Source organism: Hevea brasiliensis, chromosome 9 (assembly GCF_030052815.1).
Source record: "Hevea brasiliensis isolate MT/VB/25A 57/8 chromosome 9, ASM3005281v1, whole genome shotgun sequence".
Taxonomy (NCBI): domain Eukaryota; kingdom Viridiplantae; phylum Streptophyta; class Magnoliopsida; order Malpighiales; family Euphorbiaceae; genus Hevea; species Hevea brasiliensis.
The window spans coordinates 31,019,451-31,088,440 of NC_079501.1; the positions used below are offsets into that span (position 1 = coordinate 31,019,451).

Consider the following 68,990-nt stretch of genomic DNA (forward strand, 5'->3'; position numbering starts at 1 on the left):
CGATCTTTCTCATTAGAAGCTTGATGGAGAAATATAGAGATGTGAAGAAAGATCTACACATGGTTTTTATTGATTTGGAGAAGGCTTATGATAGTGTTCCAAGAGAGGTCTTATGGAATGTGTTAGAACAAAAGAGGGTATCTATTAGGTACATACAAGTATTGAAAGATATGTATGAAGGAGCAACTACTGGACACAAGTGATTTTCCTATCTCAATTGGATTACACCAAGGATCAACCATAAGCCCTTACCTTTTACATTAGTTTTAGATGAACATATACAAGAGAGTATTCCTTGGTGCATGATGTTTGCGGATGATATTGTTCGATAGATGAGACACGAGAAGGAGTCAATAGGAAGCTAGAACTTTGGAGAAGTACTCTAGAGTCAAAGGGTTTTAAGTTAAGTAGAATACATGCATTGCAAGTTCTGATAGGGAAGGAGTTAGTTTGAATGGAGAGTAATCACTTTAAATATCTAGGCTCACTCCTTCAAGTAGATGGGGATGTGAGGAGGATGTTAGTCATAGGATTAAAGCCGGATGGTTGAAGTGGAGACGCCCACGGAGTTTTATGTGATCGTAAGATTCCCAATAAATTAAAAGGAAAATTTTAATGTTATATGGTAGTGAGTCTTATGCATCTAAGATAAGAGTTGCAGAGATGAGAATGTTAAGGTGGATGAGTGGCCATACTAGACTAGATAAAGTCCGTAATGAGAGTATTAGAGAAAAGGTAGGAGTGGTGCCAATTGAAGATAAGTTGAGAGAAGGGAGATTGAGGTGGTTTGGTCATGTGTAGACAAGTAGAGCACATTAGGTTAGAGGATAGAAAGAAAAAAGGGGTAGACCTAAATTAACTTGGAGGAGAGTAGTACAACATGACTTAGAAGCATTAAACATTTCGAGGATTTAACCCAAAATCGAATCCATATATTTTTGGGATAAAGGCTTAGTTGAGTTGAGTTGAGTATTTGGATATGCTCTCCATGTTTACTCTGCCTACAAAGCCTGGCCTCTCTGCCTTTTCATCTGGTTATTTCTTTGTCTTATCTACACGTTTTTCTTGATGTTTCTGACTGTGTTTCCTTGGAGTTCTTGCCCATGCCACCAGACCAAAAAGACACTGTTTGTGCTTCATCTGTTTTGCTTTTTCTACATATTTACAGCGTTCTTCCTCGTATATCTATTTTTGTGATGTCATTGAAAGATATACATGATACTGTGAGATTTGGGTCAGATTTATGTAGATACGATGAGATGTGGTGGACATTTTGATGCACAAGATCTGTATTTTTCGGGAGATGAGAGGGTGAGAGGAGTGAGATTTAGTTATTCTTAGGGCATTGGTGAAGTGATAGAAGGGCGACTGCTAGTGAACCTTAGGAAAGAAGATTGGGAAAAATCAGAGAGAAGGAAGGAGGAGAGAAATTAAATACTGGAAGTTTCCTATAAACCCAATGCTTCTTCATTTGCTTCGCTTCAGTGATGCCCATTTTGTTGTGTTTTTCAGGTTCTTCCGCTAGATTCTTCTGCGTTTTGTGATACACGTGACATCAATATCCATGTATTTTTTAATGAAAGTGGGTAAAGCCTGTGGACCTGATGGAATACTAATTGAAGTGTGGTAGTGTTTGGGAGATATGGTAGTGGCATGGTTAACTAAATTGTTTAATAATATTCTAAACTCAAAGAAAATGCCTGATGAATGGAAGAGGAGTATTTTAGTACCTATTTTTAAAAATAAGGGAGACATACAGAGTTGCTCAAACTATAGGGAAATTAAACTCATGAGCCATACTATGAAGTTGTGGGAGAGAGCTGTGGAACATCGACTACGTCATGACACTTCTATCTCTTCCAATCAATTTGGCTTCATGCCTGGTCGTTCAACTATGGAAGCGATCTTTCTCATTAGAAGCTTGATGGAGAAATATAGAGATGTGAAGAAAGATCTATACATGGTTTTTATCGATTTGGAGAAGGCTTATGATAGTGTTCCAAGAGATGTCTTATGGAGAGCGTTAGAACAAAAGAGAGTATCTATTAGATACATACAAGTGTTGAAAGATATGTATGAAGGAGTAACTACTATTGTGCGCACAGTGTAGGGGACACAAGAGATTTTCCTATCTCAATTGGATTACGTCAAGGTTCAGCTGTAAGCCCTTACCTTTTTTACATTAGTTTTAGATGAATTGACGAAACATATACAACAGAGTATCCCTTGGTGCATGATGTTTGTAGATGATATAGTTCTGATAGATGAGACGCAAGAATGAGTCAATAGAAAGCTAGAGCATTGGAGAATTACTCTAGAGTCAAAGAGTTTTAAGTTAAGTAGAATGAAGACAGAATACATCCATTGCATGTTCAGTGAAAGCCGAACTGGTGATAGGGAAGGAGTGGTACTGCCCCAAAGTAATCACTTTAAATATCTCCGCTCAATCCTTCAAGTAGATGGGGGATGTGAGGAGGATGTTAATCATAGGATTAAAGCTGGATGGTTGAAGTGGAGAAGTGTCACGGGAGTTTTATGTGATCGCAAGATTTCTAATAAGTTGAAAGGAAAATTTTATCGTACAGCTATACGATTGGTCATGTTATATGGTAGTGAGTGTTGGGCACTGAAGGAGTCGTACGTGTCTAAGATAAGAGTTGCGGATATGAGAATGTTAAGGTGGATGAGTGGTCATACTAAACTAGATAAAGCTCGTAATGAAAGTATTAGAGAAAATGTAGGAGTGATGCTAATTGAGGATAAGTTGAGAGAAGAGAGATTGAGGTGATTTGGTCATGTGAAGCATAGACATACAAAGGCTCCAGTTAGACAAGTAGAGCACATTAGGTTAGGGGATAGAAAGAAAAGAAGGGGTAGATCTAAACTGACTTGGAGGAGAGTAGTATAACTTGACCTAGAAGCATTACACATTTCTGAGGATTTAACCCAAAATCGTTTAGAATTGAGAAAGAGGATTCATATAGCCGATCCTAAATTTTTGGGATAAAGACTTAGTTGAGTTGAGTTGATCTGTGAGTGAAATTTGGCATTTGCAGAGTTTGTGTATTTTTTAAACTTATGTAGGGGTAGGTGAGTGAGCAGTGAGATTTCAAAGCAAGCCTGGCAACTATGTAGAAACCTTCTAGAGCCTCGGCAAGTCCTTCGATTGATAGTGTCTGCTGGTTTCTCAACCCCACAAGTGCATGGATCGCGAACAAGTAATCAAGTAGTGAGTAGAGTATCGTCCCACTAGGAATTTAATTAGTAAGTACTAGACTACACAATGATTTTGGCTATCTAGGCTATCGAATAAAATGGAGAGTGAAATTTGTCTATTTTGAATACTGAGAATAAAAAGGGTAATGAATTTGAAGAGGAATAACCTATTTTGAAATAATTCCAGAATTAAGATTTTACACTTTAACCTTATTATGGATGTAATCTTGTCTATTTATTGGATTGAGAATCGTTTGCCTTGATGGAAATTAATCCTAAAGTATCTTAGATCCTCTCTCAAGGTATCTAAGGCGTATTTCAATTAGAACCAAACCTTACTTTCGTTGGTGATTGTTCCTAATTAAAACCTTTTAAAATCTATGATTAATTTTGAAACTCCACAAAGGTTATCAGCCTATCTCTAGGTCAGATTTCCTATGTTCAAAATCTTGATTTTCTAATATTAATCTTCACCTTTCAGTTTTTCAATCAATATCTATAATCGATACTAAGTAGGTACCAACACATAGTATACATTAAGATCGCAAGAAATTAAATCAAGGAACAAATCTCAAATCCAATAAATAAAACTCAATATTTGTCCATGATAATGATTACAAGCGTTACTCTCCTAATTCCAGAATATGAAAATTACTCACTCATGGTGAGTTCAGCAAACATAATAAAAATAAAATAAAAGAACAATAAAAGTCTGCTTAAAGAAATAAAACAAAAGAACCAAAGAGAATCTGCAGCTTTGATCTTGTGGAACTTCAGTTGAAGGCTCCTCATTGATACTAATACACTACTCTTCTAGGCGGCTGTGGGAAAATGATAAAGGTGTTATTTTCCAGCTCTGGATCCCCCTTTTTTTGTGTTTTCTGCTGCTTCTATTTATATTCAGTGCCTGGGGTTAGGTTTTCAGAGTCCTAGCAGCATTAGAAGTCTCTTCTCTCTGTTAAAATGTGGAGCTGGAGCTAAATCAGGAAACTGGCTGTTGGCTGATACACGGCCTGGGGCCGTGTAATTCACTGGAGCTTCGAAGACTGCATCTCATATTGGCACAAGAGATTACATGAGGTATTGCTAGTTATACAGGTCCAAGTACACGACCTGTGTTCTTTTGCTCTTCAGAGAATTTTTCAATCCGGGCCAGCCAGAGACTTACACGGGTCTCCATGGTTTACACGGGTTGTAGTACACGGCTCGTATATTTCGTTTCTTCCTTGGCTCTTTAGTTTTCTCCTGGCAGTATGTTACACGAGTCCGCGGCTTTGCTTACACGACCCGTGTAAAGTGTATCAGCAACACTTTTCTTTCCTTTGGTCTTTCTAAGCTTTCTTTTGCACTCCTATGCCTTGGAATTTCATCCAAACAACTGAAATAATGCAGAAAACATGGAATTTAGAGCTTAACAATGGAATTTATAAAAGTTGATGAAATTAATGATTATGCACGAGATTACTTATCTAAATGCTGTGAAATAATATACAAACGTGCTTAAAAACATCTATATAATACAATTGTATCAGATAGCGAAGCCTCCTCTGCGCCCCCATAGTTAGGGTAATTCATCTCGGAAAAAAGAATCGAGAAACTGAAAACCCATTTCAGTTGCTGCTCTCTTTTCTAAGCTTTGTTTGTGCGTCTATTTCTTTATCTGTTCTAATTTTTGTTGATTCTTTTCTCATTTTATCTTGACTGGGTCTTTTTTTCTTTTTATTTTTCATCTCTTTGCTCCAGCTGTTGCTGCAAGTACGAGCTGTTTTCAGAGGTATTTTATTTCCTTTCTAAATTTAGAATGGGTTTTTGTTTCAGGTTAACTTTTTTTAATGGGAGGTTAAATTTAGAGTTAGCTTTTATTATACTTGCAGTTAATTTGCATTTTGTCATTTTTTCCTTCAGTTATTGGTGTTTTGGATGCTATTGCTTTTTTACATTGCATTGGCGCTGATTTTTTTTTTCCTTTTGTCCCTTTTGTTCAATGGATCCTGCCATCATCAATGTTTTTTTAGGTGTGTTCTCTATTTTTATAGCAATTTTTTGCTGTATTTGTGCCTTATGTATTTTTGTTGTTTTTTCTCTGAGTTTTTTCTATCTTAAATGCATTTTTTTTTTTTTGCTGCATTGGTACTAATGTTCTTTTTTTCTTTCTTTTCCTTGGCTGAAATCGTTATTGGTGATTTTTAAGGCGTGTTGGGCATTTTTATATCAATTCAGGTGTTTAGGTTTGAATAAGGGTTTGGTGCATTTTGTTGGGATCTTCAATTGTGGTGATTTATACCAGACTTAATTGATATATTTTTCCTCTGTTTTTGTTCCTGAATGAATCTGTTAAGTAGGACTTAGGTGTGCCATCAATGACATGTGGGAGAATGAAGTAAATCAGGGGAGGTTAAGATGCAGGTGTGTATGGTGACAGGTGTGTTGAGAGAGAGGAAAACATGTGCTGTTGTTAATTTGCTTGCATCTTTGCTGTTAGTCATTTAGAAGAAGGGATGGCATATGTGCAGTACAAGTTTTTTTATCAATGGAAAGACATTTACCATTTGGAAATATAAAGGGAATATAGATTATAGTTTTGATTTTGGATGTGATGTTGTCTTGGATAACATCTTGAGCCTTCATGTTATCTGCATTTAGATTTATGTGAATGCTGATGATCTTTGACAGCTGTATTTTGGTTGTCCTTTTCCTTTATAAGCATGTAGCTCTATATTGTGGTTGATATATATATATATATATATATATATATATATATATATATATTGTTTGATGTATTTACCGAGGCAGCAGTGGAACCATATGAAGAAGGCCTCAGAGAAAGAAAACAAAGTGATTCTTTGGTTTTGAGTTGATTACACAGGCTGTAGTATAAGCCTTGAAAATGTCGAGAAATCTTTATATACACTTTGAAAGTAAACATTCTATTTGGAGAATTAACATTTAGATTGTTTCCCACGATTTTGCAGGAATTGAACCAAGCAAATGGGAACCAGTATTTGAAAGCTTTGAGCAAGTGGATCCCTCAACAACTAGATTGTGAGTTGCATATAGAGACTCCATAGTTGTATGACTCTCAACAATTGAAAGAATCAAACTGCTAACAACTGGCATAAGTTCCTCGACTGAAAGTTTTAACTGATGTATATGGAGTCTTTATTGCATATAAATTCGTGGATTAACTGCCAAAATAAACAAATAGCAAAATCAATAATTTGAATTCCTAAATATTCTAATATAGTTTTAATATTTCTCTGTTTCAGGCTTGGAAGCACTGGTCTACTCTGTATTGTTCAAACCTTGGTGAGTAAACTCCCTAAATATGTATGATTCTACTCCCTTGTAGAGAAAATTAAACACACCTTAGCACGCACACCATTGATTTCTTTAATGTGCAAGTCTATGACCTTTAAAACTATCAGGTGCACATCTATAACTTTTGGAGGCATTCTTAATGAATTTTAAATCTCATTCTAAATTTGTTAAAAGAATGTTGCCTTATCTTTTGTTTTGATTTGATAATATTTTCTTTTTTCCAACTTTGTCATGATGGCTGGTTCATAAGATGGGTAGAGAAATAAAAAGTTGTAAAGAAGAATGGACTAGGAGCTCTAATGTGGCTTTACTTTCTTCTTAGTACAACTGTTTATGGTGCAGAACAGCATTGCCGAGTAGATTTTGTGAGGCTTAATGTTGTGGTAAGATTAACCTCTTTGGTAATAAAGTCTTTCTTGACTATACATCAAGTCAGATGGTAGAGATGTCAATAACTGTACATTTCACAAAAGGAATTGAGAAGAACATCCAACCATATCGTAAAATTTGACTGAGTTTGTTTCAAGATAACCTTGATTTTAGTTTGAATTTGTGCACCGCCAATCCTTGGGAAAAAATGATGCAGCCTTAGTGAACACATGCCTGGGACATGCACAACACATAATCAAACCCTTTCCCTTTTTGATGTAAATATAAAATATATACATAGTCAAATTGTGAATGGTTGTTGTCAATTCCACTTATAAAAGTAAATATCAAATGCTAATGCATTGACATTTTGCACTTGTGAATGCAGATTCTGCTAGCACCATACGGCTCTATGGGTAGAGTTATTATGTCCCAATGGTTGCATAAAATTGGAGTGCCTTATTTTGGAGTATCTGAGTGGAATGAGTTGAAGTTCTTAAAGAACTCTTTTTACTCAAGAAGACACAATAGTGCCTTTGAGGCTCTATGTTCTCTGAATGAAACATAAATTAAGAGAGTGTTGCAGTTATGTGGGATCTGATAAATTGATGGTGGGTTTGAGAATAGGGCAATAGTGTGAATGTTGTCAGTCACAGTGGTGGTGTGGTTTAAGAGGAGGGGGCTGAAAAAAAAAAAAAAAAAAAACCCATCGAGACAAGAACCCATAAAGCAATGACAAACAGAAGCATCTCAAAGGGAAACAGATTGGCCCAGCAGCAAAAATTGAGTGCATTAAGATTTTTTTTTTTTCCAGAAGTTACAAAGGTTTGCCTCCTAAAATCTAAATGCTGTTCTTTTCTCTTCTTGCTCGCTCAGGTGCTTGGTTGTTCACAACTGTATTCTGCATGCTTTTCTGAAGCGTGGCATCAATCCTGGTTCCTGGGGGATTGAGAAGTTAGGAGTGTTGTTGAGCAATATTATGGAAAGAAATTTGAGCACTTCCATTAGTTGCCGAAGTGGGGATTTAAAAGTTACTTGGGATGGCATGAGCAGGTTTCTTCTAAAGATTCCATTAATTTTGGATCCGTTGCCTTAAAGCTTTGGAATTATTAATCAATGCACTGTGTGTTTTTCCTTCTCCTTTGTAGATTGTTTATCTTGCTTGGGTGCTCCAAAAGGTAAACTTAAAATATTTTATATATATTAGTGGTGTGTGTTCAGTTTTGTTTCTCTGTTCTTGGTTAGCTATCCTTAATCTTTTTAAAATTTCATGCAATCTAATTAATCTAGATAGATTTCACTAGATGTCTTCAAGATTCCATGCAATCTAAGAAAGACTGACGGGCTAGTGATGACATTGTGGATCTTTCATTGGGTATAGGTACTAAGTATGATTGGACATACCAAGGATTAATTATGATATTTGACTCTACATTTATATCTATGCTAATAAATCAAATCAATATCATCCATCTATTATAATTTATGGCGTAAAGTTAATGGATAAATAAAACACATTTCCTATATAAAGATTTTATTGAGTTTCTTATGCAAGATATATATCGTGTATCTTCTTTCTTTTGTCAAAATTTTATAGTAAAATGTCATAGCCCAACAACAAAATTGAGATAAATTAATCAAAATAGGAAAATTAGCCAACACCCATATCCATAGATTGCAATCAACAACAAACCAACAGCTGAAATCACCAAAAGAAAGAAAACTAAGCCCAACGATGCAAACACTCAAATGTTGCGAACTAGATATTGGCTACAAATTGATCCAGCAGCATGTTTTTACCTCTATTCAATTATTTTTGAATTCTTGAGTCCATTTTTGACGGATTAATGAATGATTATGGGTGTCTTGCTGTTTGTAGCTCTGTTGCAAATCTCAAGCGTTTTGGCAAAGTGGTTCTACTAACTGCTTTTCATTCTTTTAAGTGGTCTTTAGGCGCTCTGAATCAGTGTAACTCGTTCTTTAAATGTACACTACTTAAACCCATTATTTTACAATTGCGGTTTTGGCATTATTATTCATAGTTTAATAAGTGAGTTGAATTAGTGTTAATCAATTGTAGAAATCAATTATGGAGTTACTTTAAGTTCCTGCATACTTTAGGGCTATGTGTTTGTTTAATATTAAGTGGAAGTTATATGCTTCTCTTTATGTGGGAGGACAAGCTTAGGAAGAAAATTAGTTCATCTTATTTTATTTTTGTTGTCTGAGAAGTCATAAAAGGCCGAAAATGCTCCGCCAATAACTCCTTTGATTTATTTCTTGAAAACCCCACATGGGGATTGTTTAAATGCTACTGAGAAATTATTTTAAGGTCTTTTATTTTAATAATATATACAATATATTATTATTTTATTTTTGCAGTGTGATAAGTCAAAAAAATGCTGGAAATGCTCCACCAATGCTGGAAATGCTCCACCAACTCATTTGATTGATTTCCTGAAAACTTCATAAATTGAGTTGTCCAGATATCCTTCCTTTGGAAGAAGACGTAAATTTCATCTATGAACAGCTTCACTATCAGTAAGTGGTGTTGACATCCTAAGTGCCTCAATAATGAATGTGGCAATAGGCATGGGTATTCTGTTTTAGATGCTACTAAGAAAATGATTTTAAGATCTTTCATTTTTAATAAGATATTTAATATATTATTTTGAGACATTCTATTTTTAAAAATCATTTAAAATTTTTCATTAGTATTTAAGCTTTCTGTTGATTTGATGGTTTAATCTGCATATCAACAAAGCAAATCCATTCAAGTGGGATTTGGTGTGGGTTGATGAGTTGTGTTTCATTTGATTATCTAGTTATACATAGATATCTATGTCCATTTACCGAGCTTCTCTTAATTTTGTTGACAGACTGCGAAGAAGTGTTCGGGCTGGAAATATTATTTCCTAAAGAAATGAATTTGGAGATCCATTCGTAACAAGAGGGCCTAGGCATGGCTAAAAGTTTTTATCTTTGATTAATCTGGACATGCTTTGTGAGAGAAGTCAGAAAGCTTTGTCATACTTCAGCATATTACGTGTTTTCTATGTGATTGTATGCTCGAGTTATTTATTTTATTGTCATAATTTGAGTGTTATTCATTTTGTGCTGAGGATTGAAAAGCCTCAGGATAGTATTCATTCTTTACTGCATCAGGTTCATGAAATGTTGGATAGAGAGTGGTTGGTAAGAGTCTCCCATGGCTCTAGAGAATCTAATTTTAGTGCAGATTGGATGGTCCCATTCTTTGCCTGTGGGTGTGCACAGATTCAGGTCTCCTCCTTCGGGCCTGCTAAAGTGGCTTTCTCATGATAGTGTAGGAGTCGCTCATTCTCGAGCTTGTGCGGTGTAGATGAACAAATGAAATCAAAAGACGAAAAGAAAAATGGAGATGAAAAAAGTACAAATAAAGGAACGAACTCATGAATTAATATTAATATTTATTATTTTATTATTATAAAAATTTTAAATTTTAGTTGATATCAATAATAATTTAAAAATAAAAAAAAAACGAAATGAATTAAATTAATTAAGAGACATTAAATTGAAGAATAACTTGAATTTGTGGTATTCAATTGTTTATTAATTTCATTAGTTCTCCTACATAAGAATGATTGCTTCAAAGTGCTATGATGGAAACATTTGACACCAAGAATAATAACATTTGCTTCAATGTTCTGTTACAAATTTTGTTTTAAAAATAATTTTACATATATAATAAATTTTATCATATTTTTTAATTTAAAATTAAAAATCCTAAACTAATAATAATTCCTAAAACCTTTGCAACAAATTACATAGTTGTTATGTTAACAATCAGGATGGTAACGAATTCGGTTTTTATAAGTATTTGACTCGATTAAACTTTAATATAATAGATTTGAATAATATAAATAGGGATTGGAATGAGTTTATGACTTCGTTGAATATTTATTATTTAAATTTATTTATATAAATATTTGATTAAATAAAAAAATATATTTTTTATAATAATATTTATAAATTTAATATATTTTATTTTAAATAAAATAAAATTTAAATATTTTATTAATTATTAAATTTTAAAATATAAATTATTAATAAAAAAATAATTTTTTATATAAATTATTAATTAAAATATATAAAATTAAATTTATTTAATATTTTTCAAGTAATAATTAATGAGTTTGAGAATAATTTAAATAATTGGGAATAAATTTTAATTGAATTTAAATTATATTTAAATTTTGAGAATATTAGTTATGATAATTTTTGCAGATAATTAACTATTGTCATTCCTATTAACAATCCATCAATCCCATAATGTAATGCATATGAATTTTATCTATATATTACCTCTAATTATGAAATTATATTTTATTTTATAAAAGTTTTATTATTTATATTGTTAAATTTTACGATTCATTTGAAGTAAATTATTTGTAACAATTTTTTTTTTCACATAATTATATATCAACTCTATTTTTTTTAAAATGAAAAGTTTTTTAAGTTAAAAAAATTAAATTTTTTAATAAATTAAAAAATAATTAAATTAAATTCTTTTAAAATTTCACATAAATTCTAAATTTATTCAAATCAAAACATTTTTTTTACTCATATAAACTTTTTATAATGTGAATTAAAAAATTAATTTTATTCTTGCATCGGAGTTAGATTATTAAAAATTAATTAACTTAACAGAAAAAATAAATTTTTTTCAACATCTTAAATAATCATATTTTTTACAGTTTTTTAAATTTTAATTAAAAAATATTACAAATTAAATGAAATAAAATATATTTATTTAACATTTCACATTTAATATCTATTATTTTAATTAAAATTTAATATATTATAAAAAATATGAAAAATTTTAAATGTTGAAAAAAATTTATTTATTTTTTTACTAAGTTAATAAATTTTTAATAATCGACTATTTTATAAAAAACATTATTTTGTATAAAATTTAATAAAATAAATTATATATATACGTATTGTATAAATATACCTAATTAGTTTAATAAAAATAGTTTTATGCAAAATACTTTATCAAACAACAATATGCTGCAAATTATTTTCCACGAAGCGTACATCAAAAAAGCAGGAATGGATGGCCGATTGCTCAGAAAGATCAACGCTCCCTCTCTCTAAGTGCATCTTCGCCTCTGCATAAGGCGATTCCAACAACAGACAGTAGAGATGGGAAAAGAAAATCACAGATCAAGCATCTAAGTTCCTCCTGATTTCGCGTTGATTTTTAAGATTTCTTTTTTGGACTACTATTTCACTTTTCTTCTCTGATTTTGGACTGCAACTCTCGACGGAAAGAAAGAGAAGGAGATCTGGGTTTCGGTCGATTATTTAATTATTTTTTTGCCTTTGTTTGTTTCTCGATCGGTTCGCTTCTCGGCAAACAGGTGATTGAAAACCCTAGTTCTTGATTCTTGTGATTGGTGCTTGTTTACAGTTTAGATCCTTGCTGTCGTTTTTGTTTTTCATCTGCTTGTTGAATGCTCTGCGCATTTAGCGGTGCTTCACTTTGTCAATGGCGATTATCTGTTGGTTTCTGAGTTTAGGAGGAGTAGAAGTGTTGTTGAGTTGTTTTTGAGTTGATTCTTACAAGTGATTATGATTTTAGGTCCTTTTTTTGGTAGTCCTGATTTCGATTTGAATCCAAATACTTGTTTTCTCTGTTCGTCTTCTGCCTTCTGTCAATTTCTGACCTAAATACATGGCGGTGCTTATATCTTGTTTCTGAAGTAGCTATCACCGTTATTCTGGCTTCAAATGCCAGATTTGCCATATATGATGTCGAACTATCAATTTTGTGCTTGTGGGTTTGGATTCTACATTCTTGTATTTCTACTTCCAGTGCATTAGCACTGATCCGAAGTTAGATGTTTCACAGGATGGGTAGTCTGAGCACCTTGTGTTTTACCTAGCTTCTGGAATTTTTAAACCTCACATTAAACTGGCAACAATTAGAGGTCTTGATTAGTGGTGGGCAAAGGTGGAAGTGGGCTAAAATTGAAAGAATCTGGAGTTTATTTTAGTTTTTTATATACTGGCCTTTTGAGGATAAATACTTTGAATTTCAGGATTTTTTCTTTTTCACTTGAAACTTGCTTTTGCTCTTGCATTGCAGGTGAGCCGTTACCATTAGAATAATTGGAAATCTAGCAGCAATGGCATTCTGCAAAACGTATGATGAGAAGCCATTGGTTAATGAGAGAGGATTATCATTGGGCAGCATGCATGATGTTAGAGGTTTGAAATTCTCTAGCCTTATCAACTCTGATTTGACTTGGAAGAAGGTTGCAAAAGGCAACAGGACTTCATCAAGGCGAGCTAGGAACTTGGTTTCTAGAAGCCGGAATACTGGTGAGGAACTGATAAAAATGGATTCCAACGCTATGGACATGTCATTTTCTGAATATGAGAAGGTTATTATACATGCTGGTTTCTCTTTCTTTTTTTTTGCTTTATTATATGATATGATAATTTTATTTGCAAACAAGCGAATATCAAAGGAAATGTGTGCAATCTGTGACATGATACTATCTTCCCTTGTTTTATCTAGCAGCTTGGAGTAAGTGTTCTTGGGTGCCGCTTTAGTGAGAACGCAGACCTTGTGCATATAAAGAAAAGGAAATTAATGTTCAGATCACCCACTCCACCACCCAAAGACCCATCTCAACATCCCAAGGAAAATGAAAGGCTCCTAAAAAGTCAACCTGAAGTAGTTGATTATGCTGCATCTGCAAGTTGCTTGGGTCCAACTGTTGATACTGAGCATGATGTCGGTGAGAAGAAATTTGAGAGGCAAAATAAGCAACTTAATGAAAGGGAAGAATTCTCTGGTATCTTCATACTTGCTGCTACTGCCTGCCGTGATAGTGTTGGAGAAGTTGATTATGAGGAGGATTGTGGAGTTGAAGAATCTTATACACTTGAAGTTTCCTCAATGGAAAATCTGTCAAATAGAGATGTTAAAGATGACCATAGTTCTGCCAAAATTTCAATTGAAGAACATCCTGAAGAGTTTACTGCCTCATTAAGATTGCACAATACTTCAACTGATGGTATAGTGCAGTCAAATAATTTTCACAATAAGTCTATGGGGGATTGTTCTATTGCAGTAGTAGAGGATCACTTAACCAAGAAGTTTCAGGAAACAGATGTAGTGCATGTGTTTTCTTCACAAGATGATCATTCATTTTGGGATTTGAATACTTCAATAGATGTATGGCCACACCCTATTGATAATAAATGTGAGGATTCTCATATTTCAGATGGGATTACTGAAGACATTAAGGGTGGTAATTGTAGCAACATGATTAGGAACTCAGAAAGTGAGAGCATGAAAAGGGGATTTGGAAGTGGTAGATGTCATCCTGAAACTGAACTGCCACCAGCAGATCCTAGTGGGATAGTTGATAAGCAACAATTTTCAAACATAAAGGAACTTAAATCGGATTCATTGACTGATATTGATGGGATTAGTTGCTCAAAAGAAAAATTGCCGTCTTCTGTTTCAATTGATAGTGCTACTGTATCTTCTGACAGGAATAAAAGCGCTTCAGTTCAATGTTTAACTTTGAGCTCCACAGGGAATGGCAAAAGCTTATATCCCCATCAAGCTACAGGGTTGAATGGTTGTGCGCAAAACCCTCTTCCCTCCAAATCCAATGAATCTCTTAGGACCTTTATTTCCAAAGAAATCTGTGACGTGGCATCTGTTGATGTTACTTGTGCAAAGAATGAAGGTGGTTGTAGCACTATTGCATGTGAAACGGTTTCCTCCAGTTTACAGGTTGAGGAAGTGGAGCTCGCTCCTTGTGTGACTTCCTCTGTTAACACCACCCGTGAGACAGATGTTTCAAATGAAGATGCTAAGGGTGCCAAAGAGAATTCTCTTTCTCAATTTAATGAAGTGGAATTTCTCCCTTCTTCTCCAGGTGTTAAGATGATGCAAACCTTAAGTGACTTGGCTCTGGATTCCAAGGTGATATGCAGCAATGCTTTTAAGTATGATGAAACTGATAATGTAATGCATAAGGAAAGTGAGGAACCTGTGACGAAGTCTTCGGAAATGTCTATGGCATTGTTACATAGTCCCTCTGATGCATACGGAAACAACTCTAAGGATATTGTAAATAGTTTTGATAAGATGGCTGTAGAAGAACGTTCTGACAAAGGTTATAATTCTGAATTTTTTCATGATGTTCACACTGATGTGCAAGCAAGTAGGTTTGAGGTGGATTATGATTCTCAGTATGAAGATGGAGAAGTAAGGGAATCTATGGAGCATATCCGGCAAGAATATTATGGTGATGATGTAGAAGCTGAACATGTGGATTATGGTTCTGACAGTGATAATTTGGGTTCTGGTGCTGAAAAAATTATGACAAATACACAGGGAATGGATTTCCAAACTTGTTTGAGTAGATTGAGAGGAAAATATGCAAACGATATAGGTAAGACTGGTGGTAACAATTACAGCAAATCAAAAATAGGGACTGACAATGAGATTACAGGTGACAGGATTGATTCTGGGGTGGACGATAGGAGGATTCAGGCAAGAAATGACAGTGGCTGGCAAGATATAAACAATGATGATGCGGATGGATTGGATCCTGTTGATCAGACAAGGAACGCAGAGTCCAGAACATTCAGAAGGGAGTTGTGTTCTCGTATTGAAGAGCGAGCAGTCAATGACCTACCCTTTATAAGGGGCAGGTACTACCTTTTTATTAGTTTTTTTTCCTTTTTATTCTGCTGTCTCCCCCTCCTGTTGCCCCTCTTTCAGATTTTTAGTGGAGATGGAGCTGGAGCTGTAGTTATCTTATAGGGAGGAAAGGAACAATCCCTGATTTCATTTTATCCTCTTTATTTCCCTCCCCATGTACAACCGGTCATCTGATTGATGATCTCTGAGTAAATTCCTTAGTATGTTCTTGAATACAGCGATGCTGTTGATCCAAATACAAACCTGAATGGAAGTCTTGGTATGTTGATTCGTTGAATCCTTTTGTAGGGGCAGATATGCTCAGGATCCTCATGCTAGAAGTCAAGGAGATGATCGTTTGGTTGATTCTCAAGCCTGCAGTAGGGGCATAAAGCACCATCATTTGTCCAAGTACCATGTCCCATTTTCTTTTCATCACCTCGGGTCAGCAAAAGGCTTGCACCAACGTGTTAGAAGAAGCGGATCACCAGACGCTAGAGATAAGACTCTTGGTATGCATCGGCATATTAGACCATCGAGGAACCTTAGTCCTGGTTGGCGTGTGACCCTTGGCAGGGGCAGGTCTATGAGATATGGTCTGCAACTCGAAGGTAGAGGCCCCAGGGGTAGATACCATGGTTTTGAAGTTGATGATTGCTGCCATTCTTCTGTGACACATTCACATCCTGTAGCCAAGAGAGACAGAAGTTTTTCTCCTATTAAAAGTAAGGATCCTCGTGTACATCAATCTCACTCAAAATGTTCTTCAAGATCTAGAAGTCAATCTTCCTGTTCTGGGAATCCATGTTTTAAATCCCGAAGTAAATTCCCCAATTTTAAATCTGCAGTCAGAGTGCAGAGAATGAGATCACCTGATCGGAGGCCTGGTCTTTCAGTAGGTAGTGCGAGAGGATTTAGACCAGCACGAAGAAATCATTTTTCACCATCTCGCAATACACAATGGATTGTTGATAGGAAGGATGGTGTTTTTCATCGTAAGGAGCAGAGTTATAATACACATTCTTCATTAAGCAGGAGATCAATGGGAAGATTTGTCCAACAGGATGACAGGTCTGTTGATTCTTCACGAAGCTTCAGATCTGTGTTCTCAAGAAGATTCAGGGAGATGAGTGGAGCTGGAGGAGGGAGTTCAAGATACGAAGAGAGTGATGATGATAGGGGCAAGCATCGATGCAGATATGGGCTAGCTCATTCTGTGAAGCAAAATGACATGGAGGGACCTGTGAAGCGTTTTCGTTATAATGTTGCAGATGGTTATAGTTCTCGTTATAGGGATGTTCCAGATTCCTTTGGCAAAGAGAGTCCCAATTGCCATGGCAGGAGCATTGCTAGCCAAATTGGTGACATTCCAGGGAAGTTCAGGGAAGGTAGAGGGCCATTTACATATCAAAGAGGGGGGAAATATGATGGTGACTCAAAGTCATCTAGGGGGCAGGAAGGTGACGATGAGATGGCTTCAAGGGGATGATCTTCTTGACCTGTGTCCCTACTTATCTCTTAGTGTATTTGGTTTACAGTGGGCAAATCAGTAGGTAGATATATACTTTGGATAAAGGAACCTTTTCCATTTTCAGTGGAAAGGCATTTAGATCCGTAGTTCTCATTCCCAGCTTTATTTTTAACTTTTCTTAATTATTATTATTATTTTTTTTTTGAATTTTGGTCGGGGCCTATCTTTTACCCTTGTATATTTATTCTCTTGTAGCCGATTTTGGTGACAAGCCAATTGAATATTGTCAAATCAATGAAATGTCAACATATTTTACCATAGCTTTGTTCAAGTTGAATTTCATTTTTTTTCTTTCATTGGATAATCGCCTTATGTTCAGGAATTCCTTTAGCACAATTTCAGCAAGGTCTATTCAATCATGGCCATCTTATCATAATGGGTTTTCTCAGCGTGGGGCAGTGGTAGAGATCTTTATCTATGTTCATATGGGAACTACAATTGTGGCCTTACTTTTGTACCTAGTTCTGTTCGGCAGAACGAGATTGTATTAGGATTCACCATTAAGAGAGAGTTCTTAACATTTATTTAGAATTTTATATACATTCCCTGTGTAAATATAAAATCTTTTATATTATGGTTGAGCAGTAATGATATGTTTCTAGCTTTTTCTGGTTTTGCAGCTCTTCTTCATAATACAGTAGGGGAGCCCCCTAATCCTACAAGGTAAAATCTACATTCCACATTTTGAGTTTTCTGTTATCATATCCATGTAGCATATCTATAATTTATGAAAGTAGGTGACGAAAACTTACTAGGCAATGTAATTCATAATTTTTATGAATACTAAACGTTTTCCTTGGAATCATGTTTGGCAGTCATCATCATCAAAGTGGGTGAAGAAAGCATTCATGGTAGGGCAATCGTAGTTTAGTTCAAGAAAACAGGAGATAGAAAATGTCGAGTGTTCATGTTTGAAGTGTCGGAGTAGGTGTAGCCTCAGAATGCAAATGTACTTCTAAGCATATGACTTGGCTGCCTATGTGGGGTTTAGAAAACTTGGCACATTTCAATTCAGTTGTCAGAAAAGCCAACTAAAATGATGGGGTTAAATTTAGAGTACTTTATGTTTTGCCCATCATTTTCATGCAGTGGATATTTGTGGTGCAAATGGGAAGGGAACCCACCCTTGGTCTTGTGTTGTTATGCTGAGGTAGATTCATGATCAAACTAGAGAGGTGAGGTGAATCATTGAATTGAAATTAGGTGCCATTCCTTGCCTCAAAGTTTTGTTTGGTGATGATGGTGGTGGCATTAAAGGGACCATTTGGTGACAATATTTTGACATATCTAAGCTCACTACTCAACTGTCAATAGCAATGCACCAGACAGGTGAGGGCCTAGCGTAGTGGGCTTTAGATATTTAATCCACTTCATGGGCTGCCAATGGACTTCAATTTTTATCGTCTTTGATGTTGAAAGAATTTTTTGAACAAAAATATAATTTTTATTTATAAATAATCATATATTATCAACGGATGGCAATTAATTAGATTTTTATGAATATTCAATCTGATCAAATCCTAATAAAATAGATTTAAGTAATATATAATCAGATTTGGAACGGGTTCGGATTTTAAAATAATGAGTTCGGTTTGAGTCGAATTCAGATTATATATGTTGCGTATTCGTTACCTAAACTTATTTATATAAATATTTAATTAAATATAAAATATATTTTTTATAATAATATTTATAAATTTTTATATATTTTATTTGAAATAAAATAAAATTTAAATATTTTATGAAATTATTATATTTTTTAAAATATAAATTATTAATAAAAAATAATTATTATGTAAATTATTAATTAAAATATATAAAATAAAACGGATTCGAGTGCTTTTCAAATAATAATAATAATAATAGTTTGAATATTTGAAAATAATTTTAATCGGATTTAGAATGAATTTAAATTTTAAAAATATTAATCGGATTCGGATAGAATGATTTTCATAATTATCATAATTATTGTTATTTATCTATAATAAAATTCATTTCTTTAATTTAAAATATTATAATAAAATAATTGTTTAATACCACTAAGAACTACAATTACTTTTGTCTCAAAATCATATGAAATTGTTCTTGGCATAAAAATTTGTTAATGACATTGCATCATCTTTCGGTTATACACCACAATCGATACTTTTGAGAGTTTAAATTCATACAATATAATGAATTGTAGAATGGGAATACCACAATTAATATATATCTTTTAATGGATTAAAAACTTTCAAGATAAATAGAAAGATAACTCTTACATTCTCATTGGGAAAGATAATAAATAAAAATTAAAAATTTTATAAAAATGAAAATAATTATGTAAAATATACTCTATTTAAAAAAAAAAAAAAAAAACCCACTAGTGAGAATTACTGAGGACAGACTCAAAATTATTTTTCTTCAGAAAGAAAAGTTAGAATAGGAGGCTAGCTAGGGTTTCTGGTTGGTTGGATGTTGAGAGCATTTTCAAGTCATTTAGAATTTGACAATTTTGAATTTTCCAAGATTCTTATTTCCTTAATGACTGAAATCCATATTGAATACTATTCCTGGCAAATGGTTTATTCATTTCAACAATAGTATATCTCTTTCTTTCTTTCTTTCTTTCTTTATTTTTACATGAAGCATCCTTCAAGTCCGTTTTATAGTTCATGAAAAAGTAATTTCTTCAAGATTTATAACTGTTCCTTCCAACAGTATCTTTATCAAGAATCGAATATAAATTTTTTCTTAAAAGTATAGAGGTCTTACCATATCATCCAATATTTATTAATACAAGATTTTTTTTTTTAATATTTCATTAGTTAAATTTTTATTTTAGAATGCAGAAAATTACAAATTGAAATATTGATATTCTTTTGTTTTTTGAATTACCAAAAAAAATAGATATAACTATTGTTTCTATCTAGACTAGGGAAACTAATTGAACAAAAGTGGAATTAAATTAATACATGTTTATTAATTTATTTTGAAAAATAAAGCAAGGAATCCTTCAATTTGTTTCTAATTTAATCACAAGGTCATTTGTAAAACCCTAATTTTCTATGAAAACTGACAACCCATGATTAATTTAAAGAAGTCCACAAGATTCATGAGTCATGGAAAGAAACTAATAAATTAAAAGCAAGGTGGTCAGCAATCAAAAGAACTAATAATTCATGCAAGAATAAAGTAGAAAAATCATAGGGTGCTACACAATTTTGTCTTGGGCATTGACATTGTCTCTGACAAAAATAAGTGCCCCTAGTCAGAGAAAAGAACTAGGAAAGTGTCAGCCTTTCTAGTGATAAACCTTGTGGCAAATTATTGGGCAGTGACTCCATTTGCCTACTCCTCCTTGCCTTAATTGTTTTTCCCCTTTTTATTTTCTTTATATATATATATATATATATAGAGGTAAATTACATAAATGATACCTCTATTTAGGAGTATATAATAATAAGGTGATTAAATTTTAATTTATAATATAAAATTCCTTAATATTTAATTTAAATAATAGAGAATTTTCCTAATTAATTTTTAGATTATTTTTACTGATGAGAGACTTGTTATATTAAAAATTATATTCTCTTTATTAATTCTACATTAATTAGAAAAACAAATTTAATTCAATTTTCTATCTATCCACAGCTATAACAATTAAAATTACACATATTGATATTTTAATAACTTAAAACCAATTTACTTAAAGCTATCGGTCCATAAAAATATAAATTTTAAATTTAATAAATGTCACATAGATGTAAATAATCTAAAAATCAGTTGTTAAAATTTATAATAGGTTTTATATTACTTAAATTAAAAATCAAGGAATTTTGTGTTACAAATTAAAGTTTAAATATTCTACTGTTATATACATTTAAATTGAAGTACCATCTGTATAATTAAATTTAATTTGATTCTTATTTTTTTTTAATTTTAATTTTATTATTTATTTAAATTTAAATGTAAAACTTTAATTATTAAGTTAAAATTTCAATATTTAATTAGATATTTAATACTGTATCATGGGTGACTTGTGGAAAAATTGTATATAATTCACTTTTTTTTTCTTTAAAAAATGAACAATTAAATATTTTAGTGAATTATTTTATTGGATAAACCTTGCAAGAATGTCAATTTCAACACGCTACATAAAGGAATTATTCGATTGTGATTACCTATTGAAATTCTTGAGATTTGTGACAAGAATTCTATGTGAAACCTTATCCATGGATATTATTAATTAATTAAATTAATAATTAGTAGTGAAAATTGACGGTAATTTGTTTTACTTGTTACATGTAAATGCATCACAATTTCCATTAAAAACACAAAATTAAAGAGGCTTTTGCAAATTATGGTAGAAATTTAACGTACATAATGACAAGAACATACAAACAAAAGGGTTGCTTTCAGTAGATTTGTCTCTTACAGAAAGAAAATGGAGGTTTTCTTAATCAATATCCAATGGAAATACAAGCAAAGGTCCTCAAGAAACTCTTTACGATTAATTAAACCCATAGAAAAAAAAATAATTAAAGGGTTTTATTATAATATTACACATGCGTGCAAGATTAATTAACTTATTTTCAAGAAATCATATCACCATGTGTGTACACTCTATATGATATCAGAGATTAGAAAGAAAGAAAGAAAGAAAGAAAGAAAGAAAGCCACTGTTAGCAAACAAAATTAAATGTTAACACACAGATTCCACTTGATGGAAGAAGCCAAAGAAAATTATTTCTTTTTGCGTGGTTTTTGTCATTTGCATTGACTTGAGTCCTGTCGATGACTTCTTTTACGTGCGAGCAACGCAGCCAGAAAATTTTTTTTTCATATATATATATAAATTTAATTTAATAACACTCTTTCGTAATATTTTTTTTAATCAAGATATATTACATTAAATTTTTTTAGAGGTCAATACTATAAAAATTTGTTAAATATATAACATGAAAATTAAACAATTCTATATTTTACATTATCTATATGATGACAAAAGGTTAATTAAATAGAAAACATTAAATATTTTTACTAATTAATAATTATATCTAAACATTCTAAATTTGACACTTATCCCAATCTTTATTTAGAGTAACTGTATCTAAATTTCATAATTTTAAGATTAATTTTGTTAACCACAATAAAATGTATTGACTATAAATTATCTTTTTTATTCTTTTTATTATCAATCACTACTTTCAGTTGGATAAAATTCAATATCTTTCAATAGTTGAGATATTGTTAAGATATTTTGTTTGTTTTGTAGAAGAACACTCTAAGAATTTCATATCCTTCAATAGAAGATCTAAGCTTTGAGATTATTTAATGAAATAGAGTCGAAGAGTAGAGCACACAATTATCCTATTGATTAATCTACATATTCTATTAATGCCATTAAATCTTTTAAATTTATTAAAAATTAGTTACATTTATGTAAAAATATAATATGTTAATTTATATTTTTTTATACTTTATTTTTAATTAATAAAATATTTATTATTTATATAAAAGAATTATATATTAAATTAGGATATAAGATATTTAATTTGTGTAATTAGTTCAATTAGATTCATAGTCTAACTCTTCTTATTGGGGTTTTCTTAATTTAATAATTAAATCATATAATCACTATATAAACATGAATAAAAGATCCAATACATTAAATATAAACAATTATGATGTCATAAGAAAGGGTTATGTAAATTTAGTTGTAAACTGTACTTCAATATGTCATTAATAATATATATATTTAGTCAATTGATGAAAATGGTGGTCCATTTGGAATTTATTAAATTACAATGAAACCATATTATTCTGAAGAAAATTTCAACGTAATTGGCATTAAAGACAAAAAAGAAAATTCAACAATTGTTTTCATTAATAAATATTCCTGAGGATTAAAGCAATTAAATTTCATACCAGTTGTTTCCAGTTTGACCAGTCATTTATTTTGAAAATCTTGTAAGGAGAAGTAATGTGGTAGGAAAAACGAGACTTTGGGCTACCACATCGGTTGTGGACGCGTGTGTGTGTGTTTATAGGTATGTGTCAAGATTCTTCCCAGTCAGTAATTACTTGGGTGTGAGTATTAGTACATTAACTCATATACTCTCATCTGTGTGTGTATTTCACTTTACTGTAAAAAAAAATCAAAATGCCTTGTTGTCATTTGTGGGTGGGCTGGTGTGGTCTAGTTGAGGTCCCATGTGGGGTGTGCTCAGGACAGAGCCTTTGGGCTTCCACATCGATTGTAGACGTGTGTGTGTGGGTTTAGGCTCATTCCAATCAACAATTGCCTGCGTGTGTTCACTTTACTGTTAAAAAAAAAAATGTAGTAGGAGAAACAAAAATAGTGTTTTATCCATATTCATAAATTCTATTTTGTTAATGGGCTTATTTAATATAAGCCGAACTTATATAAAAATGAATTTAATAATCATTTAATTAAATATTTATATAAAAATTTATTTAAATATATATAATAAATATACGAATCTACAATAATTATTAGACTCATTCTTACACAAGTTCGAGTTTAGACAACCTTACTGGCTAGCTAGCTATCAACCACTTTCAGATTATTTATTACTAACCAAGTAGGCTCTTTTAATAGGCATTGATTTTCATCTTAGTTCTTTAAATACTAACAAATATTTAGAATTTTCTTTTTTTAAAAAAGAAAAATAAAAGGAAAAGAGAACCAGTTTATACCATCTAGATGTGGCCTTGAATTCCATGATTTTGACAAGGGAGGACTTTGCTCTGCTACCTTGGGATATTAAGATTTGAATTTAATTTTTGCATAAATTATTAATAAATTGTAAATTTTAAATAATACTATTTTATTATAATTAAAATTTTTTAGAATTAATTTAAAATATTATCATTTTTATAAATCAATTTAAATTCACACTTAAACAATATGTTCTTCATATCTATAATTCTAATATATATATATATATATATATTCACGACTCTAATCAATTGGACAACATATATATTTTTATGGAATTAATTCTCATGTTTTAGATTTCCTCTTTGAAACACAAGGTAAAAGAAATAGTGAGTAGAAATTTAGAGAGAAATATATATAAGTGCAAATATCAACATTGGAAAATGAGTGAAAAGGATGACATTCAAGGCAAAAATTTCTAAGCCAATCACTTTTTTTTTTCTTATTTATTATTTTTGTTTATGTGGTGGTGAGTCTGATTAGCAGCGTATTGACTTAAGTGTTAGGTTGGACCCTTTCTCTTTGGTTTGATGAGGAATGCAACCTTAAGCATATAGCTATTCATTATAGCTCTCATAGCAGAAAATATAGTTCACCCAAAGAACCGAGTCAAATGGTTTAATTAAAGATACGACCCAGTCAGAGGATTAAACATTTTAATTTATTGTTAGCTCAACGACTCAGACATATGACTTATAATGACTCAAAATCACATGAATCGGAAGGAATTATTAACAAGTGATAGCTTAGAATGAACATAAAATGCCTCGGAATGGATATGACTCGACTAAAGACGTTGGTTAAGCACTCACTCATTGAAGCATGAGATCAAAATTTCACGTAAGCCGATGATAAAAATTTCACTGTTAGTCTATATAGAGCCAGACAAAACAAATTACCAATTACACTTATTCTGCATTACTGAACTCTCAACTCTCAATTACTAAATCATCTCAATTACTCTCAATGTATCATAGTGATTTATGCAAATAATATATATACATAAGTGATATGGCTTTCAAGGGATTGATTCAGGTGGTGAGGGAAATTCATTCAATCAGAGAGGTTTTAAGTTTGAACTCAATCACTAACATTTTGGCATCATAGCATATGTACGTATAATTAATCTCATCTACGAAAGTATCCCAATATAGGAGATACTTTCAAATATGTGTGGGTATAAAAGACATAATATTTTTTATCGATTCGATGTATGATCAGTTTATCTGTGCATCCATTTTTATCATATACACACACAAAAAAGTGATGACTTACCGACCTTCAATGATACTTAATTTTGCAATAACAAGAGTAGGATTAGGATAGGATTGAACCTTTTATGTGGAGCCAATTTTCTCTCTTTCGGCTTCTTAGCAAGTTGGTGGTTCTGCTTTTCTTTTTCTTGCATGATTTTGAATTATGTAAGGTAACATATACATACGAATAGGAAAAGATGTATGCAAGGGAATGCCAGTTTCTAGAGCTTGATCTATTAGATTAGTATAAATTACCTGAAATTCTTGGAAGGATCTTTCTGTTAGCAATCTCATGTGATAATTTATTGACCATATATACACAAGGCCCTACCAAAATTGAATTAATTGAAACCCACCACAATCCCTCTCAATAGCTTCTTCCCATATATCCACAAGGCCCTATCATAATTGAGTTAATTCTCTAGGGAATAATCAGTGAGAGAAGCATTGATAAGCCATTTTCATGGACATGGAGTGATTTTCAAGCAAATTAGTAGGTGAATTATTCATTCAGTGGCTTCACAAGTAGTTCAATTGAACTGCGCCATGTGTGAAATCCATGCATACATTTGGTGTCAAATGTACTTGATTACAACACCTGCCTGCCGACATGCTCCTAAAATCCCATTAATATTAAATTCTTTTTTCTTTATATTATTTTTAATTATATGTTAATTAGTCAGTCGTTTGTCCGCTTCATATGTCGGGTACTTAATACTAACTAAATAATTATGATTTAAATGACATATGAAACAGGAATATATATATATAGAGAGAGAGGGGGAGATTTATTTTTTAAATAATATTATTTTATTTAATAAATATTAAGCAATGTTTTTATATACTAAATTTATAACATAAATAAAGCCAAAATTTGAATATCTTCCATGTTACAATCTCTATATACGAGTGTAATGTATATTTTTTTATATTTTAAATTTTATTTTAAAAAATTTTAAACCTTAAAAATTTAATATATTATGTTATAATTAAAAGGGTATTTGATTTAGTTTATAAGTCGATCAAACCTACTTATAAGTAAAACGTTATGAATAAATTACTATTTGATTTGACTTATAAATTAAATAAACTATTTAACCTAAGTTAGAAGTTATAATTAATATATATTTTATTTATAACTTATTTACTTATTTTAAAACTATTATTTGACGAAGTAAAAGACTATATTATCACAATAACTTTTAAAAATATCAACACTATCCTTATTTTAATAACTATAATACTCAATTACATATCATTTTTAGTTATTTTGATAAATTAAATTATTTTTAAATATATTTTAACTAAACACTTAAATTACTTAAAATAAATTAAATAATTTTATCAAACAATTAATTATTTATTTTTAAATCAATTTATAAATTAAAAAATAAAATTTAAGTCAAAAATTAAAAGTAAATAATCGAACTAAATACCTTCTCAATTATTCTCTATTTGTAAGTTAAGAAAATAAATTTATCAAAATTATTGATTATTGTGAGATTTATGTGAAACTCATCGTAATCAATCACTAGAACAAAATTATTATAAATGAAATTGAAAATTTTTCAAAGAGGAGAATGTGTATCCATTTCTTTTTCTGGTCCTAATCATGATTATATTTATATTAGAAACTGGATAACTTGTTGGATTAAACATCTATTCATCATAATAATAACATCGCTTTCTCTATAAGAATAATGTGCAAGTCCATGGACAAATATATCACCAACATGCATGCTCTTCATATATGATTATTGCTTAATTAATATTAAATTATTACTCCCATATGGAAAACTACTTTTAGAATTAACCCAATTGAGACGCAAAGTAACTAGCATAAAATTAGTACCAAATTTACAAGAATGACAACAGAAAACTTTTTAATTTTCTGAGATATATCAAAATCTGTTCTTTCACTTTCATTTGACATTTCTAAAGAAAGGCTAATTTTCTGTTGTCTCATAACTACCCCTCAAGGTTTTTATTTGAGCTTGATGTGCCCAACAAGTTGATCATCAGCATCATTAAGGTACCATTAGATTGATGGATGACATATATTTAATTAGATAGGGTTAGTCCTCAGAAAGCATCACCAATCAAACCTTTACACTACATTCAAGAACAAAACTGGGTAATTATAGAATATTTTGTTGTATGGTTTTAACGGCTACAACAACAAATGGACCAATCAATTTCCTCCAACCCCCACCCCAACAACCCCCACTCCCCCTCCCTTCTTTATTTGGACTAATATGAGAGTCGCAATATGGTGCCCTACAAAATAGAAATTGAAATTAATTTGAGACTAAGCCAATCCATGCATAATTGTCGGTCACGGGGACTACCTAGAACGATATTTTCTCATGCGTGGGCCGTGTTTTGGTGTATTATTAAGCACACTAGTGCCAATTTGCATTATCTCATCCCACAATATAAAAGAAACCAATAAAGATAAAGTCACTAATGAAAGCGGCCTTGTACCCTGTATTTTTATTATTATTATCTAAATTTTATAGGTGAAATTCATGTGAAAATGGATAATTAGCACATAGGGAACAATGTGTTCGATATATATTATATAATGCAGCCGCCATTGACAAGGTGGGCTAAAAAAATTGTACTCAAAGTCAATATCAAGAAACTCTGAAACAGATATCCATAAACTTCATTTTATTATCTTTCTTTATTAAGAAGAAAGAAAGAAATGCAAGAAAAATACATAAGTTTGACATATATATGTACACAGGTCCCTCTCTATTAAATCTACTGATCTTATGAGGGATGGATTGGGGAGGTCTTCGGCTTGGACTTGATTGTACCTGCACCAAGGTATATGTAAACTATTGGAATTTAACATGCCATTACAATTAAAACTTGTCCAAGAAGATTGAGCATGTCGGCTAGTAGCAGTTCTTGTGCTTCACAAATTATTCAAGACCGCAGGCAACCAAATATCAAAATGAATGAACCTTGGACAAAACCCTTTTTATTTCTATTATCCATACGTATATATCGATCCCTTGTTTTGCAATATAATAATTGCTTAGCTTGTTGTATACAGTTTATTATTGCCCTGAAAAAAAAACAAAACCCTTGTTGTAGCTATAGCTACTGGCCAAGAACCAACAGCAAAAACAAGCACAGGCAATATTCATATGGATAGAGAGAGAGCTAAACTTATACTAACCCTAATATTTTCCCAACAAAAATGATAATATCGTACTGTAAAAAAGAAAAGACCCTACATCCATAATGTTTGGCACAGTAATTCCTTTTGGTTCAGACCAATAATTAAGAACTATTTGATTTGCATACTTTTACAAGTTTTTTTTTTTTTTTCAGAAGTTTGAGAAAAGCTGTTGATCACTATCAAATATAGCTACATAATAACCTAGCTATGATCGATCTCTCCTGCCATGCCCATAAAGCTTTTTTAGGTTAGATGCTTAGCTAGGTAGGTCCATGCAAATTTGATCCATGGACCACTCTACCTCTAGCAAAGCAATGAAACTGAACCCACAGTTACAAGTTTCAAAACCTTCTCTAATCGTACTCTGCTCCCATCAGAACTCAGAATCCACAGTTTCTTTTAACCCCCGAGTTTTTTGGATGCTGATTTACCTCCCTCCCAAGAAATTTTCTTTTCTTTTCTTTTCTTTTCTTTTAAAGACAAGAAAATCAAGAAAATATATAGAAAACGGTACAACTGGCTTTTTAGGGCCAGTTAATAAAAGAAGCCATTAACATATAAATTCTAATGGAAGTTACGTAAGGGAAGGGAAGGGAAGAGAGAAATAGTTACTTGCTCTTCCCTTCAGCCAGCAGCTGCTCATGGCGAATCTGGACTAGGGTGTTGGGTAACATGCGCGGAGGATGCGCAGGATAAAAATTTGATTCATTGAGATGGGAGTAGTAGGGGAGGAGAAGGGCATGTGGAATTTGGCAAGCGGCGGAGAAAGCTTCGTTGTGGGACCACCTGCTTTTAACGGACAACAATTAAAGCTATGTATACAATTCTCTCCAGAGTCTCATCTCTTGGCGCGTGCTATGTAATACACTTATAACTCAAGATTTTCCTATGAAAATAACCACTTTGTATATCACTATTGCTTTTTTTTTTTCCAATTTGGTAATTTAAATGATATCATCATCGATTTTTATTAAGAGTTAATTATGTTTAAGTCTTTAATATTATCATTATTTATTAGTCAATCTTTTTATTTTGAGAAACTCATTAATTTATTTTTAATGTGTCACTTTTTAAAAGTTATTTTATATAAAATTATGTCATTTTAAAAAAATTAATGTGCATTATTTTTTTTTAATTTTACCATTATTTTTATTAAATAAAATAATTATTTTTATAATTTTCTATAATACATCTTATCAGAACTTTTTTTCTTTCTTAATTAAGATGAAGAATAATTAAATCAAATTATGAAAAATTTTATTATAATTCAGGCGATTTAATTGTTTTCTTAATTTTTGTAATAATTAATTAATTTTCTTATACACAAATAAGTTATGATTATGAAGAGAAATGAGAATTCTTTTGGTTTTTATTAATCAATAAAGAACAACCAAACATAATCCCCAAACAAAATGTGTATTAATATGAAAATGGAAACTGGGGCGCGTGGGGGTAGGCATAAAATGAAGAAGAAATAAATATAGAAAATAAAGAAAAAAAGATGGTCCCCTTCAAGCAATGTAAATGCAATAGAAAGAAGGTGGAAAAGTGAGCTTTAATGGAGCAATTAATTAGAAATAGAATTTAGATGGGAAAAGCTTAGGGAGATCGGAATTGGACCACCTCATCTCACAGTCCCTTCTTTTGGGAACCCATTTTTTCACCACCAATAGCATTTATACTATTCTTTTCAATGGATCTGGCCAAAAGTGTCGTTTTGGTCCGATTTTAATTCGAAATAATTTCGATTTGAAACAATTTTGATTTGAAATGATACAATTTTAGTTTGATTTCAGTTTAATTATTAATTATTTGATTAAATTATAATAAATTTAGACATTATTTATCTAGTTTATAATGTAAAAATATTAAAAGATCTAAATACAAATCTAATATAAATTTTTTAGAAAAAAAAAATTAATTGGGCTAATTCTGGTTCAGAATTATTGAATCGAATTTATAGTTCTGAGCTGATTTTGATTCAAATTTATAAAAACTAACCCTTATATCTCAGTTCTAAGTTAATTTATAAATCAAAACCGTTGTTAACCTAAATTGATTTCAATTTGATTCACGATTTGAACCGAAATGAGGCAATTCTACTTTTCAATACTCTCTTCAATTTATTATTAATTTTGTCCTACTCCTCCAGGTACAAAATATTCAGGCCCACCACCAAACAACACTCTTCACTGCAACCCATCTGAAAAAGCCTGGACACAACTCTCACTTAGGAATGATCTTCCTGGGATTGGCGCCAACTATGTAGACCTCAATTATGTAGGATTTTGATCGTGGTATATTGTGGTGAATGGTGATGGTGATGAACTTGTGTTGGTGTTGGAGAGGTTTTTTTTTTTTTTTTCCTTTAATAAAATATCAATCTCATTTAAATAAATAAAGAGGATATAAATCTAACTAAAAAAATGTTTAAACTTCCAAATAAATTAATTTTTATCACTCTTATATACTCAATTTTTACATAACTTGAAAAAGAAAAAAAAATCAATGACCAAAGAATCATCTAAAATTTGGTGAGAACGCAAACTGAAAACCATCTATGAGTTTCCAAAGGAAGTGAAATATACAAAAATTTTATTAATTTTTGTGAACATCAATAAATTAATGGTCTAAACTATTATGATATCAAAGAAATACCAGTCATTATGAAAATAGATAAGATGGTGTTGGAATGAGTCAATTTAATGTCTAAGTCACTTTGGTGTTAAAGAGGTTTTTGTGAGTTAAATTTTATAGCTCGTCCTTAAATTTTATCTTGCATTTTAATTTGTTATTTAAAAAATTTTAAACTTTATTTTTGTTTCATGAAAATTCTTCTAACCTATTATAGCATATTTTCAAGTTAAAAAAAATAATTAAATTACTTTTTCTTATCTATTTTTTTGACACTCAAAATACATAAAGCCATTTTAATAATCATTTAGACCTAACACAAAAATATCAATATCTTGGTAACAATCTGCTTTCTAAAAATATGTAGAATTTATGTTTCACTAGATAATATTAAAATTATATTTATAAATATAATATTGTAATTTAAAGAGATTTTTTAAAATAAAAATCTGTTATTATATGTTAAAGTGGATTTTTTTAAAATAAAATTAAAATTTAAGAAATTTTTAATAATAAATTAAAATTAATCAACAAAAATGTAATATGGGGCAAAATTGACCATAAAATTTGTCCGGTTTTTATGCGAAGACTATGAAGAGGGTTTTTATTAATGAAGATTTAATAGCATAGCAAGAACAGGTCATCTGGCGGCTTGTAGTTTGTTTAGCAGGCAAAGGACGATCATTACTTTCTGTTGGTTCTATGTCATCAGTCACTAGTACCTTGTGAAGCCGGGGAGTTCTCCCTTTTTCTTTTTTTTTTTTAATAAAAAAGAAAAAGAAAATTATCAAATTATTTTAATCACTTATAAATAAATTGATGACTTTTTTTTTCATGATTATGGTCATTTCTAATTGTTGGGTGTAAAATGATTGAGGTGTGTTATACTGTTTTCTTACTAGGAAGTCTATTTTGGATTTATATATAACTTTCTTCATTGACCCACTTGGGCTAGAGAGATAACAAAAGAGAGAGAGAGAGAAGAGAGAGAGAGAGAGAGAGAATTGGAGAGGGAAAGAAAAAGAAAGAGAATAAGAGGAGCAAATATCAAATGATGATCATGGCTAGAGGGTCATCATCACCTCTATTCGATCTTCTATTTCTGAGAAGATATATCTGATCTTTTCTTTCTTGGTTTGTTTTCTTTTCATGGAATACCACGTTAGCTTATTAAGAGAAGCCTAAGGAAGGAAGCCTACCTCACTTTGGCTTCTCCATTTCATCTTCTTCTTCAATTTTCTCTCCATCACCGCCACTTAGCACCAAAACCCTCCACTTGGTTGAATCTTTGCAAGTTCACTCTTCTTCCTGCAACTGGTAAAGCCTCTCTCCTTCATCTCATGTTATGGTTTCTCTCATAAATTAGCAACCAAATCAGAGACTCTTCTTCTTCTTCTTCTTCTTCTTCTTTTTTGGTTTATTTGATCAAAAGGGTCATTCATTAGTGGCATAAATTTTGTTGATTGATCTTCGCTTTATGATATTTAACGATGCTTTAACGGTGTGGGTTTATGGGTTAAATGGATCTTATTGATTTTTGTAGGTGCAGTATCAAAATCACCTTTAACAAAAGCTAGCGAGTCAAGAGAGGCCAATTTAAAGCTCAAAGAAACAAGAGATATCTATTTTGCGGTTTCATGGCTCGAGAACTCTGTGAAGATAAATCAAGGAACATGGTATCGTCATCATCAGCAGGTTTTTGTTACTCAGATGCTTCATCAAGTAACCCAACAATCCAAACCCATCTAGGGAACCAGATCCAAGGTTTTGAATCCAACCTAGAGATCTTCAACTTGACCTCAGGCATGGAGATGATAGGGTTTTCAAGGAATCTGCAGCAACAACAAAGTGAGAGTAATACTGCTGTTATGTGGAAAGGTTTCTTTGACAAGCCGGGAAGCAACAACTCCGGTGATGGTGGTCCTTCTTGCTCCAAGACGATCAATGAATCCACCAGTGAATTCTATCAACATGAATTCAACAAGCAGGACTTCGCAACTGGGATTTCAGAGACGAGTAATGAGAATCTAATAGTTGGAACTGACTCGTCAGCTCCATGGCAGGAACATAGGTTGCTTGTTGATGACTCTTCTTTAAGGTGTGTGTTCCCTTGCGAACCAAATGAGAGGCCAAGTCAAGGTCTTTCGCTCTCTCTTTCTTCAAGCAATCCTTCTACTATTGGATTACAGTCTTTTGAACTCAGACACACAAATAATCATCAGAATCATGATAATCCACAAGAAGAAATGAGGTTTATGAATTCAAGTTCAAGAGATGGCTTCTTTGGCAAATCCGTTGCTAATATTCAACAACAGCAGATGATGCAAGATGGGTTATTGACAAAAGCTGCAAATTTGCATCATCAAGGGCAGTTCCAGCTTAGGAACTCAAGGTACCTGGGTCCTGCAAAAGAACTTTTGAACGAGTTCTGTAGCCTTGGGACAATGCAAACTGATCAACCACGGCCAAAGCCCCATAAGCCTAAACAGTGGGACGATGAAAATGGAAGTGGTAGTAGTGGTTCTTCAAGAAAGCAGTCTCTCCACTCCCTTGAATTCTTGGAATTGCAGAAGAGAAAAACAAAGCTGCTTTCAATGCTGGAAGAGGTATATATGTTTCATCAATTTCTTTATTAGTTTTTCTTATTTTATTCCATAAAGGTCCTTTTCTTTTCCTCCTTTTTAACCATATAAAATGGGAGCCGGACGACAACATGTTTCTTGATCTTAATTAGTGAAAAGAAAGATTGAACTTTTACTTGGTAGCTGATTAGTTGGGTTCTCTAAACTTGGTTCTTGAACTAATTTAGCGACTTGGGGCCTCTCCATTAATGCCCACATCATGACAATTCTGGTTTTTCATTTACTTTGAGAAACCTCTATTCCTTTCAATTTTTTTTTTCTTTTCATAGCATCTTTGTTTTCATCTTATATTACTCTATCTATCCATTCCTTGCTGTTAACTGTCAATTTTCAGTGGCTAACTTATCACTCCTATCTCTATCATCTTCTTTGTTTATGTGTTTTTTCAGGTAGACAGAAGATACAGGCACTATTGCGATCAAATGAAGGCTATGGTCTCATCCTTCGAAGCTGTCGCTGGTGCTGGAGCAGCTACGGTGTACTCAGCTTTGGCATCAAAAGCCATGTCAAGACACTTCAGGTGTTTAAGAGATGGGATTGTGGCTCAAATTCATGCCACCAAGAAAGCCATGGGAGAGAAAGATCCGGTTGCACCAGGCACGGCAAGAGGAGAAACTCCAAGGCTAAGGATTCTTGATCAAACTCTAAGGCAACAAAGGGCTATTCAACAAATGAGCGTGATGGAAAGCCATCCATGGAGGCCCCAAAGAGGCCTACCAGAAAGATCTGTATCTGTTCTTCGAGCGTGGCTATTTGAGCATTTTCTTCACCCGTAAATATCTCTATCTCTCTTCCATTCTATACGCTGCAAAATCGATATTGTAAGAGAATCAATGTTCTCTCCAAATTAAACAATGCAAATATTTTGCTAGCTGTTGTGTTCTTGGACTGTAACTTCACACACACATCACTTAGTCTCAATCATTTTTGCTCGCAAAAACAAATTCAATTTTTGTCTTGTTAGTTTCTACCCACCTTTATTCAGATTCCATGTATATATATATATCTTTCTTTTTTCTTTCTCGTGGATTTGATTCCAGTTCATAGGGCCCATCTCCCTCTGTCTCTCTCTCTCTCTCTCTCTCTCTCTCTCTCTCTCTTTTCTCTATCTGTGGATAGGTCTCTACAACTAGCACACTGTTTCTCATGGTAAACCTTTTTGCAGGTACCCAAGCGATGTTGATAAACATATCTTAGCCCGCCAAACTGGTCTCTCAAGAAGCCAGGCACGTCCCTATATAGCTTATTCTAATCCTACACGAATTAATTTATATTATCAATGTGGCATATCTTCTTAGGATCCATAATTATAATATAAATTTATTTTATAATTAAATAATAATGGTACCATATTAAATATACATGATACCTTTTGTTTTTACATATGATTCAACAGGTATCCAATTGGTTCATCAATGCACGAGTTAGGCTGTGGAAACCCATGGTGGAAGAAATGTACATAGAAGAAACAAGGGAGCAAGACAACAACATGACGACTTCTGATGGGGTTACTGATCTTGAACACAATAATGGCCGGCCTGTTCCAAATCCTTCCGCATCAGATCAAAAACCCACACCAGATCAACTCATTCGTATCAATTCCGATTGTCTCTCTTCCATTATCTCTAACCCAGATAAAAATGATACTTCAAAAGGCACTAAAACTTTCCAAAACCATCATTTGCATCCGCAACACCAGAGTTTTGGAACATTTGGTGCGGTGGAATTGGATTTTTCATCTTATAATCACCACACGGCTGGTGGGCTTTCATATGCTAATGATCATAGTGCTAATCAGAACTTCAATGGTGGGGGAGTGTCATTGACATTAGGGTTGCAACAGCATGGAGAGAGTGGCGTAAGCTTAGCATTCTCTCCTGCCTCACAAAGCTCTCTATTTTACCCTAGAGATCACATTGATGATTGTCCACCAGTTCAATACTCAATTCTAGATGGTGAAGCACAGAACTTACCTTACAGAAATTTGATGGGGGCTCAGTTGCTGCATGACTTGGCTGGATGAAAGGAAAGTACTACATCGCTGGAAGGTAGGTGGGGTTCGGCACCGGAGTTCTTGCCGAAGGATGGTGATGGTTGATAAGTAGTTTAGGCATAGACAAATACTCCATACATATATATACATAAAGCTACAGTTGGTTAAAGATACTATGGACATTAGTTCCATAGCTAGAATAGTTTTGCATCTTTTTTTTCCCATTGAAAAGAAAAAAAAAATCTTTGTTTACTGTTAGTCTAATTTGGAATTTGCAAGCGATTGATGCAAGATTATGAATATATTTTCTTTCCTCTAAAAGGGAGAAACTGTTTTGGCAAGAAATTATCCTGTTCTATTAGTTAGTAGTAGGTAGGTATATGTCTCTCATCCTCTCTTTGTAATTGCGTAAGCTGATCAGTGATTGAAACTTTTGTGGCTCTTGTTAAAATTGATGCTTTCTAATTTCTCAAAAGGAGGAGATATTTTTTTTTTTCTTTATAAAGACAAATTAAGTTTTTGTTTTATGATAATCAAGAATATTTATCAAATAAAGATAGTACCTGAGGGGGAGAAATTATCAGCTAAAACTAACACAATTAAATAAAAACAAATTAAATTAGCAACAGAATTTGGTTGGCTGCCTATATAGTTTTGGAGATTATGACAATTCCCATATACAAATAACAAAAATGTCATATTCATCTTAAGAGTTGTGGTCCCTAATTCACCTTCTTGATGATGATATTTCATTTCATGTCCATAAGAATTGCCGACTTTATGATTTGACAACTTTGGCACTGTTCATGCTACTGCTTTTGCTGATGGAAAGGTGCCTTTAATACCTGCATTTTTAGATGGTTTGTGGTAGTATTACGTTTTCTCTGTGATTATATATACAAATACATGCTCCTTCAAGTATAAATTTAGCACAAGTAGCTTTCTTTCTTGACCACTATAGTGGATGCACAAATTTGAAAGAGCTAGCTCTTTAGTTCCTTGTGTGAGATTCTATATATAAAGGCAAATATGGCTGCCTTCTATTGCTTAGCTCATGTAATTATATCAATGATTAGGGAAAAAATAGAGAAAGCAAAATCGAGTATAAGGAGTTGTTCAATACTATTATAAAGACGATGCCAATAATGACCATCCATCTTGGTAAAAGTACACTGTAAGTTCCAATCATCTGCATGCTTTTGTTTTTAGGGAAAAGGAAAGGTGCCTAACTTATCATGTCAAAGGTGACATCTTCAAAAGCATTATGCTTCTGTTTTTTTTTTTTTTTTTTTTTTTTGGTTGGGGGGTGGTGTGTGGTTCCAAAATTAATATTGAAAGCGTAATATACCTATTTTCTTTTCTGTTCTTTTCCTACAGAAGGTTATTATAGCATAAAGACAGGCATTTTCTTTACTCAAGCAAACAAAAGAATTTGTTCTGAATGTAGTGTCTACTTATGCTAGTTGCTACTTATATAAGTAGAGTATGCGGTGGAATATAAAACATTCTTCAAGCTTGATCATGCAAGCCTCGCAACTCACAACTGGCACTGAAAAGTTCATCAGCACATATGATCATGATCATAAATCTATTTAAATTTCTCTTGGTTTTGTTTCTTGATTTATTCTCATATGTAATGAAAGAAATATATATTCTGTTGCAAAAGAAATGATTTGTGTTGATTTCTTAGATTCCATTAAACTCACCATAATTCACATAATCAAGACAAGCTACAATTTAACTAATCCCATAAAAAAGTTCAATTTCATGCTAAAAATTAACGCAAGTAATTAACTAAGGGTAATTTAAAAAAGAATTGCTATTCAGAAACCCAAACTGGAAATGAAGCGATAGAGAAGAATCTAAATTTTCTTTAGGTTGTAAATGGAACCCATGATGATCACATAGGAGAAAACGACATCACTTGCTATGATCACAAAGGAGGAAAACAAAAATGCAAAAGAGATAGTGGAGGATAAAGCATATGATCCCTTTTTTTTTCTCTTTTATTTGCATGCAGCATTTTATGATTATTTTCATTTTTTTTAACTTCTTTTTTCGCTTTGTTTTATATCTACAAAATGAGAAATACTTTTATCATTTTAAAAGTAATTGACAAAGTAAGGTATATTCTAAATACGGGTTTGGGATGAATTTAGTTTGAGAAATAATATTACTTAAAAATAATGGTGTCTATAATAATAGTATCTGTCTGTTTTTGTCACTAGAAAATTGTTTCTGTTTGCTTTAGTCACAAGAAAGTTATAAAAGATCACAGGGTCTGTCTTATATTTGGCTTTTCCTACCATCTTTATCTTTTCCTATATAAGAGAGGGTATGTAATGTTATAGGAATATTAGAACATCAATAAAAATTTTCAGTGTGTTTCTCTATTCATAGCTTTCTAAAATTATTCTATCTCCTGAAAATTTAAGAGTCTGTGTCATTCTTAAGTTCTTTTCTAACATGAGTATGCTCTACACTTGACTATCTTGTGTATCAAAAAATACATGAGTCTTGATATATTATTACGGTCCCCTTATTCTGATAAGGTTAGTAAAATAAAAGGGTATCACTTTGTTCATGGCTTTGGGAATGGCCTAGTTGATGGCTTGCATTAGTTTTGTTAGTTTTTTCAGAATGAGAGGCTCCTAGCCAACAGTGATATCAGTTAGTTGGATCATTTATATAAATAATTAATTAAATAAAAAATATATTTTTACAATAATATTTATAAATTTTTATATATTTTATTTTAAATAAAATAAAATTTAAATATTTTATAAAATTATTAAATTTTAAAATGTAAATTATTAATAAAAAAATATTTTATATATAATTTATTAATTAAAATATATAAAATTAAATGATTCAAATATTTTTTAAGCAATAATAATTAATTTAGAATAAATTTGAGTGTCAAAAATATTACTTAAGTTCGAATTTAAATCGACATTTCCCGTGAGTATCCTAGCCATTGTCCACCCTATGTAAAACTTGTGTTCATACGCCTTTCCTGTTACTTTGCTTCTGAGAAGGCCTTGTCCAAATTTAACATGGTCTCAGCCGAGAAGGATCAATTATCTTGTACTTGGGCTCGGTTCTGTCGTAGACAAGCTCTAACCTTAACTAGGTTGTTTGATCCCAAAAGATATTGGGCCTTTAGTGCATTGGTTCTCTCGAGTGAATTCTGAGAAGTGAGAAGTGAGAAGTGAGAAGTGCGAGGGGCTAGAATTGTCCAGTATTCCTATGTTGGTTGATGTCTTTCTCCAAGTTTATATCCATAACCATTTTGTGGTAAATTACCATTAAGTCCCTAGAGTTTAACACAACTTACAATTTAGTTCTTAGTGTAAGTTTGATAACAATTTGGTTCTTAAATTTTATTTCTATTAATAATTTAGTTTTACTTTTATTAACAAATTAGTCCTCAAAATTCACTGGTCATAGGAACTAATTTGTTAATTAAAGTAAAATGTAAAAACCAAATTATTAACGAAAATAAAATTTACGGACCAAAATTATTATCAAACTTACATTAGGGATTAATCTGCAATTTTTATTAAACTTTTAGAGACTTAACTGTAATTGAACCTCTTTTATTCATAGAGGAGAAAATTTAGGAGTAAGGACCAAATTATTAATGGAAATAAAATCTAAAGACAAAATCGTTGCTAAACTTGCATGAGGGATTAATCTGTGAGTTTTATTAAACTTTACAAATTTAATTATAATTTGCTCTTTTTTTATAGGACGATGGAGAAAATTTGAGATTGGCTTCTTTATTAAGAAAACGGGCCGGGTCTAACTCACTCTAATAAGCTAGCTCAAGAAGAAAGAGTGCTCAAAACCATATAAGAGACACATTACCCCTATTTCAAATAAATACGGAATCTTAATGCACTTCTCTAACGCCCATAACTAAACACTTGGAGTATGAAATACTTATAAGATGCCTAAATATTAGTTGGGGATACTTTGATACCATCTTAAAAAAACGGGCCAAGCCTAATTCACTTTAAAAGCTAACTTAAAGGGGAAGGAGTGTCCATGACCATATAAGAGGCACGTTATCCCTTCCCAAACCAACATGGAATCTTAACAATCTTTATACTTTTTTTTTTTTCTCTTTAGATGTATATTAAAATTTTAAAATGAGTTATCACATTTTAAATTCTTAGGTTATATTTAAGATAGAGTTTGAGAGATTAAAAAAGCAACCTTTTATGTAAAAAAACATTTTTTAAAAAAATGTTTAATTGTTTTATGTATAATTAAAACATATTAATATTAATTTTAAGTCAATTTTTAATAACTTCTACTCAATCTCTTAAACCAAAAAAAAAAAATTGTTGTTTATACCTCTAATTCCTCTTGAACTCTTATTACATCTAATATTTTTTGTCCAATGTGAGTTCAAAAAGGTCTAAAGGTAGATGATTCATGATTATTACTCAAGGTACACATGTATATTTTTCTCAGCAACTAAGAGAAAAAAAAAATTGCAATATTTTCCCTTTTTTGTAAGAAATTTCAAATGCAAAAAATTAGCATTGTCCATAATTTTTCAACTCCTGGGACTCCACAAATACCATGTTGAATGAAAATAAACTTTAAAAGTATTTTTGGTTCAAGCTATAAATGCCTATTTCAAATAGGGCTTTAATACAATAAATTTGGTAAAAATCTCCTATAAATTGTGAAAAGGAAGAAAGCCTTTTGTAACTTCAAAAAAATTTATGTCAAATCAAATGAAGATATATTTATCGGATATTAAACACATAAAAAAGTGTATAGGGTATTTAATAAGAGGACACTGATCGTAGAAGAGTCTATGCATGTAGTATTTGATGAATATATTTAACTATTCCTTGTCAAAAAAAATAAATTGTCTTAGGATGATGATTTAGAGCAAAAGAAATGGAAGCATAATTGATGAACTCAAAGTGTGAGAGACAAAGGAAATGATAAGCAACAAATTGATTATGTTTAGAGAAGCCAATATAGATTTCAACCAAAATAACATTCACAAAGACATTCGTAAGAAATAAATAATGTGGCTGAGTTGCAAAGAGATGAACTATAACACGAGGATCTTTCAAAATAGTAGAGATATAATATAAGCCATCCTAAGAAGTACATGGATGATAGTTCATCCCAAAAAATGATGACAAGAGCTCAACTTTGGAATTATTTTAGTTATAGTCTTTGCTTCTCAAATAAAATTTGTCATTTGATGAAGCTCAAAATAATGAAAATTGGATTTATTGATTTGAGAGAAATAAGGTATGAATGCTTCTTCTTAAATCCAAAATTACTTCATTATTGAAATTAAGTGAGTACTTAGGAATAAGATGTATGAAAAGGATCATGTGGTGAAAAAGAGGAAGAAATTGATTTTGATAAGACATTTGTTTTGGTTACTAGAATTAAAATGATTACAATGCTTTTGTGCTTTTGCATATTTTAAAATCTTCATGCTATATCAAATTGAATGATGAAATTTTTATAAATCACTCTAAATACATAGATAGTTGCTCAAAAAATTCACAAGGGATAATTTGAAAAGTATAGGAACTCCATTGAGCTCTGCCATCAAGATGAAGAAAGATGGAAAGGTAAGGATGTGGACACTAAGTCATATCAAGGTATGATTAGCTCTCTACTCTATCTAACTGCTTAATATTAGACTCCTCAAAGTACCCAAGTATTGAACTAGATAACCTGGATACTCTAATACCCATGCTCCGAACCATTTCCATGACTCAAACTAGGAAGATGATTTGGTTATGACTATGATTTGGTTTCCGCATATCATGGCGTGGACGCCATAAAACTCGCTTGACAGAGTGGTAGAATCTAGTTAAAGTATAACTATATCTAGTAAAGGTCGTAATCCTTATCCTTTAAGGGTTCTGTATCCTACTTCTAATAAGATTCCTCCTAAATAGGAACCTACCATATATACACTTTTTGGAGTAGCAGGAGTCTATCCGAAGTCTATATAAGGAGTTCATAGCCTGATATCTAGATAGATTAATTTTTCTCGTCAATTTCACCTCACTCTTAAGTGCCCTTACTAACTTAAACATTGAAGAAGTTACCACGCCAACCCACGTGCTCTTGTCTCACAGATCCATTCTACTAGATAAGATTAGATTATTAATAGGCTTGATATACATTTTAGTGCGTGCTGAGATTTTAATCAAATCTCTAAAGAGTATCGTCTAATTTTTGTTAAAAATATCTTTAAGTAGCTCATTGGGATTCAACGGCCAAGTCTTTGGTGGCCTAAGAGTGAGTCTTTTAATATTATTGGTTACATTGATAAGGTGTTTGCTAAGGTACTTACCAACTTCTAGAACATACCTCAGTTTCTTAGTTTAGTGAAAAAAGCAAATCTCAATTGTCTAGTTTATTGCTAAAGCAGAATATACCATAGTTGAAAGTTGCATTGCTCAAATCGTTTGATAAAAAATAAATAACTAAAGGACTTGAATTTGCAGGATGTAGTTTAAATCACTATAAATTTCTACACTGATTTTCTTCTCTTTGAAACTTTAATTTGTAAAACTTTCAATTTAATGTTACGATGATAATGTGCTGAGCTTGATTCACCGGCGGATTTAGGGGGGGAGAGGGAGGCCCGTGGGCCACTGCCTCGATGACCAAAAAAAAAACTTTTAAGGATTTATTCTTATGTTATGACAGTGTACAATGTTGTTTGGATATTCGACCCGACCAAAGTCTAATAATAAAGGTTTAGATAATATATAAATGGATTTGAAATGAGTTTGAATTTGAGAAATAATACATGTAATAGGTTTAAGTTTTACACGTTGAACATCCGTTGTTATCTGAATTTATTTATATAAATATTTAATTAAATATAAAATATATATTTTTTATAATAATATTTATTATAATTTTTATGTAGATTATTAATTAAAGTATATAAAATTTAAATGGGCCCAGATAATTTTCGAAAAATAATAATCAAACTTGAGAAGGATTCAAATTTTGAGAATATTAATTAAGTTTGAATTTAATAAGATGATTTTTGTGGGTATCTTACCTATTATCATCTTTAATTATTGATGCTACCCTCTAACTGAATTAATGTTGCTATAAAAAATAAATAAATAAAAACTTGTGTTGTCTCATATATATATTGATTTTTTTAGAAGTACCTTACACATCATCAACTATTAGGTAAATTTAAATGGTTTCAGGTTACATAATAGAAATGGTTGAAATTAAAAAGATTTTTTTTATTAAATTAATAAAATTTGAAATTGAAGAATAATTTAAGAAAAAATATAAAGTTGGAAGAATTATTAGGTCAAAGAAAATAGTGAGGAATGAAGGTAATAACTTAAAGAGGAGAAAATGAATGATAGAAAAAAGACAAAGAGGGAACATCTGAAAAAGGCCAATTTAGAGGTTGTTTGCGTATCAATTTCTACTGGGCTACCTCTCTCAGGGCCCTCCTCTCTACTCTTTCTCTGTATTATTGCCTTGTTGGCATGCATTATGAGATCCATGGAAAAACCGACATTGAAGTGAAATTTGATGGGTTTATATTAAAATTAATAAATATTGAATTATCAAAAATATATTAAATCATATTAAAATCGAATTATAATTAACCCATTTAATTTTTGGACAATTATACTTTTTTTTTAAATAACTTTTAAATTTAGTTAAAGTCTCTAATTAAAATGAAGCTAAAATTAAAATAAAATAAATTAAAATTGATAGAATTCTTAAAATTAATTTTAAAATATTATGAGTTTTTGATCTAGATAGACAAACACCTAGAAAATGCAGGGGATAGCCACAATTGAGAGCATTGAATAGGTGGTGCAATTATTAGTGATTGGTACAAGGCAATTTGGGCCAGTGACGATGAAACCCAAGGACCCACCTCTCAGAATCATTTCCCTTTCAAGGGACAATTTGCATGCAGGTCTATGGAGATTGGTGAGCAGCTATGGATCTCACCCACCAACTTACCTGCCTTCCATCATCACGATTACCCTCTGCAATTTCTTCTAACTATACAAAAAAGGCAATTGGACATCTCCTTTAATTTCTCTTCATCCAATTTAAATTTTTTTATGTAGTTTCACCACCGACACTTTGCTTGTTTTGTACTGCATCATGCCTTGAAAAAAACAAATAATAATAATAATAATAATAATAATAATAATGTTTCATTGTAGGAACAGAAGCAGAGAATCATAAGATGCTCCATCCACAAGGTAAATAAAATAAATGAAGCCATTTTTGGAGATATGCTTTTGTGTTGGTTGGAATCAATAGTTCATTAAAAAATGTCAAACACAATCCAACAGCTGCTGATGTTGATTTAAGGATATAATCCTCTAAAATGACTTTCCAAAAAGCATGCCTGTTTAAAAGGGTTCCCCATTGGAAGCAATATTAAACAAATAATCAGGAGTCTCATTTTGATTGGAAACTCACCTTTATTTTCATTTCATTGTCACCTTTCATTTTATATATTTTATAAGATATCAAAAATTAGCATCCAAAAGCCTTGGGACCCATGTGAAAAGATTAAAAAAAATATATATAGCAAAGATAAATGCAAGAAATTGTCAAAGCTGATACAAACTCCAGAAACTGTTCAGGATCCTTCTTAATCCTTCTTATTTATGTTGCATTCTCTGTTCTGGTGAAGGAATGATAACAGTGTAAATCTAAGCAAGTACCATATCAGAATTGAGAGAATTAAGGCTTAGCACATGGCCTCTTATCTCATAAAAGTCAATGAAGGATTAACTATTAGCTAATACAGAACTAAAAAGTCTACAAGACTACAACATGAATAGAATATATAAACTAAGACTTTTATACATCAACATATCTCCTGTCTAATGACATTTTTTTAGTCAGTCTCTACTCTGGAATACACTTTCAAAATTGGCAACAAGAGAAATAAATTAAAGAACTAAGAATTTGAGAGAGAATAACAAGGAAGATAAGAAGCTACCCGCCTAAAACTCTTCCAACTATGACTGTATTTCACTGACCTCACCTTCCCTACATACACCCACATCAACTGCAATGCTTCCTTTCTTCTTTGAGTTCATCACCCTGCAGCAGTTTCTTCTTGGAGACTGCCCAATCCACATGCACAAACAAAGCAAAACAAACCCACATTACACATTCTGAGTTTTAGTGCTACCAAACAATACCAATAGCAAGAAATTAACCAAGTTTCCCAGTTACTTGAAAGCATGTTAGTTATTGATGAGAATTGCAAATGGCAAGAACATCCAAGATAGCAGTGACAAATGAAACAATGTGTAGTTCAAGAGGCACTTACTCTATCCCATAGATGAGGGTCAGGCTTCTTATAGACCACAACCACATCAAGCTTAGTAGGATCAGACATTTTCCACTTGCATGCAGGGTGAGGGACACGATGCCGGCCATACTCACTCACTGTTACATTCAATGAAGAATCAAATCTTGTCTTTGACATGTAAAATACAAAGGGTTTTTGGCAAGGGTTTCGAGTAACTGGTCGAGTGTTGAATGCATATGCAGTGTAATCTGCTCTTCTATACCAATTTAAAAATGTTCTTGATGGCATTTCTATTTCACGAGGCGAAAAGACTCCTCGGAAAATTTGAACTGCAAAGCCCCAAGAAACAGAAATGGTCCAGCTCTTAGATTTATCATAGCAGATGGATTGTTGCATTAATCCTGCTGAGTCCAGCTTCATAGGCACCATTAGCTGCTGAAGTGCTTGAACTCGAGTCACATTAGGGAAAATGGGCTCAACAACATCAAGGTGATGCAATGAGACCAGGGGTGTAACGGGGTGTGCTGCAAGGAGTCCAAACAGGTTTCCATACACATCATACTGATTGCAAAATAGAATAGTTAGGATCAGTAAATATTCCATATTTATATTCAAGACTAGAAAAATTAGGAATCTCAAGAGGATTGAAACACAAATTGGGTCAATGTAAATTCACAAAATATCCTTACTGCACTGAAATTTACAACTGGGGCATGTATTACTTTTAAGTAACCAATAGTTTATAGATGAAGTACACAAATGGCAAATGTTTCATAGCAAACCAAGTCCAATCAAGAATTTCTCCTATTCTAACTTTAATCCAAAGGATAAATTAATTAAGATGGTCTGGCACAAGAAGTTTTGAACACCCTTCTGCCTTCCATTTAAGGACCTATGCTCATGGAGTTAGTGTCGGCTGCGGAGCATGGACCATGCCAAAAACAGGCTCCCATCACCAATTCTGTTGCTTTCTTCGTCAGATTAGCAGACGATAGATAGTGGATAAGCTAGACCTAGATGGGTGAAACACACGCGCCTAAATGCTCGTGGGCATTGGCGCATGTTCAAAGAGTTGCTACAGGTGGGCTCCAATCCGTTATACAATTACAAAATTATACACGGACGACATTGAGCTGTTCACCTGCCGCTGCTATACGACAAAGAGACGCGAATCGAATACTAAAACCGATTCACGAATCGCCTGAAATTTCCCAGAACCGATAATCCGAGTATCGGGAAAAATTAATAAGGAAATCTTTAATGGGTTTAATCCAGTTCATCAACAAAACAACAAATTGCATTAATTACCCATTGGGCTCCCAATCCCAGCAAGTTAATGCAAATTAAAATCAAGACAAAACAAAAGCTAAATATCGGAAACAGGATCAGAAACATAGATGAAGAAGAAGAAATATAGGATAGGCATCCAATGGATGAGAGACCATCGGAAAGAAACCAGGGGAAACAGAACATGAACCTGGTGAAATCCGGTTTCCTTGGTGAGAGGTACACCGAGTTCAGCCATACAAGCCTGCATTCGGTCGTCAGATCCGTAGAGCCCAGGATATCTCTGAATACACTTATCTTGCATTTTATCGAGCGCTTTTGCTAATGGGTAGCTTATGGCAAAACCGCCGCCGCCATAGGCCATCCCATAAGAGAAATATATGTTTTGCAAATGGGACTCCGATAAGCTCCCGATATAATAATACTGATTATGATCATACTTCCTCAGCACTCTAACTAGATTCTCCGTGATAAAAACGGTGTCGTCGTCCCCCATTACGAACCACCTCACATTGTTGAGACCAAGACGCAGTGTTTCCGACACGATCCGCGAGATCCGTATCGCCGATCGATGGCCTTGGCGGTTCGTGTAAGCGAAACGGGAAGTATCGCCGGAGATTTTAACCGGGGGTAACCCGTCCCTTTCACGGGTCTTGACAGCATCATCTAGCCACACAATGCCTCGCATTTTCTCAGGTTTAAACCAAATCTTGATATAGTTCTTCCTCTGTTCCCATAGCTTAGCTGAGGCAGCGATGCCAAAAACTATATGGTGAATCTCCGTCGGTTGATGGGTTTCTTGGTTGCCTCCCCGGTGAATGGTTAAGGCCGTGTGATTTTGAATCAAGGGCTGAGAATGATTAGAGATAATGGAGAGATGATGATGGGTAGAGAAAGGCTCGTGATTGCAGTCGCGCGAAGTAGCGACCAGCTTGAGGGTGTAAACAACATAGGTGAGTGAAACGAATAGGATAAGCCATACCATAAGCTTAGGTAGGATTCGAGTCTGTGAACCAGGTCCAGAAATGGGGTTTCCAGATGGGCTTCTCATCTGATCCCAAATTATTTTCTCTGAATCTTTCTGGGTCACTTTCATATTCTTCAAATTCAATATCTACTTCTTATTTTTCCCCTTTTGGCTCCTAATAGGAATAGCTACAAAAATGTGTATCAGAAGACGAAAGATTTAGGAGAATCTAGATGGGTGTTGCCGGATTTGGAAAAAAGATGGAGCATGGATAAAATGGGAACCATGACAGTAATAACTAATGAAAAATGCAAAGACCCAGAAAGAGAAAATGAGGGAAAATGAAGGAAAGAGAGGGAAAACTACTTTTGGGCAGTGAGAGATGCAGTGTCAAGGAAAAACGAAGATGGAGGAGTTGCAGAGAGGTAAATGCAGTGAGAGAGCATGCATAGCTGCCAGATTGCACACTCCCCCAGTATTGTGCCACTGAGTGAGACATGTTTGTGTTTATATATATATTGTATTTTTATAAAATTTATGGAAATTTTGTCTGGTTAATTTTAAGGTGTAGTCACTTGGTTGTTTAAAGCGTGTGAGCGAAAAAAATTGGCTAAACAAGATCGGTAATCTGAATGACCAGGAGGGAAAATTTCCACGTATCGCGTGGCCTACAATTAATTCATTGCTGTTTTGCAATATTCTGAAGACGCGTGTATATTTATTATTTTTTTATGAAAAATAAATTAAATATAATTAAATTAAATTAAATTAAATTAAATATTGCTACATACTACAAGGTGAATACAATAAAATGGTTATATTCAACGATAAAAAAAAATTTAAAAATTAGAATAGTAAAATTTAATTTTTTTTAAATAAAGTTTTATTTTTTATTTTTTAAATTTGTTGCATCAAAAAATCATTTGTCTTCTCATAAGGAGGCAAGAACATGACATCCTTCCTCCTTGATTTTTTTTTTTCTTTTTAAAGACAAATACAAGAAGTTTCTAACCACACACCATAAAACTTCTTATGTTTTAAAATTTATCTCAATTATTTTCCATTTTATTTCATTCTAATTTTAGTTTTATTTTTATTTTTTTTAAAGATATAATATTAAAAAAAAACTCATAAATCTTAAGATTTTTAGTAATTCTATTCTAAATTTTTTAATAAAAATATCTTAAATTTTAAATTTTAAATTTTTTATAATTATAACATTTCATCTATTTCGCTGTTAATTTTAATAATAAAAATATCTAATAATCTCTAAATTTTTATAATTTTTTAATAATTATATAATAAATTAAATTTTTAATAAATATATGCTAAATTTTAAAATTTATCACAATTAAATTTTATTATTAATTATCCCTTTAAATGCTAACAAATGTCGCGGTAGCACTTTTTTAGAGTTGTCTTTTTTTGTTCCAATTTGGGTAAAAGAGTTGACAAATTTCACAAATGTGGATTGATCTTTTAAGCCGATTTCTACTTAGAAATGAGATTTTATATACTTAGAAAAGGCTTAATGGAAACGTTTGCACGAAGCTAGTTTTTAATTTTTTTTTTATTATTATAGCTTAACATTTATAAGTTATTGTAGTTATAGTAAAAAAGCTAAATTGAATTTTGAGAAATTAACGATAAATTATAACATAATTTTTAAATTTTTATTTTATTAATAAAATATTAATTAATTAATTAAAATTTTATATTTAAAAAATAAAATATGTTTTATATTTATTATATAAATAAATAAATAAATATTTTTTATTTATTATATAAAATATAGATTATATTTATTTTTTATTAAAATTTTATATATATATATATATATGCACACACACGTCAAAAATGATATAAGCATTCCAAGCATTTTAAGGTCTAAATAAGCTTTTTAAATTTTAAAAATAAATTAAATAAGATTTTTTATTATTTTAAAAATAAATAAGAGCTTTAATTTTTAAAAATAAATAAAAAAAATTATAATTTATTTCTAATATAAATCTAGCTAATACTGTATATGAAAATCTTATAATACATGGAATCCTCATCAATAATTTGCATATATGATTTACAAAATCTCGATAAATTTTTTATATATTTTGAATCAGATTGATAAGTTATATTTACCATATATATTTATGAAATATTGTAAATTATATATGAAGGATTACTAATGAGTATTCGTATATACCAGAAGATTTTTGTATACGAAATTTATAAAAAAGATAAATTATAGTTTAATTATTTTTTAAACATTTTTAAAAATTTAAAAATTTATTTATCTATAAATGACTTATATAACTATATGACTATTAATATTTATTTGCTTGTTATTTATAATTGGTATTTATTTGCTTATTATTTATGAGTTAAACGCTTTCATTGATGTGACAAAATGGATTTGAACAAATAATTTCCTTTATATGCTTGTTCTCTATATTTTTTAATATGAAAATTATAAAAAATTTATTTTTATTTAATTATTAATAAAATAATTAAGATACTATTATCGTTATCCTTACTCTGTCACTACTACTACCACCACTACTATCATCAATATCCTATTACTATTATTGCTATCACTACCGTTACCACTGCCACTATCACCATTTAGCGGTTATTACCTCTATAGCACCTAGTTATTATCATTATTACTTTATCTTGCTTTCAGAACCACCATTTTATTATTGTTATCACTATTACTACCATCACTTAACCATAATTATCACTCAATTATCAATTACTACAATTATTATCACTTATTATTAATACCATAAATAAATTAAATATTAAAATAAAAATTATTATTACATTACACTACTTATATTTTATTTTGCAACTAAATATAAAAATATAATATAATGACAATTACATTACATTACAACTTTAATTTCATTACATAATTAATTATATTTCATTACATTACGTTTTACCAAATATAACTTAAACACTTCAATTTTAAGATTATTACCATTTCATATTATTTATTTTTTTAAATTATTTACTCTTTTTCCACAATAGCGCCGAACATATTAAGAGAGTGAGCAATAATAAAATTTATTAAATGATAAATGATATATTTATTTTTTTTCTATTTTCTTTAATGCGTAAAAAAAAATACATAGACATTTTGTATATAATTCAAACTCAAAACACTTTAATTTTAAGATTAACATTATCCCACGAATAACGTTTTTTTTCTTTTCTTAATTTATTTTTTACTTTTTAAAATTATTTTTTAGATTATTTACTCTTTTTACACAATATACTAACATGATATTCACATTTACTATTCATTTTCATAAACAGTAATTCTTTTTTTTTTTCATTTTTTATTTTACTTTTATGTCCATTGATCCAATGATTCAATTGCTTCACGACTCTATCATACACTCAAACACCCTTTTTTATTAAGTTTTTTTTTTTTAATTTTACTTTTAATTTATTTTCATTTTACAATCATTTAAAATACTTATTTTATATTGATTTAATTTATTTTATTATAAAATTATTTATAAACCTACGAGCAACTTTGCTCGTGCTTTGTAAATTGAATGAAATTCAAAAGAATATGACCTAATGTCATTCAGTGTCATTCTCACGGACCAAATCCAGACCACCCCACTTTGATAATGGAACAATTAAGTAAGGGTAAGTCAAAGTGGGAATCCACTAACGATAAAAAAATATCTACAACAACTCTAATCCACTTAAATGTAATATAATTAGGACCATTAATTATTTCATTTAGTGCCTATTTTTAATATTATATATTTGCTGTCTATAGTTGACTGTGGCTTCCATTGTCATCTTTCTAGTTCGAACCAATGAGATTGCGTTCATGGTAAATTCCAAGATTGTCACATAACACCCTATTTATTCATTAAAATTTTAATTTTAAGATCTTAGAATAAATTAAAGTAAATTTTATTTATAATTTTTTTTAAATAAAATATAAATAATTTGCATTCAATCAATTGCATCGCGATATTAAAAGAAAAAAAATATATATATGTAATACAAAAATTTCTTATTTGATTATCATTATTTTAGTAATAGAATTTATTAATTTTACACCGAGGGATCAAAGAGAAATGATAATTATTAATTTTATTTTAAGAGTTATTAAAAAAATAATTTATAAAAAATGTTTATCGCTCGTTTTGTTTACACATTGAAATTAAATGTAATATTAAAATTAGAATAGAGCAGAATTAAAAATAAAATGATAAATTTTTATTTATATTTAATTTAATATAGAATTTGATTCATATTCTTTTTAAGGCGTTTGATTTATATATCTAAATTATAGAATCATAATTCAATTTATTTTGTATTTAATGAAATTAATTTAAAACTAATTTGTTAATTTTTTATATTTTTATTTTTTAATTTTAATTATTATATGAGAATATAAAAATAATTTTTTTTATGTTTTTTAATTTAAATTAATTATAATTTTTAATTTTATTTAATTATAAGTAAAAATAAAAATAATATATTTCATCTTTTTTACTTTAAATAATTATATTCAAAATTTTTTATTATGATTAATTATATGAAAATACAAAAATTACATTTTTACTATGTTTTATTCTAATTAGGCATAATTACTTATAATTATAATTTTTAATTTTAATTATTTATATGAAAATATAAAAGCAATATTTTTATATTGTAGTTATTATTATTATTATTATTATTTTAATTTTCATTATAATTATAATTTTTATTTTTAAATAAATATTTGAAATGTAAAAATATTATAATTACTATAATTTTAATTATAATTACAATTATTTTAGTTATTACAATTATTATATTTTTATTTTAATTAATTATTTAAAATATAAAAATATTATTTTTTATATTTTTATTTTAATTACTAATATAACAAATCGAAATTCAAACATCTTAAAAAATATATAGATAAGATTAAGCATTTAATCTTTAATAAAATAATTATTCTTATTTCCGTTTTTTATTCTCAAATTGAAAAAAATTTCATAATTGTGAGAATCAAATTCCTTAATTTATAAAATGAAAATGAAAAAAAAGTTTTTAAAAATTTCTTTGAGAATAAGAGAAAAAAATTAAGAGAAAAAACTCCCTCCAAAAAGCTAGAAAGAGAGAGTGTGTGCGCGCGATACTACAACCTATAAAAATAGTATTTATGGGCAAGCAATCTATCAGTAGGAGGATACTTGTATAGGGTCCGAGCTACCATACATAGCTTGGACACTTGCCCTGATTACTTAGATACTCATCCTGATTACTCTAACACTTACAGTAGTTACTCATATAGACATTCATCCTTGTTACCCTAGTCAATCACTAAAAGATAAGGATTCAATATATTCACCAAGGTCACAATCCTAGCATCCTTAAAACACTATACATTAGGGACTCCAAGCACTATGATACTAAGTCCTCTAGCTATTATAATACTAATTCTTAATTCTAACAGGAGACAAGCCCAAAAATCTACATAAAAGTCATCAGATTTGTATATCTAATATGATTACTTCCTTATTTCTTTAATAATTAAGTTGCAATACTGATTTCAATATCTAAGTGATGATTAACTAATTCATCTAATAATTTTCTTTTATCTTGCAAGTCCATATTTACAGAAAAAACACACAAACAATATAAGAGAAATAGTTCTTCGATTATCAATTATATTCTCTTCCCATAGGCTTAATTGTCCATATAAAAGGAATACACGAGCATATAAAACACATTGTCCATTAGCTCGACTTCTCTACTTAAAAAGAGGTCTACTGCCTAACTATTCTACTCAATTTATTTCCACCCAGTTTGTCGAATTAGTTTAACTCCATTTGAGTGGCCCAATTTGAATGTAGTTTATGCCATTTAATTCATGGGCGATTAATATAATAGAATTATAGTAAGATAAGTTTAAATAATATATAATTAAATTTAAAATAATATAAATTAATAAATAATATCTACATCATATCTGATTTACATTCAATTTATGTGTTAAGTACTTTGAATAAATAATTATTAATAAAAAAAAATTATATTAATTCTTAATTAAAGAAAATATATAAAGTTTAATGGTTTGGAGTATTGTTTGGCTAATAATGATTATGTTTAAGATAATTAAGAATAAATTTTAATCAAATTTAAAATGAATTTAAGTATTAAATATTATTAAATATTAATAAGTTTGTAAGTAACCGCTAGGGGTGTACAAACGGTCGGCTCAGTTTCGAACCGAACCGAACTGATAAAATTAAAAATCGAAAATAAAAAATTTTAAAAACGGAACCAAATAGATTAATAAGAGAAAATCAAATCGAATCGAACCGATAAATATCGGTTCAGTTTTAAACCGATCAAATTGAAATTTATAAAATTTTATATTTTTAACATTAAATCTAAATAATAAAACATAAAAACAAAAAAAAAATAGAAATCAAAACTCAAAAATCTTAAGGTTCGGTTCGGTTTTCTTTGATTTTGATTCGAATCAGTTTGATTCGGTTTGATTCAATTTTCTTTAATTTACTATATATATATTAATAATTTCGGTTCGGTTCGTTTTTTTTTATGAAAATAACTGAACTGAATTGATTAACCGAAATTATCAAAATTATAAATCGAATCAAACCAATTAAATTTTAAAACCGAATTGAATCAATTCATTCGATTTTTCAATTTAAACAGAAAATTTGTGTCGCCTAGTAACCGCTATCCGTTACCTAAGCCTCGGTGATAAGTAGATTAGGAAAGTAAAAACATTTTAAAAAATGTAAAAAAAAAAAAAACTTAATTTATATAATTGAATCAATTTTAAAAAATATAATATTTTTTTTTATAAAAATTTTAATTTACTTAAATAAAATTTAATAAATCACACCTCTTTTAAAATTTAAAAATAAATTAATTAAACGGGTTCAGAGATAGCGAGTAAATGTTTATTCAAATTTATGGTGAATATAAAACTTTAAATTTGAATCCACCCATTAAAATTATTAAAATCCATGCTATTGAAATTCAAATGGATCGTACACCCGCGAAAACTTGCACGAATATTATCCCTACACAATGCACAAATGCTAATATCTCATCCCCGAGAGGGGATCTCTAGTCATTTTCTCTCTATATTTACTTACTCGCACGTCGAAACCGTTAGTATGCCTCCTTTGAAAAATATCTTGGAGGCCCCTTGACCATTTTATTTTTCTGTGTGTATGTCTCTTCAGCTAAGAATGAGATTGTGAAACCTCTTTATTGAGAGCTAATTTTGGCTTCATCCGTGTAGTCATTTGTTGATTAAATAAATCTAAAGAGTTTTACATGTTATGAATTTGTTAATAATGTAAATTGAATTTTCAACTTCACAATGTATATAATAATGGTGATTTTGGATAATTTGATTGTCTTCCTTCACCATTGTTGTAAAGAGATTTTAAGTTTCAATCTCTCTATCCTCTCTTCATAAAATCTGGCAACAATCTTGACCCCCTACGTTTCACTGCTCTCAGTTCTCACTTCTCTAAACTTAATGACCTCTCTTGGGCTCCCACTCTCGTTTAGACAACCATAACCCAGATATATTCACCTACAACGCCCTCATTTCTGGGTTTGTCCGGTTTAACCAGCCTGGGCCTGATTTGAGCTTTTAAATGCCTTAAGGTATGTGGGTTTGGTTAATGATGTGTTTATTTTAAGTTCTCTGATCAAACGGTGTGACAGTTTGGGAGAGAATGGGGTTGCACATGGGGTTTGTTTAACGCTGGTGTTTGAGAATTATGAGAAAAATGGGGATGTGGGATAGGCTGAGATGCGTTTTGAGGAGTGTTTTGGTTTGTGGGTATGTGTGGAACGGGGAGTTTGAAAAGGGAAAAGTGGTTGTTGCTGAAATGTGGGGTTTAGGATTTGAATTAAGTGAGTTTAGCTTAACTGGGGTAATTTGTGCTTCATTTGACATTAAAGAAGGGAACAGATTCATGGGTTCGCTGTCAAAACGGGTCTTTTGTATAGTTGCTCAGTGCATTTGAATAATGCTTTTATGAGGGTGTACACCAGGTATAGAAGTAAAGTCGATGCCATTAAGGTTTTTGATGAAATTCATGAGCCAGATGTTGTTTCTTTGACTGAGACGATAGGAGCTGCTTGCCATGGTGAGAAGTGTTGGAATGTTTTATAATTTTGCATTCTATATCTTTAGATGTTAATGAGTACATTTGTAAATGTTTTTTCTGCCATTGGATGAAGTTTTTGAAAGCAGCGAAGCAAATGTCGGGCACTTCGTCATAAGACAGGGTATTTGCAGGTGGTTTCTGTTGGCAATGCATTGGTGTCGATGTACGGGAAGTGTGGGTAATGCATGATGCTAGGTACGTTTTTTATGATGTGATTTCTCGAGATTCTATTTCTTGAAATTCCCTGATAGCTGCGTGTTCTGAGAATGGATTTGCTAGTGAGGCTCTGGAGGTGTCCTCTCCTATGTGTGATCTTGCACTACAACCGACCATGTATACTCTCATTAGCATTCTTGAAACAGTTTCCAACCTGAAAATGTACAATGCAGGCAATGCAAATCCATTCACATGTGATTAAATGTTGATTCATGTTAGATGATTCCATGGTTTCTAGCTTGATAATAACATATAGGAGATGCAATAGTATGGATGAAATGATGAATTTAAAAACGTATTTGGTGAGATTGATCAGGTAAACTTGGTACACGTGAACGCGGTGGTGACTAATTTGGTCCATAGTGGGTGTCATGCTGGTGCTTTGAATTTGTTTCAAACCATATGGAGATCATGCCCTGAAGTGGATGGCAAAACTTTCAGTATTGTCTTTAAAGCTCGTGGTGCTATGACAGTTATGGAACAGGGGAGAGCAATTCATTGCCTATCACTAAAATCTGGGTTTGATCAGTATAACTTTGTTGAAAGTGCTCTCATTGACATTTACTGTAAGTTGTGAAAGCATAGGAGATGCAGACAAAAAAATTCAGGTCTATGTCTACAGGCAATTTGGCTGGCTGGAATGCCATGGTAACGGGGATATGCTCAACACAGTTGTTGTGGAGAAGCTTCTGAGATTTACATGATATCACTTAAACATCTATGTTTGAACTTCATGGAATTTTCCCATGTTTAGAACATTATGCATGTATGGTTGATCTGCTTGGTCAAGTATAACTCCTGGAAGACGCAATGTAGATCATAGATCATATGCCCATTCAACCTGACGTTCATTTTTGGCAAATTCTTCTGTTTGCCTGCAACGTCCACTGACATGTTGAACTGGGGCAGCTAGTAAACTTCTCAAGCTGCAACCTAAAGATGAATCTGCTTATATTCTTCCATTGAACCTGTATGCTTCTGTGGGCATGTGGATTGCTGTGCAAAATTGAGAAAAGAGATGAAGAGAACAAATGGTAGATAAAGAACTGGTTCTAGTTGGATTCAAGTGGGAGGAACAAACCATAACTTTTTGGTTGATGACATCTCACCCTCAAAATGAAGAAGTTTATATGGAGTTGATAAGGCTGTATGGGCAATTTTTTTTCACTAGAGTTGGAACAGATCATGTTTTTCTATGGATCTATGCCTTCTGAAGCTCAGAAAATTTTCTTAATTTCTATAAAAATCAACACATTTCTGTTAGTTTGCTTATTACAACAGATGTTCATCAGTTTGTCTAATCAGGTTGGTTACACAATCCATTCATTTATGTTTGTATTTTTCAAATGAGAAGTTAATGATTAGATGCAATGAAAAATTAAGAGTTCCTGCATGAACTTTGTGATCGAAACCATCTGTAATCTATGTAGCATGCATTTGTAATTAAATGAATGAAAGCGTGTTCCAATTGCTGCGGACGCATGGGGAAGTTACAGCAAGATAGGCAAATATCAGCAACGCTAGCTTTTAATCGTAGGTAATATTCTCTGATTTAATTAGTAGAAGCATGCAAGTTTTGGCATCTAATCAGAAAATAAGGGCCCATAAGACACTGATACTATGCTCTTTACAAGAGAAAATTTTTGTAATAAAAACTAAAAAAGGAAAAAAAGATGATGAGACAAAACATTAAATCCTTTAAGAAAAAGTTATGATCATACAATGCCCGTTACGACAAATAATGTCTAACATTATTATCCCTCTCTCAAGTAGGTTTTCCTGTGGGAAAGATGGCGATGTGTAGAGGCTCTGGATAGAACAGAAACAATGGAGTGAAAAGCATTTGCTGCTATCTTTGACTTAATCTGCCCTCGCTTTGGAAGTGGTCTTGTGCCCCTGAAATTCTTGCTAAATTGAGTAGCAGGAATGTCACTGACTTTGTTGTTCATGATGCCAATCAAGGTATGCTCAACTTTTTCTTTCTGGGGCCTTTTGATTTGATAATTGTGGATATGTGATTGTGTTGGCGTGTTTGGGAGTTCATGTTTATATAGTGAAAAAACAAGTTGTTGTATACCAGGGGCTGGAGATGATTAATCTGGTGCTGTGGATAAAGACTTTTTCAGAGTTGAGGAGTTGGGGGGCATGCCAGCGAATTTGTCAGGCTGTATGAAGATTCTTTTAGCTCAACTCGAGACAAGTTGAATCCATGGTATGATTTGGTAAATGATTGACTGATAAATAATCCATAGTTTTTTGTGCATAATGATAATTTTTAGCCTATCTGACCATGCACACGTGCTCTTTCAATAGTTATCCAGTAGCTCTTTCTGGATCTTGAGTTGGTTTTAAGAAATTTTTTAGTGCATGAGGACTGCAAAATTCAACAGCAGGTGAAGATTTGGTGCTCCATTTCTATTGTTTTTGGCTGACAAATTCTTTAGTTTAAGTGCAAATTTGGCAGGCCTGAGCAAGCAGGCACAAATTTATATACAACTTTCCATGTTTTCAGGGAGACCTCGGTACTGTCAAATTGTCATATTGTTGCCAACCGGTTAAGCTGCCTGGTTCTGCATTATATCCTTATATTGTCAAGTTTATGCTAGATCAACCACATGTTCAGATCACACAGCTTACTCTTTTATTAGTATAATTTGATAATAACGAATAGATTTTGACAGTTGATTATAATGAGATTTACTTACAATTCACCATGATCAATGATTATAACAAAATTGTTGTGCATATATTATATTTTAAAATTTCTCATAGCATTCTCATGTCTGTGTTTAGAATATTTACCAAACATGAGATCAAACCCTACTCATTTTTCTTTTTGAGCTGATATTTATTTATTTTTTACTTGTGGAGTTTATTTTTTTTTAAAATATATTTCAACGAAAATATTTATTCATCATTACATGCTCTTATGAGAAAATATTTTAACCCATATGGTATACCAAGGGACCAAAATCTCTCTCCCCCAGCATGTGCAAGCCGTACCAATATGCACATTTTAGGATTGTTTAATAAGTACTGGCTAGGCCACATTACAAAAGCTGCCATTTGACAATCTTACAGTATTCCCAACAATTGTATCTATTTTATAATAGCCATGCTCTAAGTCTGTCTGCTGACTATGATGAACCCAGAAACCATCCCCATGTTTACAAAAATAAAAAATAAAAATTAAAAAAAGAAAAAAGATACACAGAGAGAGAGAGAGAGCTGTAGCTGGGTAGCAGCAAATGGCCTGAAATATTCAATGATACACAAATTTTTCAGAACAGAATTTCAGTAAATGGGAAATGATTCCTAATACCTGAAGCTCTACCACCCGAAAACACCGTCATGCGTGCAAAATCAATTAGCTGGCATGCCTCCTATCCTCCCCTTGCTATAAAGCCTATCCCTGTTGCTACACACACCCTACCGTTAGAATAATAAGCATGTGCCAAATTAACTATTGAATTCTTTTACCAACTGCAACTATTAAAACACCAAGAGAAAGAGAGACAAGGGAATTTGCAGTTTTATTAGAATTGTTATGATGTGGATTGATTTTTATATATATTTGCATGGGTCTTAATTATGACTCGATTCTAAAAGTCTGTGATGTGATTCGATTGGAATATTTTGTGAGGCCTGTGCTAGTAGCAAAAGGCGCGAGCCGATAATAGGACGAGGGTTTGGAGAGTTATATATGATTATAACTTGTTCTTTTCATTATAGTGAAATTTTTTCATGTATTTTGCCCATAAATGTGGACTTTATTGTCAAATCACATAAATCTTATACTTTTGCTTTTTTTCATTTTCTTTATACTATGTTTGTACAATCATATATGCCTTATACTTGTGCCTGTTATAACAAACTAGTATTAGAAAGACTGTGTACAAACAATCTAGGGTTATTGATGACTTTGTCTTCGATGAAATATGAGGTGATTAAAATAAAATCTTTGTTGATTCTACAAGAAGGTAATCGAGGATACTTTTCCAAAGGTACGAAAGAAGCGAACAAGGCTGATTTGAAAGAAAAATTTTGAGTGCAATTTATACAATGTTATATGAGAGATTGCTAGTAAAGGACAAAATTTGTAACATGGAAAAATTTGAATAAGCTTTATTCCTCAAAATTGTCGACAAATTGCCTGTATCTGAAGAAAAGATTAGACAATCTTAGAATGAGAGAAGGTATGCCCATTGAATGTAATATCCCAATTTTTCTTAAATTCAAAATATTATTTTTTTATAAAATATTTTAATTGGATGTTATTTTAATAAAATTACTATTACTTAGAAATTTAAATTAATGTTATAGATTTAATTGTAAACATTTCTGAGAAATTATTTAAACATGTTGTTATTATTATTATTATTACTATTATTATTATTAAGGTTTTAGTCAAATTTAATTTTTAAATGTGATAAATTAGATTTGGACATAGTTGAAAAGAATTTTGGACTTAGTTGAAGAATTTTGAAAGTTGAAGGACCTAAATTTAATTTTTCATTAAAGGAAAAAAAAGAAGAAGAGTACACTGATGGGACATCCATCAGAGGAAAAAAAAAATAATATAAGTAAAAGTTTAATATATATATGTTGAAAAGACCTTTGTGTAGGCAGGATTTGACAAAAAAAAAAAAACTACTCTTGAAGGGACGTTTCAACAGGAAAAGAAAAAGAAAAAAAATCAAATCAAAATTGAAACTAAGCAGAACAATCCCCACCCCCCCACCCCCCCCCCCCGGCCCTCTCCCATCCTTACATTTTCTCTCTTCCCTCCCTCTCCTTCTCTCCTTTTTCCTCCATAATTTCTGGCCATGGGCTTTGACCAATCGCCGACGAGACTCTTGACGACCAGCACCAGTGCCAGAGAAGCCATGAACGGCGATAGGTGGCAGAGAGAGAGAGAGAGAGAGAGAGAGAGAGAGAGAGAGAGAGAGAGAGAGAGAGAGAGAGAGAGAGAGGAAAGAGAGAGAGCAGAGAGAGAGGGAAGTTAACCGGCCAAAATCTGGCCATTCTGGCCAGTGACCGGCGACCCCACCAGTCCAAATCAACACCTCTCGGCCTGAGGAAGGGTTTCTGACTAGTGGCAGCTCCTATGGTCGTCGGATTCACGCATATCGAGGAGAGAGAAAAATGAGTAGTTTTTAAGCTTTTTGGCCACTTTTTTCGGCGATCCCACCATCGAATAAGAAATCTGAGACCACAAATGGACTGAGAGCGATAAAATCTTTGAGATGGGACTGGTCCCTCTCCGAACGGACACCATTTGAAAAAGGCGATCATCGAATGGTTTAGATCGCTTGGTGAGATTTTCGAATTTTCTCAATTTCCAAAAGTTAAAAATAATTTTATGATAATTATTCACAATTTTTGAACTTAATTTAGGTGTGATCGGATCGGTGATAGCTCACCGGCTTTGGGATCGAGTTTTTGTCCCGGTCTGAGTGTCCGACGGGCTGTGCTAGATAGTCGATCCTAGCATTTTCAGATGTTATGGACGCGTTCCAGGTGTCAAACTTGGCATAGGTAAACCCAAACTCTAAATTGTCCATTTTTGCCAAATACATGATTTAGAATAAAATTCATAAAATATTCCTAAGTGATTAGAAAATTATAATTCTTATTGCAATGGATTTATAACCTTGTTAAGGACCGCAAGAAAAAATTTTCAAATTTTTAGAGCTCGTTGAGTGATTTTTGCAGAATGTTAGTTTTAGGAAATAAAAAGTATTTTTTATTTTTTAATTTTGTGAGAATTGCCTGGTTTGGTGGGCTCAGGAGGAGCCATGTGATGTTGATGGGATATGAATGTGGGAATTGTGATTCAAAAATATTATTTGAACTCTTTTGTAAGTTGGGTAGGTCTTAGATATAGGAGAAACTCTGCTGAATTTTCAGCATAAATTAAGGCGTCTTTTGTCCCTTTAAAGTTTTTTTTTAAATTAGTGCTAATAAAATTTATAATATAATTATTTAGGTGATCAGGGTCAGTCATCCTTCTCCACTCAGCCACAACAGTAGCTCCTGGTTAATTAGTGAGTATATATTGATTTTAATTATAATTTCAATATTATTTTATATTCAAAGCATGCTCATGCATCACATATAAATATATGTATTTAGCTATTATAGGCACACTTTGTGTTGCATTATTACTTGAAATATGGATGTGGGTATCGCCGTAGGGTAATTTGGAGCTATGTGCATGTATAGGCGTGTGTGTGGTGTGCTGGTGATGGATATAGGTAGGACGGCAAATCAGCTTGAGCTAGTCTCGCTTGGGGCCCGATTCTTTTGTGAAAAGTCGGGGTGAGTGTGGCTTTGAGTTAATCTCGCTGACCCCTGCATTTAGATTATTAAGAGAAAGTCCTGCTCGAGTTGATCATGCTGGCAGGCATTAGATTAAGAGAGCTGTATAGGGGATCAATTCCCATATTATATATATGTTGATGTGACACACAGGTGCGTGAGTACTCCAAATTATTCTTTATACGAGTGTTATTTGAAATTGTCTGAATATGATGATCTGTATTGCATCTCATCCTTAGGGATACATTAGTGCTAGATAGTTATAGAAATTGTACTTAAAATCAATATCCTACTCTATGAGTCAAATGCTCACTCTTGTTTACCCTAATTTTTTTAGGCTATAGGAGGAGTTCTTTCAAAATAACCTGCTTCCTTCCTCACAAGTTTATTAGTAGTTATTTACTTGCATTATTATTTCCCAAAATTGTAATATAGAACTCCGCATATATTAACAGTAGTAATAATCTTATTAAGTACTATGTAAACTTAAGTTTTGGTGTTTTATTAAATGCAAATTTTTATGATATTTAAAATATTTGCAAATGGTGGTATCATGGTTGAGTTGTGCTCTCCTAATTTTAATTTTTTTTATGATTATCGAGTTGGGTTGATCTGAGGAAAAATGTAATATTCTATTATATTTTATTCATATACTAGGCCTTAGTTTTTGGCCTTGGTCATGGATTTAAAAATAGTAAGGCTTACTATAGGCCTCAAGGGTTTTATGCTGGCCCAGGTCCTGGTGCCAGTCTAGCCCATGGGATAAAGTCATGACAATAATGGTATCAGAGCTTAGGCTCTAGATTCATGGGAAAGAGTATAATTGGGAGTTTAAAAGGAGTATTGTTAGGGTGTCACATGCGGAGTATAGGTTCCTATTTCGTTTTTTTTCTATAATTTCTTGTTTCTAGCTTCTGTGTTATACCTCGCTTAGTATAAAAGTGCTTCAATTAGTGTCTTGATTTTTGTAGAGTACATAGATATGTGAAATAAAGTTAGCAGACGTGTTGAGGTCTGCCATGGGAATATGTACTCCAAAGAATATTGTATTTTTGTCAGTATGGGGCTAACAATATGCTTATCTAGTGCAAGGTATGAGTATTTAAAGGTGAGTTATTATAGCATAGCTGCCCTAGTGGGGGTGAGGGTACCACTGCTGGCAGTCATTAGTGGATGGCCCAATCAGAGTAAATATATAGTATTAGTGAGTTCAAGAGAGATATGAGGATTGGGAAATCTAGTATGTGGGACGTACCGTAGTAACTATATAATGTTCTCAATATTTGTGCTGTAAGCTGTAGATTATAGTACTGACATGAGATTATTGTATAGAGCTGCATCCTTCCCTATAGTGGTCCATGATGAGGGTTTTTGCAGATAAGCTCTGGTTTGGTATAGATATGCCAGAATAGAGTTCTATTTCTGCAAAAGAGTTAGGAACTCCTAGTTAGGGGTTTAAAACCCTTAAGCCTGAATATTGAAGGTCACAGTTGGGCAGTAATAAAAGTCAATGACTCAGTTATCCTAGCATAAGTTAGCGATTATACCAGAAGTTACCACAAGATTAGAGGTTTTAGTTTAGTCACAGAGTAAAGGTGGCAACTGCAAAGTGAGACCATTTGGTCTACAGTATGGGGTCTTATACAGTTTTGGCATTATAATAAACATTTTGCCTAAAGTTTAGTAAAAATATTATCTTCTTGGTCTAGCAGGAAGGCACAGAGTATGACTTTGCTCCTCTAAAAAGGAGACCAGATGCCATGAATGGTGTTCATAGCTTGTAAAATGACGCTTTACGGAGTTTGTAGTATGATAAGAGAGTAGATAGCCTGATATGGTTGTGGTAAGGTGGTAGATGCAGTATCCCTGTTGCTGTCAGTTATGATGTAGGGTATGTTCTTATGCTTTTAGGAAAGACAGAAGATTACTACTAGTGATGATGTCCTAAATGGGACTATGGAGTGTGGCAAAGAACGGTTGGCTTAGGTATCTTAGAGAGGGTATAAGTTTCATTCTAGAAACCATAAGTGATTGACTCATGATGTAACACCCCAAAATTTTAAATGTATTATTTTGTGAATAATATTAATATTTTTATTTTATTTAAATTTTAGGAAATTATTTGAGATTTTTTGAATTTTCGAAATAGGGTTTGATTTCCTGAAAATATAAAACTTTGATGATTTTTAAAAATTAATTTAAAGACCATGTGGCAAAACTAAAAATATATTTGGATTTTATGGATTTTTCTGAGTTTTCTGAAAATTTTTCAGAATTTTTAGACCTCGTTTTTGGTCCCAATACAGACTAAAAATTTAATTTCAGGTACTCTAAATCGAACTGGTCGAATCGAACCAGACTGGATCGGATCGATCGAATCGGGCTAGCTCTTTCTTCTTCTTATTTTTCTTCCCGCACGCGTTTCCTCTTCTCCTCTCTCTCCCAGCGGTGCTCCCCACGGCCACCCGTCGTCCCAGGTGGTCGGAAAACACGCTCGAACGCCTCCCCTGCGCGCTCGACGCTTCACCTTCCCGGTCGAAATTCGGTCGATCTGGCCACCGATTGAGCCGGGTCTTGTGTTAAACACCATCTACACCTCGAGAGCTTTCCATAGACACCAAGAACACCAAAATCTATTGAGCGGTTTGTCCAGTTTTTGTCCGGGAAGTTTTAGCCCATTTTGATTTTTGGGCTAGATTTCTCGCAAACCGTGAACTCCACGAAAAAACCGAGAGTACCAGAGCGCTCCAGTCGTCGAGAGCTTCACGGCAATATAAATTTCAAAATTTTTCGACATCGTTTTTCGATAGGTTGCACAGAACTTCGTAGTGTTTTTCTGAGCATTAAATGAGCTTAGAAAAATTAGTAAAAATTATATACTAACCCCCGTATTGTGGGCTTCATGTAGGTACCTTCAATTTACGAAAATTCGACAGTTGTTCGAGTCTGTGAATTTTCAGCCAGACAGACCGGCTACCAAAAAAATCTTAGAATTGGATCGAGATTTTAGCTACCCCACTGTTGTCAGATGCCCCGAGCACGTTCTCGAGATCGGAATCGGCATAGGTAAACCCGAACCTTACTTTTTTATAATTTTCTAGTGCTTAAATGGGATTAAAAATCTATAAAATATTTGTGGTAGCTCAGAAAATTATGATTCTTTTTGCATTAGCCTAGTAATATTGCTAAAGACAGCGGGGCAAAGTTTTAGAATTTTTAGAGTTTATTTGGGTAGTTTTTGCAAAAAGGGTCAATTATAAGGACTAAACTGTAATTTTATATATTATGATTGATGACTGTTTGGATGGGCCCATGAGGGGCTGTGTGATATGATTGCATTGTGAGTATATGGTTGGTGGATATAGAAGTGTGTTTTAAACTCATTTACATGTTGGGTAGGTCCTAGGTATAGGGGAGACTCTGCCGGATTTTCAGCACGACTTAGGATGTCTTTGGCCTTTTTCTTAGCTTGTATTGAGTCAAATTTATTAAATGATTGTAATAAAATTATCAGGTGATCCGGGACAGCCTTCTTCCTTTGCCCAGCCGCCACAGTGACGGCTGTCAAGTCTGTGAGTAAAATATTAATTTTAATTGTAATTTCGATATTATTATATGTTCAAGTATGTCCATGCTTCACTTATATGTATATATCTATGTAGTTAAATTCTAGGCACGTTTTATGTTGCATTCACAACTGTTAAAGTGCCATGGATGTTGTTGTGGTAATTTAAAGCAGTGTGCGTGTGTTGGCGTGCGTATGAAGTGGTGTTGGCTATGGATAGGACGGGTAGACACAGCTTGAGATCTTCGCTGGGACCCAGTCCTTCAGGGTAAACAAGACTTGAGTTCTTCGCTGGGACCCCAATTTGGTTTATTAAGCAAAAGTCTGGCTTGAGTTCTTCGCTGGCATAGGTTGGATTAAAGAGAGCTATATAGGGGATCAGCTTCCATATACTTATGATTTGACATTACTGGGTGTGTGAGTACTCTAAATTACCTTTTTGCTGTTATGATGTGAAAATATTGCTGATATTGCATTTCACTCTACATGATGCATTAGCTTTAGATAGTTATAGAGATTATGGTTAAAATTGATATTTTACTCTCTGAGTCGAATGCTCACTCTTGTTCATTATTTTTCAGGCTACAGGAGGATTTTTGTTGTGGTTAACCTACTTTTCTCCTTCGCAGGTGTTTATTAATGTTTGTGTAATTCTATTGACTCCTAGAATTTCCGCATGTGTTAGAAATATTTATTAATTTTGGGGACAGTAATATAATTGTCATGTTGGGCCTGTAAACTTATTATTATATGCATGTTTGTTGGACTGGATGAGGGAGCTGAGCTCCCATTTATTATTATGACATTTACGTATGTGGAGGATGAGCTGAGCTCCCCAATTGATTATATATTGTGTTTACAGGTCGGGTGAGTCCAAAACTCCTCGGTGAAAGGTCCACTTTATGGCCAGACTCTGTTCGGTTGAATTCTTGAAATTGGGCCCAAATGGGCCTTAGAGTTGGGTTAAGGAATAGTTAGGCTTACTACGGGCCTCGAGGGCTTTAGGCTGGCCCAGGTCTTAGTGTTGGTCTGGCCCATAGGTTAGGTCGAGACACATGATAGATGAAAAGCCAGTGAATTGAATGACGGGTTATGGTACCCAGTACCATAAGTTTTGACTAATTGAGTGGGCATAGGAAAAATAGAATCCCTGCAGGTTCCTCCTTGAGGTATTAAAGGTAGTTTGTAGTTAAGCAGAGAAAAGGACAATGACTACAAGTTAGCGAAAAAAGGTTATAGAATATCAGTAGATAAAAGGAAATATAGAAATGAAAATTTGGATAGTTAGTTTTCGATGTAACGGGAGAGAAATTCAAATGGCAGTGGAAGTGCTAATCAGAGTGGTCGAAAGACCAATTCTGAGTAGTACAATGTTGAAGATGATCTAGCAGAGAAATAGCAAAGAAACTGAAATACATATATATATATATATATACAGTTATCTAGCATAGCGGTCAGGTCAAGAAGAAGAACGAAGCTGAGGAATAAAGTAATTAAGGTTCTATTTTGGGTAAGATAAAAAAAATGAATTAAAGAGCAAACCAAATGGCCAAGAATAGGACAAGATTAGGAAGGCCAAAGTAAGATATAAAGTACATGAAGTGCCATCCTGGGCAAGGTAAATAAGATGAACTGAAGGGCAATATTAGGAAGCCCAAAATGGGATTATATGAGTGAGAATAGTTGTCAAGACAGAGAATCCAGAAGTATAGGACCTAGAGCAAGTCATAGTTCAGATAGTGTCAGAAACCAAACATGGAGTTGCATGATATGGATTAAACTCTGTCTATTCCTGTGCCCAAGATGGAGTAGGTAGCAATGGGATAAGATCCATTTACACTTTTAACAATATGAGAAAAGTTAGTTGAGGAATACAACCAGAGCAAGCAAAAGTTATAGGATGTGCAATGGTGTCCGGAACTATCCTATCAGGCAAAGGAGTGAATTAATAAGTAGTAAGTTAAATAAAAGTAAGCCTAATGATTCAAATAGGCATGATGAGAAAAAGGGATGGTGAAAAATGGCACATAGGCTTAGGTCATAAGTAGAGATGGTGAGATAGCAATTATGGGGTCTGCAATCAAGGATTAGGTAAGCCTTTTCAGTGTGACCAATAAGGTCACTTTATAAAGAAACATGAATGAAAATGAGTGACAGAACGACAGTAAGAGATAGAGCAGGAAGAGATAAATATGAGTGGTAGTCACAAGTAACTAAGAAATACAAGGATAAGAGTTATAGCAGTAAGTATGATTGAAATCAATTCTGGAAGAGTTTATTAGTGAGAGGTATTGCAATTAAGTTAGGATTAAGAAATATATATAAAAAAAGGGGTTAAAGTTAATGCTGATGGGATGGATATCTTTAAGGGAAGAGGCTCAAGGGTAAGAAAGGATGGACCACTAAGTACTATTGGTACTATAACCTGAAAACTTGAGGCAAGGGTTAGAGTGGAAGTGCAGTTGTTATTAAAGATATAAATAGTAGCAGGGACAGGAAAGAGAGAGCAAATGAGACCAAAGAATAGGATAAAGGCTCGGGGAGTAGTGGGTTATTTAAGATGGATCGGAGTTGGTATAAGGATCTTGTTAGTGGCACAAAATAAGTGAGAAGTTTGCAATATCATGGAATTAAGAAGTATAGGTACTTTTACCATGGAGAAAAGTCTTGCTAAAGTTCCAATGGCCAAATAGGATTAGCAAGGATCTCTGGTTAAGTGTGTGCAAAAGTAGTTATTTCAGAAACGCGCTTCATGAGACATTATAAAACAAACAGTACGAGTCACTTTTGTGCACTACAAAGATTGGTAATAGAATATAACAGAGATTAGATTTTCAAGCTATTAAATTAGAATGCAGTGGGAGAATAAAGAGTACCAGAGATGTTGAAAAGATTAAGGAGTGGTTTGAAGTAGGAGTTTTGTTATGAAAGGATGATGATGGCTAAGACGTTGCAGCAAAGTTAGAGAATAGTAGAACAAGTTAGACAATATATGTTGAGTTCGAGGGGCCATGAACAACCATCTTCTTTTCCTTGGCCCTTTTTGTTTAAAATTCGGGGACAAATTTTCTTAAGGGGGGGGGGGGGGGGGAGGGGGGGAGAATGTAATACCCTAATTTTTTTATATATATATATAAATAGAATTCTTTTTATAAATATTGATATTATTTTAATATTGTATAATGGATTTAAACAATTTATTGTAAAGTAAGATAGTTTATTAACAAGTTTATTTAGTTTATAGTTAATAAATTATATTACGTGATATTAAGTTGTTTTAATCTTATTTTTATGTGAGGAATAAATAATTTATGTATTTGATTGCTTTAATATTATTTAGTTATCTTAATATATTTTATAAGATTATTTTGAAGTCTTGAATTTAATCTTTTGAACTATTGAATTTTGATTATAATTTTATGTTTTGATTTTTTTTTAAATTTAGTATAATTACTAATCATGTTATTATTAAGATTATTATGTTTAAATAATTTATTAAGTAAGAGTTTATTATAAATACTA

General features: G+C 32.0%; 3 protein-coding genes, 1 long non-coding RNA gene and 1 pseudogene across 15 annotated transcripts; 4 read left to right on the plus strand and 1 right to left on the minus strand.

Moving 5' to 3' along the window:
* Window positions 1-971: 971 nt before the first annotated feature.
* On the plus strand, window positions 972-10,078 carry LOC110658460 (uncharacterized). 8 transcript variants are annotated; one of them, XR_009151370.1, is made up of 6 exons: window positions 972-1,034; window positions 4,960-4,990; window positions 6,189-6,258; window positions 6,483-6,522; window positions 6,857-9,444; window positions 9,783-10,078. It is a non-coding gene; the product is annotated as an uncharacterized LOC110658460 (long non-coding RNA). The 8 variants fall into 8 exon arrangements; XR_009151374.1 differs by lacking the exon at window positions 972-1,034 and having other exon boundaries at window positions 4,033-4,990; window positions 6,857-8,889; window positions 9,286-9,444; XR_009151372.1 differs by lacking the exon at window positions 972-1,034 and having other exon boundaries at window positions 4,035-4,990; window positions 6,785-6,917; window positions 7,292-9,444.
* Window positions 10,079-11,936: 1,858 nt separating this feature from the next.
* Window positions 11,937-17,408, plus strand: LOC110658463 (uncharacterized). Of its 5 annotated transcripts, none has more exons than XM_021816082.2 (5): window positions 11,937-12,308; window positions 13,037-13,334; window positions 13,475-15,630; window positions 15,929-16,344; window positions 16,468-17,408. In XM_021816082.2, the coding sequence occupies exons 2-5, from the start codon at window positions 13,077-13,079 to the stop codon at window positions 17,106-17,108; spliced, it is 3,471 nt and encodes a 1,156-aa protein (XP_021671774.2). In that variant the 5' UTR covers window positions 11,937-12,308; window positions 13,037-13,076; the 3' UTR covers window positions 17,109-17,408. The 5 variants fall into 5 exon arrangements, with proteins under 5 accessions (XP_021671774.2, XP_021671773.2, XP_021671772.2 ...); XM_021816081.2 differs by having other exon boundaries at window positions 13,475-15,368; window positions 15,429-15,630; window positions 15,929-17,408; XM_021816080.2 differs by having other exon boundaries at window positions 11,938-12,308; window positions 15,929-17,408.
* A 14,456-nt stretch (window positions 17,409-31,864) lies between these two features.
* LOC110658464 (homeobox protein BEL1 homolog) lies at window positions 31,865-35,937 on the plus strand. The gene is made up of 5 exons (XM_021816084.2): window positions 31,865-32,274; window positions 32,501-33,563; window positions 33,989-34,371; window positions 34,765-34,825; window positions 34,996-35,937. The coding sequence occupies exons 2-5, from the start codon at window positions 32,595-32,597 to the stop codon at window positions 35,620-35,622; spliced, it is 2,040 nt and encodes a 679-aa protein (XP_021671776.2). The 5' UTR covers window positions 31,865-32,274; window positions 32,501-32,594; the 3' UTR covers window positions 35,623-35,937.
* An 8,400-nt stretch (window positions 35,938-44,337) lies between these two features.
* Window positions 44,338-47,674, minus strand: LOC110658465 (uncharacterized). Its single transcript, XM_021816085.2, has 3 exons — window positions 46,404-47,674; window positions 44,945-45,487; window positions 44,338-44,735 (listed from the first exon to the last, which is right to left on the minus strand). Exons 1-3 carry the CDS (start codon window positions 47,307-47,309, stop codon window positions 44,628-44,630), a joined length of 1,557 nt encoding a protein of 518 aa, XP_021671777.2. The 5' UTR covers window positions 47,310-47,674; the 3' UTR covers window positions 44,338-44,627.
* Window positions 47,587-56,883, plus strand: LOC110658439 (pentatricopeptide repeat-containing protein At2g13600-like; annotated as a pseudogene).
* The last annotated feature ends 12,107 nt before the right edge of the window (window positions 56,884-68,990 follow it).

What these genes read in the sequence shown, in the direction of transcription:
- LOC110658463 (XM_021816080.2), top strand. Translation starts at nt 13,077, where the DNA reads ATGGCATTCTGCAAAACGTATGATGAGAAGCCATTGGTTAATGAGAGA. An exon ending in CATTTTCTGAATATGAGAAG is followed by an intron (nt 13,335 to 13,474) that starts GTTATTATACAT and finishes TTTATCTAGCAG; the next exon opens with CTTGGAGTAAGTGTTCTTGG. An exon ending in CTACCCTTTATAAGGGGCAG is followed by an intron (nt 15,631 to 15,928) that starts GTACTACCTTTT and finishes ATCCTTTTGTAG; the next exon opens with GGGCAGATATGCTCAGGATC.
- LOC110658464 (XM_021816084.2), top strand. Translation starts at nt 32,595, where the DNA reads ATGGCTCGAGAACTCTGTGAAGATAAATCAAGGAACATGGTATCGTCA. An exon ending in TGCTTTCAATGCTGGAAGAG is followed by an intron (nt 33,564 to 33,988) that starts GTATATATGTTT and finishes GTGTTTTTTCAG; the next exon opens with GTAGACAGAAGATACAGGCA. An exon ending in TTTGAGCATTTTCTTCACCC is followed by an intron (nt 34,372 to 34,764) that starts GTAAATATCTCT and finishes ACCTTTTTGCAG; the next exon opens with GTACCCAAGCGATGTTGATA.
- LOC110658465 (XM_021816085.2), bottom strand. Translation starts at nt 47,309, where the DNA reads ATGAAAGTGACCCAGAAAGATTCAGAGAAAATAATTTGGGATCAGATG. An exon ending in AGGAAACCGGATTTCACCAG is followed by an intron (nt 45,488 to 46,403) that starts GTTCATGTTCTG and finishes TTTTGCAATCAG; the next exon opens with TATGATGTGTATGGAAACCT. An exon ending in ACCCTCATCTATGGGATAGA is followed by an intron (nt 44,736 to 44,944) that starts GTAAGTGCCTCT and finishes TGGATTGGGCAG; the next exon opens with TCTCCAAGAAGAAACTGCTG.